Genomic DNA, 60,948 nt, shown 5'->3' on the forward strand with positions numbered 1-60,948 from the left:
TAAAACCATCTTAATTGAGTAGAACTGTATGAAGCTATCAGAAGATCTACATACAAACCTATTTTACATAGTTGTATCTCCGGTGAGATCCGCAGCAGTCTCCGTAGTCGATCATTCTCCTCCTGGTACTCCGCTACTGTTTTCGCAAATGCCCCAGAAATCTCCACAGCAGCAAACGCTGTTAAACGCTCATTTAAAAACTCTCGAAACGACTGTAGTTTAGAGATTTTCAGTGGACTGAGAGTTGGGTATTCAGCTAGTATGGCTTCTTGAAGTGGGTCCTCCTGATCACATTCACTTTTCACACAGGGAGGAGTGAATATGAACTCTATGATATCAGCCTCCAGCCCTTGAAGCTGCTCTTTCTCCTGACTGGTCCTGAGTTCCTCCTGTTCCTCTTTAATCTGTGTGGGCTCTGGGTCCTCCTGCCCCAGACTGGGGCTCCACTCCTGCTCACAGTGCTGCTGCTCAGGGGGAACCTCCTCTTCAGAGACAGAGAGCTGCAGGGAGTCTGGAGGGAAGGAGAGGAGGAGCAGAGGTTACCACAGTCCCCAAATCCAGAACTAATTCTAGAAAGCGTCCAGTATTATATAGAGCCATTGTTGCATGGAACTCTGTTCCATCTCATACAGCTCAAATAAACAGCAAACCTGGTTTAAATAAAACTGATAAAGCAACACCTCACGGCACAACGCCTCTCCCCTATTTGACTTAGATATGTTGTGTGTATGTATTGATATGTAGGTTACGTGTGCCTTAAAAAAATGTTTGATGTAGTTCTGTCCTTGAGCTGTTCTTGTCTATTAATGTTCTGTATTATGTCATGTTTCATGTTTTGTGTTGACCCCAGGAAGTGTAGCTGCGCTTTTGCAACAGCTAATGGGAATCCTAATAAAATACCAAATTACCACATTATGAGTCATAATACCCATAAAACCTAACGGTCAAACAGGGAAATGGTTCTAAACGTTTTTCCACCATTCATTTTTCCCATAGGGGATTTTACAATGACTTAAAACAAGGACTGTGTTTCATGTAGGCTTACCCTGGCGTGACGTTTTGATAACTGTGTAAATCTCTCTAGGACAAGGTGACTTTTATCAATATAAATAGAGAGTAAATAGAGCTGAATATCAGCGGAGGCTCCTCAGAGCAAGGGGAAGACTATCCTCCTCAGTGAATTTCATAAAGATAAAAATTGTGAAACATTAAAAAAGTTAACCTTTTTAGATAAAACTATACTGAATATACTCACATCACCAAATAATCGATTAAAACACACAGTTTTGCAATGAAGGCCTACAGTAGCCTCAGCAGCACTATGTAGGGTAGCACCATGGTGTAGCCGGAGGACAGCTAGTTTCCGTCCTCCTCTGGGTACATTGACTTCAATACAAAACCTAGGAGGTTTATGGTTCTCACCCTCTTCAATAGACTTACACAGTAATTATGAAAACTTCCGGACAACGTCCTCCAACCTATCAGAGCTCTTGCAGCATGAACTGACATGTTGTCCACACAATCATAGGATCGGATAATTAATCTAGTACTGAAAGCATAAACTGCAGCTAGCTAGCACTGCAGTGCATAAAATGTGGTGAGTAGTTGACTCAAAGAGAGAAAGACAATAGTTGAACACTTTTGAACGAATTAATTTCTTCAAAAATGAAGGAGAAAAATGAAGGAGAAGCTAGAGAGAGAGCTAGCTATATTTCGTATATATTTCACTTCCACTTTCTTAGCTAGCGAACGCAGCTAGCTAGTTTAGCCTACTCAAACACCCAGCACAAACAGAGAGGAATTCTATGTTAGCTAGCTGGCTATGGCTATCCAACACTGGAACTCTTCCAAGTCAAGGTAAGCTTTACGTTTTATTAATTGATTGCCACCGGGGCCCACCGGCATAACTGGTCAACTGCTTGCTGACTACACTGTACTGCATGATTGTAGAGGGTTTACTAACGTGTTAGTTCTAGTAGCTATGCTGACTATGACGGTTAGTGGTTATGATATGAAGGTTTGGCTTGTAAAGATTGTTTCGCCTTGTCACAGACAGCTGATGTGTTGTGCATTGAAGGGAAAAGGTGAGAGGAGGAGAGCATGTAAATGTGAGAAGGAATTATAGCTACAATATTCAAAGAAGGTATTGTAGCTACAACGATAAAAGTGATTATACTGTTTGTATGTGGATGCTATGAAAGTGAACTGTGTTTATGTGTGATCAGGGGTGTATTCATTCCGCCGATTCTGTTGGAAAATGTTTCTTAAACGGAAGCAAACGGAACAAAACGGGGATAAAACATACCTGAATTTACCCAATAGAAACTCTTGTTTGTAACTGTTGGACTAATGATTACACCCTAGATCCGCTAGATGCAGGCAAGAGTGTGCAAGGCGGTATTAAATGTGTCGCTGTCTGTCACCTTGATTACTAAAATATTTCTCAACATCTGCATCATTGTTTTAAACTTTCATTCATAAGTTAGTTTGTAGCAACCTCATGATGGTTATATGGAAAATGTGAGTATCATGTAGTAGCCTAAACCTATCAATGTTACATTGAGCTGGGTGAATGGAATTTGAATAAGTCATTCAATATGCTGTAATAGAAATAAGGCCGTGCTCATTAAACAGAACTGACCGCCACTGCCGAATATATTGCTAAAAGTCACCTTGTCTGATAGAGAATTACAAGGTTATCAAAACGTCATGCCAGTGTAAGCCTACACGAGACACAGTCCTTATTTCTAAGGTTTTTCTCAAATCCCCCCCCCCCCCCCCAAAAAAAAACAATGGTGGATAAAACGATTGGAACCAATTCCCTGTTTGCTCTACACTGGCTTTAGGGTGGGGGTCAATTTGAATTTCAAGACTAGGTAAACTATCATTCCAATTCAATAATTAAAAACTAGAATCCTTTTTCAATTACTTCTCAGTAATTGGAGAGAAGTTATTTACTTTAAAGTTTATTCATTTTTGAATTATAAATTAAAATCACTTCCTGTTTTTAGGACAATGTTTTATCCATACACGGTAAGTTTAAAAACAACTTCTTAAAAATGGATGATGTGGTGATCAGTTAACAGTTCATCAATAAAGTGGAACTATAGCTAGCTATCATTATCTACCTACGAACCTATTCTACATAGTTGTATCTCCGGAGTCAAACGCAGCATTCTCCGTAGCTGATCATTCTCCTCCTGGTACTCCACTACCGTTTTCTCAACTGCCCCGAAAATCTCCACAGCAGCCGCCGTTAAACGCTCATTTAAAAACACACGCAACAACTGTTGTTTAGACATTTTCAGTAAAATGAGAGCAGAGTAGCCTATTTAACTTAGTCAGTATGTCTTTCTTTAAGCCACACAAAAATAACTCGTTACCAATCCTACTTCCGTGTTCTAGTGAAGGAATCTAAGGACATCCTTTGTTCTAGTAGTTGGTGACGAACCCCAACAGCGCCGCCAGCTGGATGGGAGTTTACTGTGCAAGGCAGCCTACAGACCAGTAGTAAAGGAAAACGATGACTACATGTAGATAAACAGTGGTTATCATTACTATAGGATGATCTGGGGGAATCAATTATTCATCAGGAGTCAACTGTTTATCATTACTCCATACAAGATTAAATCAACATGAATGAGCAGCATTAGGTCAGAATTTATGAGAAATACTCTTGGACAAATGCAAGGATAACTTTTCTGGAATTGTTTTTCATTTAATGTATCAATTACATCAACCTGACCAAAATCAAATGATCAGATATTCCTGTTTCTAATGAAGGGAAAAATTAAACAGACTTTGAACAGCAGACCTGTGAATTTCCTACAATACTCTGTACTGTTTGATCATTACCTCATCATTCAAATCAAATCAAACTTTATTTACATACAATGTTTTAAAACATTAAGTCCATGGTACAGTATATATTTATCTGAGACCCACAGTATGAATGGTCTGGAGTTGCTCTCCTTTCCTAAGAGTGTTGTCCACATCCTGCCTTGTTATTCCCATTTCCTGACTGAAGATGTTCTTTCTTCTTTCCTCTCTTTGTGGATATTATCCATATGCTTCAGCAGATGAGTCTTCTGAGTGAATCTTTTACCACAGACTGAGCAGCCATGTTGTTTCTCTCCTGTGTGAGTCTGACTGTGTTCATTTAGGTGCTTCGTGTGATTCAAGCTTTTCCCACAGTCATCACAGCTAAATGGCTTCTCTCCTCTGTGAATGCATATAATGTCTGGTTAGGTGTTACTTGGGATTGAAGCTTTTCCCACGGTCACCACAGCTAAATTGTTTCTCTCCTATGTGAATCCTCATGTACATGGACAGATGTTTGAAGGTCTTGCCACAAAAGGAGCAGGTGCACGGTTCCCCCAATGGGGGGGGTTCGGATCCAATGTTAAACTAGGATCCAATGGGGAAGAGTCAAGGACTGAAGTGGGTTTTCCTGATCACATTCACTTTTCACACAGGAAGGAGTGAAATTGAACTCTGTGATATCAGGCCCCAGCTCTTGAATCTGCTCTTCCTCCTGACTGGTCCTGAGTTCCTCCTGTTCCTCTTTAATCTGTGTGGGCTCTGGGTCCTCCTGCCCCAGACTGGGGCTCCACTCCTGCTCACAGTGCTGCTGCTCAGGGGGAACCTCCTCTTCAGAGACAGAGAGAGAGAGCTGCAGGGAGTCTGGAGGGAAGGAGAGCTTATCTATATACCACATAATTAAATAGAACACTTGAATCATACAGTTGAACATTTTATCTATACAGCTTTTAGACATGCCTGAGTGCAAATCGCTAGGCCAGCTTCCAAACCGAATTTGTAGATTTTTACAAAGTCCATATTGATACAGAAACACTAAACAATAATTACGATTTTTTAATAACAAGCTGATTGACAAAGTCATGAAACATTTGAAGGATTTAATGCCACCACCCCTCCAAATCAAGAACAGCCACCTATTTCTCTGGAGACATAATAACAATTGTTTGGTATTTTATCAGGATCCCCATTAGCTGTTGCGAAAGCAGCAGCTACTCTTCCTGTGGAAGTGTAAAAAAAAACATAATAAAACATTAATAGACAAGAACAGCTCAAGGACAGAACATACATTTAAAAACGTCACACATAGCTTACATATCAATACATACACACAAAATATCTAGGTGAAATAGGGGAGAGGCGTTGTGTCTTGAGGTGTTGCTTTGTGTTTTTTGAAACCAGGTTTGCTGTTCATTTGAACAATCTGAGATGGAAGGGAGTTTCATGCAATCATGGCTCTATATAATACTGTACGCTTTCTTGAATTTGTTCTGGATTTGGGGACTGTGAAAAGACCCCTGGTGGCATGGCTGGTGGGGTCAGTGCTGTGTGTCAGTGCTGTGTGTAAGTTGACAGTATCTATAGTGAGGGAAAAAAGTATTTGATCCCCTGCTGATTTTGTATGTTTGCCCACTGACAAAGACATGATCAGTCTATAATTTTAATGGTAGGTTTATTTGAACAGTGAGCGACAGAATAACAACAAAAAAATCCAGAAAAACGCATGTCAAGAATGTTATAAATTGATTTGCATTTTAATGAGGGAAATAAGTATTTGACCCCTCTGCAAAACATGACTTAGTATTTGGTGGCAAAACCTTTGTTGGCAATCACAGAGGTCAGACGTTTCTTGTAGTTGGCCACCAGGTTTGCACACATCTCAGGAGGGATTTTGTTCCACTCCTCTTTGCAGATCTTCTCCAAGTCATTAAGGTTTCGAGGCTGACGTTTGGCAACTCGAACCTTCAGCTCCCTCCACAGATTTTCTATGGGATTAAGGTCTGGAGACTGGCTAGGGCACTCCAGGACCTTAATGTGCTTCTTCTTGAGCCACTCCTTTGTTGCCTTGGCCGTGTGTTTTGGGTAATTGTCATGCTGGAATACCCATCCACGACCCATTTTCAATGCCCTGGCTGAGGGAAGGAGGTTCTCACCCAAGATTTGACGGTACATGGCCCCGTCCATTGTCCCTTTGATGCGGTGAAGTTGTCCTGCCCCCTTAGTAGAAAAACACCCCCAAAGCATAATGTTTCCACCTCCATGTTTGACGGTGGGGATGGTGTTCTTGGGGTCATACGCTGCATTCCTCCTCCTCCAAACACGGCGAGTTGAGTTGATGCCAAAGAGCTCGATTTTGGTCTCATCTGACCACAACACTTTCACCCAGTTCACCTCTGAATCATTCAGATGGCCTTGTATATGTGCTTTCTTGAGCAGGGGGACCTTGCGGGCGCAGCAGGATTTCAGTCCTTCACGGCGTAGTGTGTTACCAATTGTTTTCTTGGTGACTATGGTCCCAGCTGCCTTGAGATCATTGACAAGATCCTCCCGTGCAGTTCTGGGCTGATTCCTCACCGTTCTCATGATCATTGCAACTCCACGAGGTGAGATCTTGTATGGAGCCCCAGGCCGAGGGAGATTGACAGTTATTTTGTGTTTCTTCCATTTGCGAATAATTGCACCAACTGTTGTCACCTTCTCACCAAGCTGCTTGGCGATGGTCTTGTAGCCCATTCCAGCCTTGTATAGGTCTACAATCTTGTCCCTGACATCCTTGGAGAGCTCTTTGGTCTTGGCCATGAGTTTGGAATCTGATTGATTGATTGCTTCTGTGGACAGGTGTCTTTTATACAGGTAACAAACTGAGATTAGGAGCACTCCCTTTAAGAGTGTGCTCCTAATCTCAGCTCGTTACCTGTATAAAAGACACCTGGGAGCCAGAAATCTTTCTGATTGAGAGGGGGTCAAATACTTATTTCCCTCATTAAAATGCAAATCAATTTATAACATTTTTGACATGCGGTTTTCTGGATTTTGTTGTTGTTTTTCTGTCTCTCACTGTTCAAATAAACCTACCATAAACATTATAGACTGATCATTTCTTTGTCAGTGGGCAAACGTACAAAATCAGCAGGGGATCAAATACTTTTTTCCCTCACTGTATGCTGCAATAGTCTATGTGCCGAGGGGCTAGGGTCAGTCTGTTATATCTGGTGTTATTCTCCTGTCTTATCTGGTGTCCTGTGTGAATTGAAGTATGCTCCCTCTAATTCTCTCTCTTCCTGTCTCCCTCCCCTCCCGGAGGACCTGAGCCCTAGGACCATGCCTCAGGACTACCTGGCCTGATGACTCCTGGCTGTCCCCAGTCCACCTGGTCATGCTGCTGCTCCAGTTTCAACTCTTTTGCCTGCGGCTATGGAACCCTGACCTGTTCACAGGACGTGCTACCTTGTCCCAGACCTGCTGTTTTTCAACCCTCTCTCTCTACCGCACCTGCTATTTCAACCTCTAAATGCCCGGCTATGAAAAGCCAAGTGACATTTACTCCTGATGAACTGACCTGTTGCAACCTTTACAACCACTGTGATTATCATTTGACCCTGCTGGTCATCTATGAACGTTTGAACATCTTGGAGAAAAATCTGGCCTTAATGGCCACGTACTGTTATAATCTCCACCCGGCACAGCCGGAAGGGGACTGGTCACCCCTCAGAGCCTGGTTCCTCTCTAGGTTTCTTCCTAGGTTTCTGCCTTTCTATGGAGTTTTTCCTAGCCACCGTGCTTCTACATCTGCATTGCTTGCTGTTTGAGGTTTTAGGCTGGGTTTCTGTATAGCACTTTGTGACATCTGCTGATGTAAAAAGGGCTTTATAAATACATTAGATTGATTGATTGACCATTCAAACAATTTTGAATTTTCAACACATTCATGTTTCTTATAAAAGTGATGCAGTCAGTCTCTCCTCTACTTTTAGCCAAGAGAGACTGGCATGCATAGTATTTATATTAGCCCCCTGATTACAGTGAAGAGCAAGATGTGTCGCTCTATTCTGGGGTAGCTGCCATTTTCTAGGTCGCTTCTTTGCACTAAGTAATTTAGTCTCTTCAACTTGCTCACTAGCCACATTATTCATTACCAGATTCAGCTGAGCTCTAGACCTTATGGAATGATTTGTACCAAAGACAATGCTCTTAGTTTTAGAGATGTTAAAGACTAGTTTATTACAGGCCAGCCATTCTAAAACTGACTGCAACTCTCTGTTTAGTGTTGCAGTGATTTCACTAGCAGTGGGTGCGGATGCGTATAGGGTTGAATCATCAGCATTCATGGACACACAAGCTTTGTTTAATGCCAGTGGCAGGTCATTGGTAAAAATAGAAAAGAGTAGAGGGCCAAGAGAGCTGCCCTGCGGTACACCACACTTTACATGCTTAACATTAAAGAAGCTTCCATTAAAGAAAACCCTCTGTGTTCTATTAGATAGATGGCTCTGAATCGACGATATGACAGAGGTTGAAAAGCCATAACACCATTTTTTTTGTGTTATGGTCAATAATATCAAAGGCTGCACTGAAATCTAACAGTACAGCTCCCACAATCTTTGTATTATCAATTTCTTTCAACCAGTCATCAGTCATTTGTGTCATTGCAGTACATGTTGAATGCCCCTCTCTATAACCATGCTGAAAGTCTGTTGTTAATTTGTTTACAGAGAAATAGCATTGTATCTGGTCAAAACCATTTTTGCCCATACGTTTGCTAAGAGTCAGCAGCAAGCTGATTGGGCCATCCTCAGTATCTTTCCATCTAAGTTGTCAATACCAGGTAGTTTCTCATTATTGATGGACAACAATAATTTCCCCATGTCACCCACACTAACTTTACAAAATTCGAAATTATTAGTTTTTTTTTTTTTTTTTTTTTATTAGGTTTTTTTTGCTTGAAAATTATGGCTCACAGTTTGTTGTTGGCATTTCATGCCTAAGTTTGCTTACTTTGCCAATTAAATCGTAATTCAAGTAATTGGCAACATCAAAAGGTTTTGTGGAAAATGAGCCATCTGATTCAAGTGAACGATGGAGTTGAATTAGTCTTTCTGCCCATAATTTAATTTAAAGTATTCCAAAGCTTTTTTCCATTATACTTTGTCATTTATCTTTGTTTCATAGTGCAGTTTCTTCTTCTTTTTGTTTAATTTAGTGACATGATTTCTCAATTTACAGCATGTTTGCCATTCCTTTTGCCTTCGTCGCTCTTAACCAGATAGTTCTTCAATTCCTCATCAATCCACTGGGGTTTAGCAGTTTTTTTTTTACAGTCATTTTCTTAATGGGTGCTTATTAGTAATTGGAAGAAGCAATTTCATAAATGCATCAAGTGCAGCATCTGGATGCTCCTCATTACATACACATCAGACCAACAAATATGTTTTGTATTTTCAACATAGTAATCATTACAGAACGTTTTGTGTGATCTCTTATAATTTACACGATTTTAGGCCCAGCCTTTGTCCACTATATTATGGTCAGGACATCCAATGGGTACAGCTTTAGAGCAGAGTTTTGTAGCATTAGTACAAATGTGTGATCAATGCTAATGGATGATATAGTTCCTGCACTGTTTGTAAAACCATGGTAGGTTGATTAATAACCTGAACCAGATTACAGGCACTGGTTACAGTGAGCAGCAAACAGCTTGATGAAAACCGGTGTATATTCAGGTCACCCAGAAAATAGACCTCTCTGTTAAACATCACACACATTATCAAGCATTGCACACATATTATCCAGATACTGACTGTTAACACTTGGTGGCCTATAGCGGCACACCAAAAGATGAGGCTTTAGATGAGGCAGGTGAACCTGCAACCACAACACGTCAACAGCATTATACATGAGATCCTCTAAGATTGACAGGAATATGGCTCTGAACAACACCTCCACCATAGACATTCCTGTATTTTCTGTAGATCTTATATCCCTGTATTGCTACTGCTGTATCATCAAAGGAATTATCTAAGTGAGTCTCAGAAATGGCCAATTTATGAATGTTATCTGATGTTAGCAAGTTATGGATTTCATAAACCTTATTTCTAAGGCTACGTATATTAATATGGGATATTTTTCTTCTTCTTCCTGAGTAGCTTATTGGAGATAGACATACTGTATATATATATATATATATACAGCGCATTCGGAAAGTATTCAGACCCCTTCCCTTTCCAGATTTTGTTACGTAAAGACATCACTTGTGTATATTCAGTCATATATTTTAAGAATATAATGGAATATAACAGACCATTTTCGTTTGTCTTAGAATAAAAACCAGTAAACTGTAAGTGATAAGCTACGGCCGAGCTACAGTTTCTAACGACAAAGTAGAGTGTGTGTGTTTTAATGCTAGTGTATTTTATTTAGTGTGCGCGCGGGACAGAGGAAGAGCCATTAGTACACTATTGTTCTAAATTCAATCACACTCTTCTTCTTCATCCTCATCATTCAGTTAATTCAAATTCAATTGTAATACATTTTGTCACTCCCGTTCAACAACTCTAAATCGCTTTTGCATGTGCTCCAAAGGGATAACTTGAAATAACATGGATATACAGCGCCTTCGGAAAGTATTCAGACACATTTTGGTACATTACAGCCTTATTCTAAAATGGATTAAATAAAAATGTTCCACATCAATCTACACACAATACCCCATAATGACAAAGCAATACCTTATTTACATAAGTATTCAGACCCTTTGCTATGAGACTCGAAATTGAGCTCAGGTGCATCCTGTTTCCATTGATCATCCTTGAGATGTTTCTACAACTTGATTGGAGTACACCTGTGGTAAATTCAATTGATTGGACATGATTTGGAAAGGCACACACCTGTCTATATAAGGTCCCACAGTTGACAATGCATGTCAGAGCAAAAATCAAGCCATGAGGTCGAAGGAATTGTGCGTAGAGCTCCGAGACAGGATTGGGTCGAGGCACAGATCTGGGGAAGGGTACCAAAACATTTCTGCAGCATTGAAGGTCCCCAAGAACAAAGTAGCCTCCATCATTCTTAAATGGAAGAAGTTTGGAACCACCAAGACTCTTCTTAGAAATGGCTGCCCAGCCAAACTGAGAATTCGGGGGAGAAGGGCCTTGGTCAGGGAGGTGACCAAGAACCCGATGGTCACTCTGACAGAGCTCCAGAGTTCCTCTGTGGAGATGGGAGAACCTTCCAGAAGGACAACCATCTCTGCAGCACCCCACCAATCAGGCCTTTATGGTAGAGTGGCCAGACGGAAGCCACTCTTCAGTAAAAGGCACATGACAGCCCGCTTGGAGTTAGCCAAAAGGCACCTAAAAGACTCTCAGACCATGAGAAACAAGATTCTCTGGTCTGATGAAACCAAGATTGAAATCTTTGGCCTGAATGCCAAGCGTCACGTTTTTCAGCGGCAGGGACTGGGAGACGAGTCAGGATTGAGGGAAAGATGAATGGAGCAAAGTACAGAGAGATCCTTGATGAAAACCTGCTCCAGAGCGCTCAGGACCTCAGACTGGGGCAAAGATTCACCTTCCAACAGGACAACGACCCTAAGCACACAGCAAAGAAAACGCAGGAGTGGCTTCGGGACAAGTCTCTGAATGTCCTTCAGTGGCCCAGCCAGAGCCCGGATTTGAACCCGATCGAACATCTCTGGAGAGACCTGAATAAAGCTGTGCAGTGACGCTCCCCATTAAACCTGACAGAGCTTGAGAGGATCTGCAGAGAAGAATGGGAGAAACTCCCCAAATACAGGTGTGCCAAGCTTGTAGCGTCATACCCAAGAAGACTTGAGGCTGTAATCGCTGCCAAAGGTGCTTCAACAAAGTACTGAGTAAAGGGTCTAAATACTTATGTAAATGTGATATTTCAGTTATTATTTATAAAAAACTGTTTTTGCTTTGTCATTTTGGGGTATTGTGTGTAGATTGATGAGGGTGGAAAAACAATTTAATCAATTTTAGAATAAGGCTATAATGTAACAAAATGTGGAAAAAGTCAAGGGGCCTGAATACTTTCCGAATGTTTTATATTTTTTAATCTCAATGCCCAGGGGCAGTGATCGTGGACATTGCCCTGTGTATGGTGCCGTCTTTCGGATGGGACGTTAAACGGGTGTCCTGACTCTCTGTGGTCACTAAAAGATCCCATGGCACTTATCGTAAGAGTAGGGGTGTTAACCACGGTGTCCTGGCTAAATTCCCAATCTGGCCCTCATACCATCATGGTCACCTTATCATCCCCAGCTTCCAATTGGCTCATTCATCCCCCCTCCACTCCCCTGTAACTATTCCACAGGTCATTGCTGTAAATTAGAATGTGTTCTCAGTCAACCTACCTGGTAAAGTAAAGGTAAACATTTTTAACACAAAGCATGACAATAACATTATTGGCTAATAGAGTCAGTCAATCAGGTACTTGTGAGTGTGTGTGTGTGTGTGTGTGTGTGTGTGTGATGTGGGGCAGAAGCTACTGACCCGGAAGCTAGATGGCAGACGACCACACCGGGTTCCACTCCTATCTGCTAAAAACAAGAAGAAGACACTCCAGTGGGCACGCGATCATCAACACTGGACAATTGAGGAGTGGAAAAACATTGCCTGGAACATGACAGCGAGTTCAGTTTACTTGAGTGGCCTGCGCAGTCCCCAGACCTCAACCCAATAGAGCATCTTTGGGATGAGATGGAACAGGCTGTTCACAGCATGAATGTACCGCCGTCCAATCTGCAGCACCTGCGTGATGCCATGTCAGCATGGACCAATATCCCTATGGAACGTTTCCGACAACTTGTAGAATGCCCCGAAGAATTCAGGCTGTTCTGGAGTTAAAGGTGGGGTTCAACCCGGTACTAGATGTGTGTACCTAATATACTGTCCGGTGAGTGTAGCTCCCCATGTACTGTTCTATCCCACGTAAAAATGTGCCAGTGGTATTGTACTTGATAGAACTGCAATACAAGTTTGAAGTTTTATTAGTCATATATACAGGATACACATGGTATACACCGTCCAACGAAATTCTCACTTGCATGTTCTTTCTGGACGACAATAAGAAATAATAAAATATAAGAATAAGAGCATACTGTAAGTAAGTGGCTCAGTAGAATATAATAGACAGTTGAGTATAACACAGGAAGTATAACACAGGAAGTATAACACAGGAAGGGGGCATTTCCATCTACAGTGAGGGAAAAAAGTATTTGATCCCCTGCTGATTTTGTACGTTTGCCCACTGACAAAGAAATGATCAGTCTATAATTTTAATGGTAGGTTTATTTGAACAGTGAGAGACAGAATAACAACACAAAAATCCAGAAAAACGCATGTCAAAAATGTTATAAATTGATTTGCATTTTAAATGAGGGAAATAAGTATTTGACCCCCTCTCAATCAGAAAGATTTCTGGCTCCCAGGTGTCTTTTATACAGGTAACGAGCTGAGATTAGGAGCACACTCTTAAAGGGAGTGCTCCTAATCTCAGCTTGTTACCTGTATAAAAGACACCTGTCCACAGAAGCAATCAATCAATCAGATTCCAAATTCTCCACCATGGCCAAGACCAAAGAGCTCTCCAAGGATGTCAGGGACAAGATTGTAGACCTACACAAGGCTGGAATGGGCTACAAGACCATCGCCAAGCAGCTTGGTGAGAAGGTGACAACAGTTGGTGCGATTATTCGCAAAATGGAAGAAACACAAAATAACTGTCAATCTCCCTCAGCCTTGGGCTCCATGCAAGATCTCACCTCGTGGAGTTGCAATGATCATGAGAACGGTGAGGAATCAGCCCAGAACTACACGGGAGGATCTTGTCAATGATCTCAAGGCAGCTGGGACCATAGTCACCAAGAAAACAATTGGTAACACACTACGCCATGAAGGACTGAAATCCTGCAGCGCCCGCAAGGTCCCCCTGCTCAAGAAAGCACATATACAGGCCCATCTGAAGTTTGCCAATGAAAATCTGAATGATTCAGAGGAGAACTGGGTGAAAGTGTTGTGGTCAGATGAGACCAAAATCGAGCTCTTTGGCATCAACTCAACTCGCCATGTTTGGAGGAGGAGGAATGCTGCCTATGACCCCAAGAACACCATCCCCACCGTCAAACATGGAGGTGGAAACATTATGCTTTGGGGGTGTTTTTCTGCTAAGGGGACAGGACAACTTCACCGCATCAAAGGGACGATGGACGGGCCATGTACCGTCAAATCTTGGGTGAGAACCTCCTTCCCTCAGCCAGGGCATTGAAAATGGGTCGTGGATGGGTATTCCAGCATGACAATTACCCACAACACACGGCCAAGGCAACAAAGGAGTGGCTCAAGAAGAAGTACATTAAGGTCCTGGAGTGGCCTAGCCAGTCTCCAGACCTTAATCCCATAGAAAATCTGTGGAGGGAGCTGAAGGTTCGAGTTGCCAAACGTCAGCCTCGAAACCTTAATGACTTGGAGAAGATCTGCAAAGAGGAGTGGGACAAAATCCCTCCTGAGATGTGTGCAAACCTGGTGGCCATCTACAAGAAACGTCTGACCTCTGTGATTGCCAACAAGGGTTTTGCCACCAAGTACTAAGTCATGTTTTGCAGAGGGGTCAAATACTTATTTCCCTCATTAAAATGCAAATCAATGAATAACATTTTTGACATGCGTTTTTCTGGATTTTTTTGTTGTTATTCTGTCTCTCACTGTTCAAATAAACCTACCATTAAAATTATAGACTGATCATTTCTTTGTCAGTGGGCAAACGTACAAAATCAGCAGGGGATCAAATACTTTTTTCCCTCACTGTAAAAGGACCCATGAGCACCAACATGTGAAGTTCGTAGGAGCATATCAAATGAAAGCTAAGAGTATTTTTGGGAAATGAAGGCATGGATACATTTTCCAACCATTTTCCAATTTGTTTACATTTTTGTATTTTTATTATTATTATTATTTAAAAAAAATTTACCATTAGGCATAAGTAAAGGCTGTGATTGGATACAAATATTTACCAGAAAAAAATCTGAAAAGGTATCAGAAATACATCAAAACACAGTAATGTTGACGTAAAGACCCTTTGCCAACTAATATCAACACATATTTCATTTTGGAGAAATGGTTTACCTTCTGTAAGTTTAAGAAAATATTGCCTTGTGCCTTGTAATTCCGTTACCAAAAACCCACATATCTTTAAGATATATTCTAATTTCTCTCCCTCATGAGGAAGGACAATGAAAGTTCACAGAAGTAACAAGGTAGACCTACCAATTAGTTATAGTCATTTAACTGATGTCAATTTTGTTTATGAATTATTAAGCGATTAAAACTCATAATTTGGTTACCAAATTGGCAACAGAATTACAAACAAATCAGTAACGGAATTACTGCAATTGCAATTGGCCACAATGGGAAACCACAATAGTCACAAACCTCAGTTGGGTCACCTGCTACTGTCCTCCCTTCTACTGGTATACTGTTGTTCAGCTCATAACTGTTTTCTTTGTCTCTCTGTTGTCTGGTGGTCAAGTCGAGACAACCCCTCCGTCTCTCGCTCTGCCTCTCTCTGCCTCTCTCCGCTTCTCTCTGCCTCTCTCTGCCACTCTCTGCCTCTCTCTCTGTCTCTCTCTGTCTCTCTCTGTCTCTCTCTCTCTCTCTCTCTCTCTCTGCCTCTCTCAGTCTCTCTCTGCCTCTCTCTGCCTCTCTCTCTCTCTCTCTCTGCCTCTCTCTCTCTCTCTGCCTCTCTCTGCCTCTCTGTCTCTCTCTCTCTGTCTCTCTCTGTCTCTCTCTGTCTCTCTCTGCCTCTCTCTCTCTCTCTGCCTCTCTCTGCCTCTCTCCGCTTCTCTCTGCCTCTCTCCGCCTCTCTCTGCCTCTCTCCGTCTCTCTCTGCCTCTCTCTCTGCCTCTCTCTGCCTCTCTCCGACTCGCTCTGCCTCTCTCCGACTCTCTCTGCCTCTCTCTCTCTCCGTCTCTCTCTGCCTCTCTCTCTGCCTCTCTCTGTCTCTCTCTCTGCCTCTCTCTCTCTCTCTCTGCCTCTCTCCAGTCACCTCTCCCGGCTCTTACTGACACCTACCCATGAGCCCCCTCTCTTTCCGTTTACTGTAACCAGCATCCTCACCCACTGAGCACCGACCGACACCGGACGTCCATGGACGTTGACAAGTAGTTGAAATTTGGTCAGTTCACCCTGGTCTTGATGTTAACGTCCACAGATGGACTGGACCAAATCTGAACCTATCATATACGTACGATTCACAAGTTTGGATAGCACAGTACAGTACAGTACAGTACAGTGAGTAGAGTACAGTACAATACAGTACAGCAAAGAAAAGTGTAGTATAGTACAGTACTCTGTTGTTGTAACAAGGTGAGTAGGACGGAGCCAGGCGCAGGAGGTGTTAATCATAGAATAGGGTTTATTAGACCAATACAGCAGTCTGCAGCAATGAGTAAACCAAATACAGTGCGACTTAAATGCGTACTGGGAAAACAAATCACACGGGTGAATATCCCGCCGATAAAAGTAACATGATGCTCAACACGAGCTAGTGACACCTCCACATGGAACAATAACACACAAAGACATGGGGGAGCAGAGGGAATAATTATACAGAGACTGATGAGGGGATATGAACCAGGTGTGTGTGAAACACGAATGGAATGATTAAAAGAGGAGTGGCAGTGGCTAGAAGGCCGGTGACCACGAACGCCGAAGCCTGCCCGAACAAGGAGAGGAGGCAGCTTCAGAGGAAGTCGTGACAGCTGTACTGTGCTGTGCTGTCCGAACTTGTGAAACATGAGGAGAATGACATTCATATCCATAAATATGCATTTTTGTGTAGTACAGATCAGGGACTGTAGTTCAATAACCAAAATATATATTTTTTAACTCAAGGTGTCATGTCATAGCTGACACCCCATTCTTTCTGCAGGTATTTTTGAATCTTAATTCAGAGCAGATATTTAACAGAGGTTTTAGAAAATGTGGTCGCATAAAAACCTGAGGGAGATTTTTCTGTAATTCCGTTACCGAAGTTTGCATCTCCACAGTTCTTCCACTAAATTCGTTTTTATAAATGTTTCAGTGGAAATTGTGTGAAGGAACATTTTATGTTTGTGCTTTTCTAATAACCAATTCGACTGGGTTCATGCAAGTGACTGATTGATCATGCCTGGGAGGAATCCTCACTCACTATAAGCAATTTGGCAGTACGCCCAGAACATTGTTTTGAGAACCGAAAGGGGTATCTCAGTTTCAAGGTCTCAGCTTGGACAGAAGAAGCCTCGTGAGGTATTGGTCGGTCACATGCATGAACCAAACGTTAATGATGAATTAATTATGAATAATGAGTAAGCTAAATCATGCAAATATAACTTGTCTGTGTAAGCCGTATATAAGAGAACTAACGGGACTGCCCCGGTGGAGCTCCCGACCGACATGTACTATGGTGCATTGAGTTTGTTGGAACCTCTCCAGCTTGCTGATAATAAAGAATGATTCATTTAAGATTGACTTCAGGTGTCGCTGGTGGTAATTTCAACAACAATTGTTACAAATATTTATTGTGCATGGAGTTTGTTTGGTTTGTTAAGCTTTAAAATCAATGGTTTTTGTTTGGCATACATTTTAAAGTGAAAAAACTGGGTCAAAGCGTAATTCCAAGGCACAAATGATTGAACAATACTTACACATGTATCACGGAAGGGGGGATTGGGGGGTAATTAAAACATTTAAATAAATAAATTAAAAGTCCTGCACGTGCGCCATATGTGGCCAAAAAAATGTGTGACTTGTGGGGAGTCTGTGACACCCGCCGCTGAGTTTTGATGCAGAGTTGTTACCAGATACCAGGACCCAGATTTGGCATGGGTCCTCAGATCCTCAAAAAATTCTACAGCTGCACCATCGAGAGCATCCTGACTGGTTGCATCACCGCCTGGTATGGCAACTGCTTGGCCTCTGACCGCAAGGCACTACAGAGGGTAGTGCGTACGGCCCAGTACATCACTGGGGCAAAGCTTCCTGCCATCCAGGACCTCTATACCAGGCGGTGTCAGAGGAAGGCCCTCAAAATTGTCAAAGACTCCAGCCACCCTAGTCATAGACTGTTCTCTCTGCTACCGCATGGCAAGCGGTACCGGAGTGCCAAGTCTAGGTCCAAAAGACTTCTCAACAGCTTCTACCCCCAAGCCATAAGACTCCTGAACAGCTAATCATGGCTACCCGGACTATTTGCACTGCCCCCCCACCCCATCCTTTTTACGCTGCTGCTACTCTGTTAAGTATTTATGCATAGTCACTTTAACTCTACCCACATGTACATATTACCTCAACTACCTCAACTAGCCGGTGCCCCCGCACATTGACTCTGCAACGGTACCCCCCTGTATATATAGCCTCCCTACTGTCACTTTATTTTACTTCTGCTCTTTTTTTCTCAACACTTTTTTTGTTGTTGTTTTATTCTTACTTTTTTTGTTTAAAATAAATGCACTGTTGGTTAAGGGCTGTAAGTAAGCATTTCACTGTAATGTCTGCACCTGTTGTATTCGGCGCATGTGACCAATAAAATTTGATTTGATTTGATTTGAGATAAGGTCAGGGTAGGAAGTGTCAGTTATCCAGTGAGAGTTTATGTTCCGAAAATACACTGCTCAAAAAAATAAAGGGAACACTAAAATAACATATCCTAGATCTGAATGAATGAAATAATCTTATTAAATACTTTTTTCTTTACATAGTTGAATGTGCTGACAACAAAATCACATAAAAATTATCAATGGAAATCAAATTTATCAACCCATGGAGGTCTGGATTTGGAGTCACCCTCAAAATTAAAGTGGAAAACCACACTACAGGGTGAGCCAACTTTGATGTAATGTCCTTAAAACAAGTCAAAATGAGGCTCAGTAGTGTGTGTGGCCTCCACGTGCCTGTATGACCTCCCTACAACGCCTGGGCATGCTCCTGATGAGGTGGCGGATGGTCTCCTGAGGGATCTCCTCCCAGACCTGGACTAAAGCATCCGCCAACTCCTGGACAGTCTGTGGTGCAACGTGGCGTTGGTGGATGGAGCGAGACATGATGTCCCAGATGTGCTCAATTGGATTCAGGTCGGGGGAACGGGTGGGCCAGTCCATAGCATCAATGCCTTCCTCTTGCAGGAACTGCTGACACACTCCAGCCACATGAGGTCTAGCATTGTCTTGCATTAGGAGGAGCCCAGGGCCAACCGCACCAGCATATGGTCTCACAAGGGGTCTGAGGATCTCATCTCGGTACCTAATGGCAGTCAGGCTACCTCTGGCGAGCACATGGAGGGCTGTGCGGCCCCCCAAAGAAATGCCACCCCACACCATGACTGACCCACCGCCAAACCGGTCATGCTGGAGGATGTTGCAGGCAGCAGAAGTTCTCCACGGCGTCTCCAAACTCTGTCATGTCTGTCACGTGCTCAGTGTGAACCTGCTTTCATCTGTGAAGAGCACAGGGCGCCAGTGGCGAATTTGCCAATCTTGGTGTTCTCTGGGAAATGCCAAACGTCCTGCACAGTGTTGGGCTGTAAGCACAACCCCCACCTGTGGACGTCGGGCCCTCATACCACCCTCATGGAGTCTGTTTCTGACCGTTTGAGCAGGTCATTTTGCAGGGCTCTGGCAGTGCTCCTCCTGCTACTCCTTGCACAAAGGCGGAGGTAGCAGTCCTGCTGCTGGGTTGTTGCCCTCCTACGGCCTCCTCCATGTCTCCTGATGTACTGGCCTGTCTCCTGGTAGCGCCTCCATGCTCTGGACACTACGCTGACAGACACAGCAAACCTTCTTGCCACAGCTCGCATTGATGTGCCATCCTGGATGAGCTGCACTACCTGAGCCACTTGTGTGGGTTGTAGACTCCGTCTCATGCTACCACTAGAGTGAAAGCACCGCCAGCATTCAAAAGTGACCAAAACATCAGCCAGGAAGCATAGGAACTGAGAAGTGGTCTGTGGTCACCACCTAAAAAAACAGTCCTTTATTGGGGGTGTCTTGCTAATTGCCTATAATTTCCACCTGTTGTCTATTCCATTTGCACAACAGCATGTGAAATGTATTGTCAATCAGTGTTGCTTCCTAAGTGGACAGTTTGATTTCACAGTAGTGTGATTGACTTGGAGTTACATTGTGTTGTTTAAGTGTTCCCTTTATTTTTTTGAGCAGTGTATGATGGTGTGTATTGACATCCATTTGCAAACAATGTAAGAAATACAATAATAATTGAGTTAATAAAGCTGCATACAAACATGGTCTCTTTTTTGCTTTCTTGAGGAAGGGAGCTCCAAAATGCAGGATTTTTCAGCCAAGCTCAGTGGAAAATAAAGAGCGTAGAGGTTGGTAATGTTCTCTAGTTGTGCCGTAATTTACTCAGTGTTCTGTCACTCATGGGGACACTACGTCACCGTAAATCTACGGGGAGAGCTTGAAAATTCAAGTCCCTTGGGTGCTGCCATTGAGTTACATTAGAAGTGCCCATACAAGAAGGCTCAAGGTCATTGGCCACAGATACAATTATGTAAAATCACGTTATATCTACCGTAGCTTTGATTGTACTGATCATGTCAACATCATACTTTCAAAATCTTAGTTAGCAAGCTAGACAAGCAGTCATCATCATGAATCATGTCGACAATCTGCTGGCAAATCCTTTTCAATCCTTGTCATATGAAGAAGAGTTATAGATAAAACGTATCGGTGCACATCGGCCATTGGACATAAACATTACACAACAAGTTGGAAATCGCAAATTCAACAATGAGTGGTTTGGAAGGAATCAGTGGCTAACTGCAAGCACTGCAAAGCAATCACTAGCCTGCTATTCAGTGGAGTGGGTGTGTGGTCCAAGTCTGGGTTTAAGGGTCTCTTTTACAAGTTTAAAAGGATAAACATTCACATGCCATTGGCCAGAAAACATTGAATACATTGGCCATGTTGTCAATCCAGCATGACTTCTGCCGCGTTCAAAACAACTGGAAACTCGGAACTGGGAAATGTCAGATTTCAGTGAGTTCAAGACAACTGGGAACTCTGAAAAAAACGAGCTCCGACTGGGAAAATACGTTTTGAACAGTTATCCAACTCGGAATTCCAAGTCAAGAACTCTGGCCTCTTTCTAGAGCTCTTACTTGAAGATCACTGACGTCATGATTCAACTTTTTTATTTTTTCCAGAGTTCACAGTTGTCTTGAAAGCACCATAAATCCAGAGAATGCCAGACTTTGATGTCAAAATTTACCCACAAGGACCGCCGTGCCACCTTCCTGTTCAAGTGAGCACAGCCCAAGAAGGTGAGTCCAAAAATGTATTGTATGCTGCTGCATTAATGATGTAATATGCCAGGGAGATATGTATACTGTAGCTAAGAAAGTAATACTAAGTGTATGTTGTGTATTAAGCTATTAGTAGCCCATGTGCCTCACCCTAATCATTTGGTCCCTTTTCCCCCTCATAACTTAGCCTACTGTTCTGACTTGGTGGTGCACATGTAGCCTATAGCCTGTTTTAGAGAAATGTAATTATCAAATATTGTAATAGCTTTCATTGTCTGCTTATATGACCCCTTTATTTTTCCTACGGTTCTGACTTGGTGTACATTCTGTCGCTGTACATTTCAAAAGTGCTGAACATAGTTTGTACATCTCAATTGTCAGTAGAAACCACATTTGTTTAAGCAAGTCAGCCATATCAGCTATGTTTTTTTTTTAAGGCAGTAAATGAGGCTGAATGAACTGTTTCGCTGCCAGACAAGGCCCCCGCTGATAGCCAGGTGTAGCAGTGGTAAGGATTCACTCCATGGTGCTGAAAAGAAAGCTCTTGAGTTGGGACAGCTTCATGTTGGCCCTAACAGTTTGTGGGCACCGTTTGTCACCGTTATAGTGCAATTCATGTTTTGTTTAGTGTTGTGGCTTTGCTGGAATACATTTAAAAAACAATGGGGGAGTTAGCCCCACCAAGACTTACATGCTAAAATCACCATAGCCCCTGGCACAATCCCTATACAGGGGACTGGGCTCCTCCCCCAGGGGACTGGGCTCCTCCCCCAGGAAGAGTTTACTGTTTTAAAGCTCATTTCCTGCTATTCTACATATTTTGACATGGCTTAGGCCTATGACCAGGGTGGACAATTAGCTGCATTCAGGATGCTTTGAACATTAAATGAACACTCAAAATTCGACGACTTTGTTAAACCTATTTTTGTTAGGTTGTTTGACACTTTATTCAGACAGTAAGGACATTAGATAGGGAGACAGGCAAATGCTTGAAACAGTGGGAAGGTTGGGAGGCAGGGATTTGTATTTATTATGGATCCCCAAGGCAGCAGCTACTCTTCCTGGGGTCCAGCAAAATTAAGGCAATTCATACAATTTTAAAAACATTACAATACATTCACAGACCTCACAACACACTGTGTTCTAAGGGCCTTACTCCCCCACTACCACGAATCTACAAAATGTGCGTGTGCCTATGTTTGTGTTGCTTCACAGTCCCCGCTGTTCCATAAGGTGTATTTGTATCATTTAAAAAAAATCGAATTCTACTGCTTGCATCAGTTACTTGATGTGGAATACAATTCCATGTAGTCTTGGCTCTATATAGTACTGTGCGCCTCCTATAGTCTGTTCTGGTCTCGGGGACTGTGAAGAGACCTCTGGTGGCATGTCTTGTGGGGTATGCATGGGTGTCCGAGCTGTGCGCCAGTAGTTCAAACAGATAGCTTGGTGCATTCAACATGTCAATACCTCTCATAAATACAAGGAGTGATGAAGTCAATCTCTCCTCCACTTTGAGCCAGGAGAGATTGACATACATATTATTAATATTAGCTCTCTGTGTACATCCAAGTGCCAGCCGTGCTGCCCTGTTCTGAGCAAATTCCACACAAAAAAGTCCCTCTTTATTCAAAGCCAGCGGCATGTCGTTAGTAAAGATTGAAAAAAGTAAGGGGCCTAGACAGCTGCCCTGGGGAATTCCTGATTCTACCTGGATTATGTTGGAGAGGCTTCCATTAAAGAACACCCTCTGTGTTCCGTTAGACAGGTAACTATTTATCCACAATATAGCAGGGGGTGTAAAGCCATAACACATACGAAATCAAGTCAATTTAAATAAAATCTATGGATTTTCACATGACTGGGCAGGGGTGCAGTGATGGGTGGGCCTGGGTGGGTATAGGCCAGCCCACTTGGCACATGCTGTTTAATCAGCTTCTTGATATGCCACACCTGTCAAGTGGATGGATTAACTTGGTAACAATAATAAGTAACAGGGTGGTGATATAGGATGAACACTTAATAAAAATCCAGAAAACACATTGTAAGATCAGTGACTCCTGACAGCTGCTACGGCTTGGGACTGATGTGACAGCATACACTAAACCAGAGAAAGCAGTTATCAAGAGATATTATAAAGAAAATTATTGAATTGGGGCTGGAAAAACACTGTAGTTCACTTAAAACAGAGTTTGCACCTAAACAAAACGCACTTATCGGTCGGTATTCGGCCATGATTACTACTAAGTAAACGAAATGAATGTGTTTTACAAAAGTAAATCCAGGACCGGCTCTAGCCCCCCGATGGTGAAGAGAAATGTAAATTATGTTTTAAAGTTAATTTCCTGCAATTCTACACATTTTGTAATGACTTATTCCATGTTAATATTATATCTGAGTGAGAATGACTAACAAAATCAATGGGGGCCCCCTGGAGGTCAGGGCCCGTAGAGGTCAGGGCCCCTAGAGGTCAGAGCCCCCTAGAGGTCAGGGCCCCTAGAGGTCAGAGCCCCCTAGAGGTCAGGGCCCCCTAGAGGTCAGGGCCCCCTAAAGGTCAGGGCCCCTAGAGGTCAGGGCCCCTAGAGGTCAGGGCCCCTGGGAACGTCTCCTGCCCGGTCGGTATTCGGCCATGATTACTACTAAGTTTACATAGCTGGCTAGACTAACTTCCAATCTAAAAATTGTTAGCTGACATCGCTAATTGATTGACTGTCAGTGACTGACATCAGAAAAAAAACTGCTGACTCACAACCAAATGTCTAAATTGCACCTGGTGTATTCTACTATTCTTACTTTCAATAGTAAGTTGAGACCCCGACTGAGCTCCTAAGATATTGTCAAACCACGTCAAGAGGCAGTAAATGGACTGGGAGTAGCTTGAGATGGACTTGTCCTCCAGGCAAGCAACCAGAGCCATGTCGTCTGCATATTTGATGAGGGCCATATCAATGTTGCTTCCTAAGAGATTTGTCCACATCCTGCCTTTATATTCACTTACCTGACAGACAATCTCTTTGTCCTAATGTTCTTTCCTCTTTCAGTTTCTGTCCTGTTTCCTTCCTTTGTGGACTTTATCCACATGCCTCAACAGATTAGTCTTCTGAGTGAATCTTTTACCACAGACTGAGCAGCCATGTTGTTTCTCTCCTGTGTGAATCAGTTTGTGCCTCCTTAGGTCCCCCTTCTGATTGAAGCTTTTCCCGCAGTCACCACAGCTAAATGGTTTCTCTCCTGTGTGAGTCAGTTTGTGCATGGTTAGGTGCCCCTTCCGATTGAAGCTTTTCCCGCAGTCACCACAGCTAAATGGTTTCTCTCCTGTATGAGTCAGTTTGTGCAGGGTTAGGTGCCCCTTCCGATTGAAGCTTTTCCCGCAGTCACCACAGCTAAATGGTTTCTCTCCTGTGTGAGTCAGTTTGTGCATGGTTAGGTGCCCCTTCCGATTGAAGCTTTTCCCGCAGTCAACACAGCTAAATGGTTTCTCTCCTGTGTGAGTCAGTTTGTGCAGGGTTAGGTGCCCCTTCCGATTGAAGCTTTTCCCACAGTCACCACAGCTAAATGGTTTCTCTCCTGTGTGAGTCAGTTTATGTTCAGTTAGGCTCACCTTCCGATTGAAGCTTTTCCCACAGTCACCACAGCAAAATGGTTTCTCTCCTGTGTGAACCCTCATGTGCTTGGACAGAACTCCTTTGTGTTTGAAGGTCTTTCCACAAACAGGGCAGGTGCAGGGTTTCCCACCTTGACAGAGTCTGACGTGGGCCTTCAGTTTACAGGTGGAGTTGTAGAGTTTTTTGCAGAAGTGGCATTCACCGAGTCTCTTCTTGGTGAGAGTCACATGCCTCTGCAGGTCATCTTTCAGGGCAAACGTTTCACCACAGTCACAGCAGCAGTGAGTATTTCTAGACTTGGTGCTGGGTTTGAAACTGTGTTCACCCATTGGTGGGTTTCGATCCAATGTTGGGCTGCTGTCAAGTCCTACTAGGTCGCTGCTTATGGCTGAGCGGTGGCTGGAGGCATTGTTCTGATTATCTGGAGTGTCACAGGGAATGTAGAGACACTTTAGGTGGGTCACAGTGCCAAAAGGTTTGAGATCCACTGGTTTAGAGTCACTCTCTCTGTTCTCCACAGTCTGGGTTTGGGGAAGAGTCAAGGACCGAAGTGGGTCCTCCTGATCACATTCACTTTTCACACAGGAAGGTATAAATTTGAACTCTATGATATCAGCCTCCAGCCCTTGAAGCTGCTCTTCCTCCTGACTGATCCTGAGTTCCTCCTGTTCCTCTTTAATCTGTGTGGGCTCTGGGTCCTCCTGCCCCAGACTGGGGCTCCACTCCTGCTCACAGTGCTGCTGCTCAGGGGGAACCTCCTCTTCAGAGACAGAGAGCTGCAGGGAGTCTGGAGGGAAGGAGAGGAGGAGCAGAGGTTACCTAGCTATACAGCCTTGATCCAGAGGTTACCTAGCTATACAGCCTTGATCCAGAGGTTACCTAGCTATACAGCCTTGATCCAGGTTACCTAGCTATACAGCCTTGATCCAGAGGTTACCTAGCTATACAGCCTTGATCCAGAGGTTACCTAGCTATACAGCCTTGATCCAGAGGTTACCTAGCTACACAGCCTTGATCCAGAGGTTACCTAGCTATACAGCCTTGAACCAGAGGTTACCTAGCTATATAGCCTTGAACCAGAGGTTACCTAGCTAAACAGCCTTGATCCAGAGGTTACCTAGCTATACAGCCTTGATCCAGAGGTTACCTAGCTATACAGCCTTGATCCAGAGGTTACCTAGCTATACAGCCTTGATCCAGGGGTTACCTAGCTATACAGCCTTGATCCAGAGGTTACCTAGCTATACAGCCTTGATCCAGAGGTTACCTAGCTATACAGCCTTAAAACAGAGGCCTTGCAAAAGTATTAATCACCCTTGACGTTTTCCTATTTTGTTGCATTACAACCTGTAATTTAAATGGATTTTTATTTGGATTTCATGTAATGGACATACACAAAATAGTCCAAATTGGTGAAGTAAAATGAAAAAAATAACTTTTTTCAAAAAATTCGAAACAATAAATAACGGAAAAGTGGTGCGTGCATATGTATTCACTTCCTTTGCTATGAAGCCCCTAAATAAGATCTGGTGCAACCAATTACCTTCAGAAGTCAAATAATTAGTTAAATAAAGTCCACCTGTGTGCAATCTAGGTGTCACATGATCTCAGTATATATACACCTGTTCTGAAAGGCCCCAGAGTCTGCAACACCACTAAGCAAGGGGCACCACCAAGCAAGCGGTACCATGAAGACCAAGGAGCTCTCCAAACAGGTCAGGAACAAAGTTGTGGAGAAGTACAGATCTGGGTTGGGTTAAAAAAACAATATCCGAAACTTTGAACATCCCACGGAGCACCATTAAATACATTTTTTTTAAATGGAAAGAATATGGCACCACAACAAACCTGCCAAGAGAGGGCCGCCCACCAAAACTCACAGACCAGGCAAGGAGGGCATTAATCAGAGAGGCAACAAAGAGACCAAAGATAACCCTGAAGGAGCTGCAAAGCTCCACAACGGAGATTGGAGTATCTGTCCACAGGACCACTTTAAGCAGTACACTCCACAGAACTGGCACAAATCCAGGAGCTGGAGCAGTTTTGCCTTGAAGAATGGGCAAAAATCCCAGTGGCTAGATGTGCCAAGCTTATAGAGACATACCCCAAGAGACTTGTAGCTGTAATTGCTGCAAAAAGTGGCTCTACAAAGGATTGACTTTGGGGGGGTGAATAGTTATGCACGCTCTATAATAATAATTAGCAGGCATGCTGTGTAAATCAAATGATACAAACCCCCACATAATCCATTTTAATTCCAGGTTCTAAGGAAACAAAATAGGAAAAATGCCAAGGGCGGTGAATACTTTCGCAAGCCACTGTACCTCTGATCCAGAGGTTACCTCTGCAGCCTTGATACCCTACAGCCGTTAACACTAAATTAGGATTTATCGTATCGTGAGGTCCCTGAATAAAAACCTCAGAGTTCCGACACCCTTGGTCTGGAGAAAATATAGTGTTAAAGGCGTGGTCACATGACATGTGATTTTCATCCTAGGCTGTGTTTGTGACAACATGTACGTGGGCCAGACATCCAGATGCTTGAAACAGAGATGTAGCAAGGACGAAAATGATCTTGTTGCTTGTCACTTTGTCCGGTGCTCTCAGTGTGTCTTCTCTTCAATTCTAGGTGGAAGTGGCACCAAGAGGAGGAGACAACTCTGCTGGATACATACTTTAGGCCTCCAACTCAATCATCAAGTTTACAGACGACATACAGTGGGGAAAAAAAGTATTTAGTCAGCCACCAATTGTGCAAGTTCTCCCACTTAAAAAGATGAGAGAGGCCTGTAATTTTCATCATAGGTACACGTCAACTATGACAGACAAAATGAGGAAAAAAAATCCAGAAAATCACATTGTAGGATTTTTTATGAATTTATTTGTAAATTATGGTGGAAAATAAGTATTTGGTCAATAACAAAAGTTTCTCAACACTTTTTTATATACCCTTTGTTGGCAATGACACAGGTCAAACGTTTTCTGTAAGTCTTCACAAGGTTTTCACACACTGTTGCTGGTATTTTGGCACATTGCTCCATGCAGATCTCCTCTAGAGCAGTGATGTTTTGGGGCTGTCGCTGGGCAACACGGACTTTCAACTCCCTCCAAAGATTTTCTATGGGGTTGAGATCTGTAGACTGGCTAGGCCACTCCAGGACCTTGAAATGCTTCTTACGAAGCCACTCCTTCGTTGCCCGGGCGGTGTGTTTGGGATCATTGTCATGCTGAAAGACCCAGCCACGTTTCATCTTCAATGCCCTTGCTGATGGAAGGAGGTTTTCACTCAAAATCTCACGATACATGGCCCCATTCATTCTTTCCTTTACACGGATCAGTCGTCCTGGTCCCTTTGCAGAAAAGCAGATGTTTCCACCCCCATGCTTCACAGTAGGTATGGTGTTCTTTGGATGCAACTCAGCATTCTTTGTCCTCCAAACACGACGAGTTGAGTTTTTACCAAAAAGTTCTATTTTGGTTTCATCTGACCATATGACATTCTCCCAATCCTCTTATGGATCATCCAAATGCACTCTAGCAAACTTCAGACGGGCCTGGACATGTACTGGCTTAAGCAGGGGGACATGTCTGGCACTGCAGGATTTGAGTCCCTGGCGGCGTAGTGTGTTACTGATGGTAGGCTTTGTTACTTTGGTCCCAGCTCTCTGCAGGTCATTCACTAGGTCCCCCTGTGTGGTTCTGGGATTTTTGCTCACCGTTCTTGTGATCATTTTGACCCCACGGGGTGAGATCTTGCGTGGAGCCCCAGATTGAGGGAGATTATCAGTGGTCTTGTATGTCCTCCATTTCCTAATAATTGCTCCCACAGTTGATTTATTCAAATCAAGCTGCTTACCTATTGCAGATTCAGTCTTCCCAGCCTGGTGCAGGTCTACAATTTTGTTTCTGGTGTTCTTTGACAGCTCTTTGGTCTTGGCCATAGTGGAGTTTGGAGTGTGACTGTTTGAGGTTGTGGACAGGTGTCTTTTATACTGATAACAAGTTCAGGCTGACTAAATACTTTTCTCCCCCCACTGTAACAGTAGTAGGCCTGATTAACAAAAATTACGAGACTGCCTACAGGGAGGAGGTGAAGGCCCTGGCGGAGTGGTGGCAGGAAAACAACCTCTCCCTCAACGTCAACAAAGGAGCTGATCGTGGATTTCAGGAAACAGCAGAGAGAGCACGCCCCTATCCATATCAACGAGGCCGCAGTGGAGAAGGTGGAAAGTTTCAAGTTCCTCGACGTACACATCACTGACAATCTGAAATGGTCCACCCACACAGACAGTGTGGTGAAGAAGGCGCAATAGCGCCTCTTCAACCTCAGGAAGCTGAAGAATTTCGGCTTGGCCCCTAAGACCCTCAGAAACTTTTACAAATGCACAATTGAGAGCATCCTGACAGGCTGTTTCACCGTCTGGTACGGCAACTGCACTGCCCACAACCGCAGGGCTCTCTAGAGGGTTGAGCGGTCTGTACAACGTATCACCGGGGGCACACTGCTTGGCCTCCAGGACACCGGCAGCACCCAATGTCACAGCAAGGCCACAAATATCAAAGAAATCAACCACCCTAGCCACAGCCTGTTCACCCCGCTATCATCCAGAAGGCCAGGTCACTACAGGTGCATCAAAGCTGGGACCGAAAGACAGAAAAACATCTTCTATCTCAAGGCCAATAGACTTTTAAATATCCATCACTAGCCGGCTACCACCCGGTTACTCAACCCTGCACCTTAGAGGCTGCTGCCCTATATATTTGATCCCCTGCTGATTTTGTATGTTTGCCCACTGACAAAGAAATGATCAGTCTATAATTTTAATGGTAGGTTTATTTGAACAGTGAGAGAGAATAACAACAACAAAATCCTGAAAAACGCATGTCAAAAATGTTATAAATTGATTTGCATTTTAATGAGGGAAATAAGTACTTGACCCCATCTCAATCAGAAAGATTTCTGGCTCCCAGGTGTCTTTTATACAGGTAACGAGCTGAGATTAGGAGCACACTCTTAAAGGGAGTGCTCCTAATCTCAGCTTGTTACCTGTATAAAAGACACCTGTCCACAGAAGCAATCAATCAATCAGATTCCAAACTCTCCACCATGGCCAAGACCAAAGAGCTCTCCAAGGATGTCAGGGACAAGATTGTAGACCTACACAAGGCTGGAATGGGCTACAAGACCATCGCCAAGCAGCTTGGTGAGAAGGTGACAACAGTTGGTCCTCTGTGGTCCTCTGTAGCTCAGCTGGTAGAGCACGGCGCTTGTAACGCCAAGGTAGTGGGTTCGATCCCCGGGACCACCCATACACAAAAAAAATGTATGCACGCATGACTGTAAGTCGCTTTGGATAAAAGCGTCTGCTAAATGGCATATTATTATTATTATTATAGTTGGTGCGATTATTCGCAAATGGAAGAAACACAAAATAACTGTCAATCTGGGGCTCCATGCAAGATCTCACCTCGTGGAGTTGCAATGATCATGAGAACGGTGAGGAATCAGCCCAGAACTACACGGGAGGATCTTGTCAATGATCTCAAGGCAGCTGGGACCATAGTCACCAAGAAAACAATTGGTAACACACTACGCCGTCAAGGACTGAAATCCTGCAGCGCCCGCAAGGTCCCCCTGCTCAAGAAAGCACATATATAGGACAGTCTGAAGTTTGCCAATGAACATCTGAATGATTCAGAGGAAAACTGGGTGAAAGGGTTGTGGTCAGATGAGACCAAAATCGAGCTCTTTGGCATCAACTCAACTCGCCGTGTTTGGAGGAGGAGGAATGCTACCTATGACCCCAAGAACACCATCCCCACCGTCAAACATGGAGGTGGAAACATTATGCTTTGGGGGTGTTTTTCTGCTAAGGGGACAGGACAACTTCACCGCATCAAAGGGACGATGGACGGGGCCATGTACCGTCAAATCTTGGGTGAGAAACCTCCTTCCCTCAGCCAGGGCATTGAAAATGGGTCGTGGATGGGTATTCCAGCATGACAATGACCCAAAACACACGGCCAAGGCAACAAAGGAGTGGCTCAAGAAGAAGCACATTAAGGTCCTGGAGTGGCCTAGCCAGTTTCCAGACCTTAATCCCATAGAAAATCTGTGGAGGGAGCTGAAGGTTCGAGTTGCCAAACGTCAGCCTCGAAACCTTAATGACTTGGAGAAGATCTGCAAAGAGAAGTGGGACAAAATCCCTTCTGAGATGTGTGCAAACCTGGTGGCCAACTACAAGAAACGTCTGACCTCTGTGATTGCCAACAAGGGTTTTGCCACCAAGTACTAAGTAATGTTTTGCAGAGGGGTCAAATACTTATTTCCCTCATTAAAATGCAAATCAATTTATAAAAATTGAAATGTGTTTTTCTGAATTTTTGTTGGTGTTATTCTGTCTCTCACTGTTCAAATAAACCTACCATTAAAATTATAGACTGATCATGTCTTTGTCAGTGGGCAAACGTACAAAATCAGCAGGGAATCAAATACTTTTTTCCCTCACTGTACAGCATTCTACTGTATTTTAGTCAATGTCACTCCGACATTGCTCGTCCTAATATTTATATATTTCTTAATTCCATTATTTTACTTTTTAGATTTGTGTATTGTTGTGAATTGTTAGATACTACTGCACTGTTGGAGCTAGGAACACAAGCATTTCGCTACACCCGCAATAACATCTGCTAAATATGTGTATGTAACCAATTACATTTTATTTGAAGTACAGAGAGATCCTTGATGAAAACCTCCTCCAGAGCACTCAGGACCTCAGACTGGGGCGAAGATTCACCTTCCAACAGGACAACGACCCTAAGCACACAGCCAAGACAACGCAGGAATGGCTTCGGGAAAAGTCTCAATGTCCTTGAGTGGCCCAACCAGAGCCCAGACTTGAACCCAATCTAACATCTCTGGAGAGACCAGAAAATAGCTGTGCAACGACGCTCCCCACCCAACCTGACAGACCTTGAGAGGATCTGCAGAGAAGAATGGGAGAAACTCCCCAAATACAGGTGTGCCAAGCTTGTATTGTCATACCCAAGAAGACTTGAGGCTGTAATCGCTGCCAAAGGTGCTTCAACAAAGTACTGAGCAAAGGGTCTGAATACTTAAGCAAATGTAATATTTCAGTTTTACATACATTTGTAAAAATATCTAAACAGTTTTTGCTTTGTCATTATGGGGTATTGTGTGTAGATTGATGAGGAAAAAAACGATTTAATCAATTTTAGAATAAGGCTGTAACGTAACAAAATGTGGAATAAGTCAAGCGGTCTGAATACTTTCCGAATGCACTGTAGTGTTATATATGTGTTGACCTTTCATTTTAGTCTGATAGTTTGTATTGCTCTCTGTTGGAGAGTATAGGTTCCTTATACAAACCCCTCATTTTTTATTTGTACATGTGTCTTGTTCTAGTAGAATTACATCTATATGTACTGTTCTCTCTGATATGACATCTAGTGGCCCTTTGGTTTACTTTAGATTACAACAGGTGTGTGTAATTATCTCTGGCTTGCTAAGGCTGCCCAAGTCTGATCTTTTTCCCATTCATTGGTCATTTGACCAATCAGATCAGCACAAAAAAATATTCTGATGTGATTGGTCAAAAGACCAATTAGTAAAAAAAAACCTAACAGAATTGGTCTGAATAAACGCAGCGTTAGTGGCCTTATCTGTCCCACTGTTTGTAGAGATTTGCTCTGATGAAGGTTGAATGACCGAAAGCCAATAAAGAAATTTGAATCGGTTTCTTTTTTTTCCTGTTTCTTAAGTCAGTAAATTCTAGAACCTATTTTCATACATTCAAATAACTTCCTGGTTTTCGTGACACAGACACGTCTTTATCCATGTACAGTAAAAGTAAATAAAAACATATTAATTGAGTAGAACTGTATGAAGATATCAGAAGATCTACATACAAACCTATTCTACATAGTTTTATCTCCGGTGAGATCCGCAGCAGTCTCCGTAGTCGATCATTCTCCTCCTGGTACACCGCTACTGTTTTCGCAAATGCCCCGGAAATCTCCACAGCAGCAAACGCCGTTAAACGCTCATTTAAAAACTCTCGAAACAACTGTAGTTTAGACATTTTCAGTCGACTGAGAGTTGGGTATTCAGCTAGTATGGCTTCTTGAAGCGGGTCCTCCAGATCACATTCACTTTTCACACAAGGAGGAGTGAATATGAACTCTATGATATTAGCCTCCAGCCCTTGAAGCTGCTCTTCCTCCTGACTGGTCCTGAGTTCCTCCTGTTCCTCTTTAATCTGAATGGGCACTGGGTCCTCCTGCCCCAGACTGGGGCTCCACTCCTGCTCACAGTGCTGCTGCTCAGGGGGAACCTCCTCTTCAGAGACAGAGAGAGAGAGCTGCAGGGAGTCTGGAGGGAAGGAGAGGGGGAGCAGAGGTTACCACAGTCCCCAAATCCAGAACTAATTCCAGAAAGCGTCCAGTATTATATAGAGCCATTGTTGCATGGAACTCTGTTCCATCTCATACAGCTCAAATAAACAGCAAACCTGGTTTAAATAAAACTGATAAAGCAACACCTCACGGCACAACGCCTCTCCCCTATTTGACTTAGATATGTTGTGTGTATGTATTGATATGTAGGCTACGTGTGCTTTTTTTAAACATTTATGTATTTCTGTCCTTGAGCTGTTCTTGTCTATTAATGTTCTGTATTATGTCATGTTTCATGTTTTGTGTGGACCCCAGGAAGAGTAGCTGCTGCTTTTGCAACAGCTAATGGGAATCCTAATAAAATACCAAATTACAACAGTGTGAGTCATAATACCCACAAAACCTAACGGTCAAACAGGGAAATGATTTTTCCCATAAGGGATTTTACAATGACTTAAAATAAGGACTGTGTTTCATGTACGCTTACCCTGGCGTGACGTTTTGATAACTGTGTAAATCTCTCTAGGACAAGGTGACTTTTATCAATATATTCACTTCTATTCATCCCCAAAAAATGAAATGCTAATTAGCTCCTAATGTGGCTATCATAAAGAACTACAAACGCCATGATGATCTGGACGAGACTGCCGAATCGAGGCAAAGGAAAGAATCTCTGGATGAACTATCTAATGTTATCTAAATGTAGTAATGAATAAATTGTTTACATTTCTTTAAATGGACAATTCTGTGGACAAAATACCTGATCGCAAAGGTGTCAGTAAGAGATGACGTGCAGGCGCTTGCAGGGATTTGTAGTTTTGTATTATGTCTACTTTGATGCTAATTAGCATTTTCGAATCAGAGTAAATAGAGCCGAATATCAGCGGAGGCTCCTCAGAGCAAGGGGAAGACCATCCTCCTCAGTGAATTTCATAAAAAATAGTGAAACATTAAAAAAGTTATCCTTTTTAGATAAAACTATACTAAATATTTTAATTTATACATTTTTGAATTATATATTACAATCACTTCCTGTTTTTAGGACAATGTTTTATCCATGCACGGTAAGTTTAAAAACAACTTCTTAAAAATGGATGAAGTGGTGATCAGTTAACAGTTCATCAATAAAGTGGAACTATAGCTAGCTATCAGTCTCTACATACGAACCTATTCGACATAGTTGTATCTCCGGAGTCAAACGCAGCATTCTCCGTAGCTGATCATTCTCCTCCTGGTACTCCACTACCGTTTTCTCAACTGCCCCGAAAATCTCCACAGCAGCCACCGTTAAACGCTCATTTAAAAACACACGCAACAACTGTAGTTTAGACATTTTCAGTCAAATTAGAGTTGGGTAGCCTATTTAGCTTAGTCAGTATTTCTTTCCTTACGCCACACAAGGAACGGATTATATATTATTTTAACTCGTTACCAATATTACTTCTAGTGAAGGAATCTAAGGACATCCTTTGTTCTAGTAGTTGGTGACGAACCCCAACAGCGCCGCCAGCTGGATGGGAGTTTACTGTGCAAGGCTGCCTACAGACCAGTAGGAAAGGAAAACGATGACTACATGTAGATAAACAGTGGTTATCATTACTATAGGATGATCTGGGAGAATCAATTATTCATCAGGAGTCAACTGTTTATCATTACTCTATACAAGATTAAATCAACATCATGAATGAGCAGCATTCGGTCAGAATTTATGAGAAATACTCTTGGACAAATACAAGGAGACCTTTTCTGGATTTTGTTTTTCATTTAATGTATCAATTACATCAGCCTGACCAAAATCAAATGACCAGATATTCCTGTTCAAATCAAGGGAAAAATTAAACAGAATTTGAACAGCAGACCTGTGAATTTCCTACAATACTCTGTACTGTTTGATCATTACCTAATAATTCAAATCACATCAAACTTTATTTACATGCAATGTTTTACGACATTAAATCCATCAGAGATCTATTTATCTGAGACCCACAGTATGAATGGTCTGGAGTTGCTCTCCTTTCCTAAGAGTGTTGTCCACATCCTGCCTTGTTATTCCCATCTCCTGACTGAAGATGTTCTTTCTTCTTTCCTCTCTTTGTGGATATTATCCACATGCTTCAGCAGATGAGTCTTCTGAGTGAATCTTTTACCACAGACTGAGCAGCCATGTTGTTTCTCTCCTGTGTGAGTCCATATGTGCAAGTTCAGGTTCCCCTTCCGATTGAAAATGTTCAAAGTCGGCAAAAAAGCCTAATTCAATTTTTTGCCATTAGCATTTACATTCACCAACGCTCTGGATAACATGAAAACAGCCTAACCAGCTCTGCTAGGGCGAGTGAAATGGTCAGAGTGAGGTGTTCTCTCATTTGTGTCTGGAAGTAGCTAGCCAACGTTATCCAGAGCGACTTACATGAGCAATTAGGGTTAAGTGCCTTGCTTAAGGGCACATCGACAGATTTTTCACCTAGTCGGCTCGGGGAATAGAACCAGTCAAGAGAATGCCAGCCGTTACTGGCACAACGCTCTTACCCACAAAGCTACCTGCCGCCCTCGGCCAGAGCATCAAGAATTCGCTCTGGCACTCCAGATTAAATTTACGAACACACCCTAAAAATGACAGGAATAATCAAGTCAATAAACTTTGGGTAGTTAGTAAATTAGCATATAGTTAATATACTCGCAAGTTTTATGTATTAGTAGCCAACTAACGGTAGGTAGGTAGATAACATACCGGTACACATACCGCTGTAATGATATGCTATGTGGTTCGTAAGGATAGCGTAGCTAACAAATTGTCAGCCAACGTAACTTATTCTTAAAGTAATTACTTTATTACATTGCTCAACATTTGTCATAATTTGTTCAAGCAATGAATTTGTATCTTCTCTCGTCGGACTTCGGCTGCATATTTTCCGCCATTTTCTTCAAATCTGAAAACATTGTGAAGCCACGCCCATTTCTGGAAGAATTGCATTATGGGCCCAAAAAGTACAGAAACAGTGTCCACTGCTTGTATACTTCGTATTTTGGCTAATATAGAACAACATCAGGGAACTTTTAGCATATTAATTATATCCATACTATGACCAATAAGGGTACTACATACCAGTGGAGGCTGCTTAGGGGAGGACGGCTCATAATAATGTCTGGAATGGAGTCAATTGAGTGGTATCATCCACATGGAAACCACTTGATGTGGTAGATGCCATTCCATTGACTCCATTCCAGACATTAATACGAGCCGTCCATATGTGGGAAATCCTTACGTTTACATTTACATCATTTAGCAGAAGCTCTTCAAGACTGTTTGAAAAGCATTCCAGATTAAAGCTGGTTAAGAGAATGCCAAGCGTGTGCAAAGCTGTTATCAAGGCAAATGGTGGCTACTTTGAAGAATCTCAAATATAAAATACATTTTGATTTGTTTAACAATTTTTGGTTACTACATGATTCCTCTGTAGCTCAATTGGTAGAGCATGGCGCTTGAAACGCCAGGGTAGTGGGTTAAGTAGCTTTTGACTACTTTAATACACATGTACATTAATTTGTCCCAATAATATGTCCAAAAAGTATTGGGTGAACCATTTAGAAATTACAGCCCTTTTTATACATATTCCCCCCATTTTAGGGGACCGAAAGTATTGGGACATATTCACTTACATGTGTATTAAAGTAGTCAAAAGTTTAGTATTTGGTCCCATATTCCTATCTTTTATTGTAAAGAAGAATAGAATGTTTCTAAACACTTACAGATTCATGTGGATGCTATCATGATTACGTATACTCCTGAATGAATCGTGAATAATGATGAGTGAGAAAGTTAAAGCCGCACAAATATCATACCTTCCAGAAATGCTAACCTCCCCCCGTTATTGTAATGTATAGGAGCAGTGGAGTCTGCTGAGGGGAGGACGGCTTATAATAATGGCTGGAACGGAGCATATGGAATGGCATAAAACACATGGAAACCACGTGTTTAATTTATTTGATACCATTCCACTAGTTCCGCTCTAGCCGTTACCACGAGCCAGTCCTCCCAAATTAAGGTGCCACTAACCTCCTGCTGTGTACAGGAGGTACCGTAGGTGTTGACTTGGAGGGCTGTCATGATGTTATTATGTCAGTGTTACCATCATGACTAAACCAGTTGGACATTACAAGCATCTATGCCTAATCTGAATCTTAAAGAACGCTACCCCTCTTCATAGACCTCTTTTTCTACACTTCTACACATTTCTGACAATAGAATGTACAAATTCTAGCTTGGCATGGCAACACGGCAATAATGAAAGCCAGAAATAAGTAATGAGAGAGGCCTTTTTACTGTGTGATATTTCTTCCATTTCCATGGCTGATCAAAACTTGTTTTCTCAAGCTCTCTCTTGTCTCTCTGCAGCAGACATATGGTGAGCAATATGTTTGGAACATCAAATCACAGCATCGAATCGCAATATACAGTGGGGAAAAAAAGTATTTAGTCAGCCACCAATTGTGCAAGTTCTCCCACTTAAAAAGATGAGAGAGGCCTGTAATTTTCATCATAGGTACACGTCAACTATGACAGACAAAATGAGAATTTTTTTTCCAGAAAATCACATTGTAGGATTTGTTATGAATTTATTTGCAAATTATGGTGGAAAATAAGTATTTGGTCAATAACAAAAGTTTCTCAATACTTTGTTATATACCCTTTGTTGGCAATGACACTGGTCAAACGTTTTCTGTAAGTCTTCACAAGGTTTTCACACACTGTTGCTGTTATTTTGGCCCATTCCTCCATGCAGATCTCCTCTAGAGCAGTGATGTTTTGGGGCTGTCGCTGGGCAACACGGACTTTCAACTCCCTCCAAAGATTTTCTATGGGGTTGAGATCTGGAGACTGGCTAGGCCACTCCAGGTCCTTGAAATGCTTCTTACAAAGCCACTCCTTCGTTGCCCGGGCGGTGTGTTTGGGATCATTGTCATGTTGAAAGACCCAGCCACGTTTCATCTTCAATGTCCTTGCTGATGGAAGGAGGTTTTCACTCAAAATCTCACGATACATGGCCCCATTCATTCTTTCCTTTACACGGATCAGTCGTCCTGGTCCCTTTGCAGAAAAACAGCCCCAAAGCATGATGTTTCCACCCCCATGCTTCACAGTAGGTATGGTGTTCTTTGGATGCAACTCAGCATTCTTTGTCCTCCAAACACGACGAGTTGAGTTTTTACCAACCTGGTTTCATCTGACCATATGACATTCTCCCAATCCTCTTCTGGATCATCCAAATGCACTCTAGCAAACTTCAGACGGGCCTGGGCATGTACTGGCTTAAGCAGGGGGACACGTCTGGCACTGCAGGATTTGAGTCCCTGGCGGCGTAGTGTGTTACTGATGGTAGGCTTTGTTACTTTGGTCCCAGCTCTCTGCAGGTCATTCACTAGGTCCCCCCGTGTGGTTCTGGGATTTTTGCTCACCGTTCTTGTGATCATTTTGACCCCACGGGGTGAAATCTTGCGTGGAGCCCCAGATCGAGGGAGATTATCAGTGGTCTTGTATGTCTTCCATTTCCTAATAATTGCTCCCACAGTTGATTTCTTCAAACCAAGCTGCTTACCTATTGCAGATTCAGTCTTCCCAGCCTGGTGCAGGTCTACAATTTTGTTTCTGGTGTCCTTTGACAGCTCTTTGGTCTTGGCCATAGTGGAGTTTGGAGTGTGACTGTTTAAGGCTGTGGACAGGTGTCTTTTATACTGACAACAAGTTCAAACAGGTGCCATTAATACAGGTAACGAGTGGAGGACAGAGGAGCAAATTCAACAATGAGTGGTTTGGAAGGAATCAGTGGCTAACTGCAAGCACTGCAAAGCAATCACTAGCCTGCTATTCAGTGGAGTGGGTGTGTGTTCCAAGTCTGGGTTTAAGGGTCTCTTTTACAAGTTTAAAAGGATAAACATTCACATGCCATTGGCCAGAAAATGTCTGGCACCGTTTGTCACCGTTATAGTGCTATTAATGTATTGTTTAGTGTTGTGTTGTGTAGTGGCTTTGCTGTCATGCATCTAAAAAAATTGGGGGGAGTTAGCCCCACCCAGAGTTACATGCTAAAATCGCCACTGCCACTGGCACAATCCCTATACAGGGGACTGGGGGTCGTCCCCCAGGAAGAATTTACTGTTTTAAAGCTAATTTCCTGCAATTCTACATATTTTGACATGGCTTAGGCCTATGACCAGGGTGGACAATTAGCTGCATTCAGGATGCTTTGAACATTAAATGTACACTCAAAATTCGATGACATTGAATACATTTTTTTTTTAGGTGGTTTGTCACTTTATTCTGACGGTAATGAAATGAGATTGGGAGACAGGCAAATGCTTGAAACAGTGGGAAGGTTGGAGGCAGGGATTTGTATTTATTATGGATCCCCAAGGCAGCAGCTACTCTTCCTGGGGTCCAGCAAAATTAAGACAGTTTATAGAATTTTAAAAACATTACAATACATTCACAGACCTCACAACACACTGTGTGCTCTCAGGCCCCTACTCCACCACTACCACAAATCTACATTACAAAGTCCATGTGTATGCATGTGTCTATGTTTGTGTTGCTTCACAGTCCCGCTGTTCCATTAGGTGTATTTGTATCTGTTTTTTTGTTAAGTGTTGCAGTCATTTCAGTCTCTGTAGTAGCTGACATGTATGGTGTTGAGTCATCCGCATATATAGACACTAAAGCCAGTGGCATGTCATTAGTAAAGACTGAAAAAAAGGAAGGGGCCTAGACAGCTGCCCTGGGGAATTCCTGATTCTACCTGGATGATGTTGGAGAGGCTTCCATTAAAGAACACCCTCTGTGTTCTGTTAGACAGGTAACTCTTTATCCACATTATAGCAGGTGGTGTAAAGCCATAACATATACGTTTTTCCAGCAGCAGACTATGATCGATAATGTCAAAAGCCGCACTGACGTCTAACAAAACCGCTCCCAAAATCTTTTTATCATCAATTTCTCTCAGCCAATCATCAGTCATTTGTGTAAGTGCTGTGCCTGTTGAATGTCCTTCTCTATAAGCGTGCTGAAAGTCTGTTGTCAATTTGTTTACTGTAAAATAGCATTTTATCTGGTCAAACACAATTTTTTTCAGAAGTTTACTAAGGGTTGGTAATAGGCTGATTGGTCGGTTATTTGAGCCAGTAAAGGGGGCTTTACTATAGGTAGCGGACTGACTTTTTTTGTTTTTTGTTGAAGGAACACACTTTCTAGTAAGCTTAAATTGAAAATATGGCAAATAGGAGTTGCAATATCGTCCAATATTATCCTCAGTAATTTTCCATCCAAGTTGTCAGACCCCGGGGCTTGTCATTGTTGATAGACAACAATACTTTTTACACCTCTTCCACACTCACTTGACAGAATTCAAAATTACAATGCTTGTCTTTCATAATTTGGTCAGATATACAGTACCAGTAAACGTTTGGACACACCTACTCTTTCCAGGGTTTTTCTTTATTTTTACTATTTTCTACATTGTAGAATAATAGTGAAGACATCAAAACTATGAAATAACATACAGTACCAGTCAAAAGTTTGGACACACATACTCATTCTCTGGAATGGGTAAGCCTGTCTAAACTTTTGACTGTTAATGTATGGAATCATGTAGTAATAAAAAAAAAAAGTGTTAAACAAATCAAAATATATTTGAGATTCTTCAAAGTAGCCACACCTTGCCTTGACGACAGCTTTGCACTCTTGGCATTGTGGAAAATCTTGCTTGCTCTCCAGGAGGGTTGGCTACCCTGATCTATGTTCTAAGGTGGAAAGTTGCATGCTACACGTGCCAGGGAACTGTCACCACTACACCAAGGCTCTACACAGGATATTTAAATATTAATGGTTGATGGCAGTGGGTAACCAAATCCTAGAATGGACTCCGCTTGTCCATAGAATGCTTTAACATTTTAGTCATTTAGCAGACACTCTTATCCAGAGCGACTTACAGGAGCAATTAGGGTTAAGTGCCTTGCTCAAGGGTACATCGACAGATTTTTCACCTAGTCGGCTCGGGGATTAGAACCAGAGACCTTTCGGTTACTGGCACAACACTTTTAACACTCTTAACCACTGCCGCCTTTAAAAAGGTAAGGACACAACCATTTTATATTTTGTGATTTTGGTGAACTCGCTCTTTAAAAATAGGTCTGGGAGAAAATCCTGCTAGCTCTCCAGGAGGGTTGGCCACCCCAGACCTATGTTTCCCAAGTGATTGAAAATGTTCTTTTTTATAAACAATTAATTTCTCAAAATCATCCAATCTTCAAGGAAAACCTAATGAATATCAATATTCAGGTGGTTTATGCCTACTAGTTGAAGACGTCATCTTACTCTACACAGACAAAATATGTGTATTATGAGTTGTGAATCCCCCTACCATCTCTGCCTAGCATGTGCACAATACTAAAATTATATTTAATTCCTGGAGCATTTAATATCCAATGCTTATTTGTATGACTTATTCAAAACTGTACCGTGAGTGGCTGAAAAAAATACATAGCCTCAAATAAATCATTTTCAAAAGACACAGGTAGGCATATGATATTTCAAATATGTGATTACACATCAGCACCCCCCTCAGACGATCCGGCAGGTGAAGAAGCCGGATGTGGAGGTCCTGGGCTGGCGTGGTTACACGTGATCTGCGGTTGTGAGGCCGGTTGTACGCACTGCCAAATTCTCTAAAACATTGTTGGAGGCAGCTTTGGATTATATTGACAAAGGAGAAATGCTCACTAACAAGGATGTAAACACATTTGTGCACATCGTTTGAAAGAAATAAGCTTTTTGTGTGTATGGAACATTTCTGGGAACTTTTATTTCAGTGCATGCATATTTGCTTATTGTCAAAAGCAACCCACTTGTAACAGCCACCTGGTTCAGGCAGGCAGTCAATGGCTCGGTGTTCCAAAACTGTTCACCTGTTTCAAGCAATGTTCCATCTGTTCTTTTTTGTGTTTTTTTTATGGTGCGAATGCGGCACAGCAGCATATCATAGACTTTATCACCAATTTATGTGTGCATTTATTTATTTAATTCTAATTACAGCAGGTTTGGTCCTCCATATGCAGTTACCCATGACCACTTAAGGGACTGGGAGGGGAAGTTGGGTAGAGAGGAGGGGAGCAGGACAGACTTTTCTACAGGGTTTTACTAAGGTACAGACCAGTGATAATGGAAATGGATAACTACAATGAGGGGAAATCGTTATAATAAGTAACAGGGTGGTGATATAGGATGATCACTTAATAAAAATACAGAAAACACATTGTAAGATCAGTGACTCCTGACAGCTGCTACGGCTTGGGACTGATGTGACAGCGTACACTAAACCAGAGAAAGCAGTTATCAAGAGAAATGATAAAGAAATGATAAAGAAAAAAAACACTGTAGTTCACTTAAAACAGAGTTAGCACCTAAACAAAACGCACTTATCGGTCGGTATTCGGCCATGATTCCTACTAAGTTTAGATAGCTGGCTAGACTAACTTCCAATCTAAAAATTGTTAGCTGACATCGCTAATTGATTGACTGTCAGTGACTGACATAAGAAAAAAAAACTGCTGACTCACAACCAAATGTCTAAATTGCACCTGGTGTATTCTACTATTCTTACTTTCAATAGTAAGTTGAGACCCCGACTGAGCTCCTAAGATATTGTCAAACCACGTCAAGAGGCAGTAAATGGACTGGTAGTAGCTTGAGATGGACTTGTCCTCCAGGCAAGCAACCAGAGCCATGTCGTCTGCATATTTGATGAGGGCCATATCGCTGTTGCTTCCTAAGAGATTTGTCCACATCCTGCCTTTGTCTGTCAGGTAAGTGAATATAATCTCTTTGTCCTAATGTTCTTTCCTCTTTCAGTTTCTGTCCTGTGTTCTTTCTTTGTGAATTTTATCCACATGATTCAGAAGATTAGTCTTCTGAGTGAATCTTTTACCACAGAATGAGCAGCCATGTGGTTTCTCTCCTGTGTGAATCAATTTGTGCCTCCTTAGGTCCCCCTTCTGATTGAAGCTTTTCCCGCAGTCACCACAGCTAAATGGTTTCTCTCCTGTGTGAGTCAGTTTGTGCAGGGTTAGGTGCTCTTTCCGATTGAAGCTTTTCCCGCAGTCACCACAGCTAAATGGTCTCTCTCCTGTGTGAGTCAGTTTGTGCATGGTTAGGTGCCCTTTCCGATTGAAGCTTTTCCCGCAGTCACCACAGCTAAATGGTTTCTCTCCTGTGTGAGTCAGCTTGTGCAGGGTTAGGTGCCCTTTCCGATTGTAGCTTTTCCCACAGTCACCACAGCTAAATGGTTTCTCTCCTGTGTGAGTCAGCTTGTGCAGGGTTAGGTGCCCCTTCCGATTGAAGCTTTTCCCGCAGTCACCACAGCTAAATGGTTTCTCTCCTGTGTGAGTCAGTTTATGTTCAGTTAGGCTCACCTTCCGTTTGAAGCTTTTCCCACAGTCACCACAGCTAAATGGTTTATCTCCTGTGTGAATCATCATGTGCTTGGACAGAACTCCTTTGTATTTGAAGGTCTTTCCACAAACAGGGCAGGTGCAGGGATTCCCACCTTGACAGAGTTTGACGTGGGCCTTCAGTTTACAGGTGGAGTTGTAGAGTTTTTTGCAGAAGTGGCATTCACCGAGTCTCTTCTTGGTGAGGGTCACATGCCTCTGCAGGTCATCTTTCAGGGCAAACGTTTCACCACAGTCACAGCAGCAGTGAGTATTTCTAGACTTGGTGCTGGGTTTGAAACTGTGTTCACCCATTGGTGGGTTTCGATCCAATGTTAAGCTGCTTACGGCTGAGCTGTGGCTGGAAGCATTGTTTTGATTATCTGGAGGGTCACAGGGAATGTAGAGACCCTTTAGGTGGGTCACAGTGCCAAAAGGTTTGAGATCCACTGGTTTAGAGTCACTCTCTCTGTTCTCCACAGTCTGGGTTTGGGGAAGAGTCAAGGACCGAAGTGGGTCCTCCTGATCACATTCACTTTTCACACAGGAAGGTATAAATTTGAACTCTATGATATCAGCATCCAGCCCTTGAAGCTGCTCTTCCTCCTGACTGATCCTGAGTTCCTCCTGTTCCTCTTTAATCTGTGTGGGCTCTGGGTCCTCCTGCCCCAGACTGGGGCTCCACTCCTGCTCACAGTGCTTCTGCTCAGGGGGAACCTCCTCTTCAGAGACAGAGAGCTGCAGGGAGTCTGGAGGGAAGGAGAGGAGCAGAGGTTACCTAGCTATACAGCCTTGATCCAGAGGTTACCTAGCTATACAGCCTTGATCCAGAGGTTACCTAGCTATACAGCCTTGATCCAGAGGTTACCTAGCTATACAGCCTTGATCCAGAGGTTACCTAGCTATACAGCCTTGACCCAGAGGTTACCTAGCTATACAGCCTTGATCCAGAGGTTACCTAGCTATACAGCCTAGATCCAGAGGTTACCTAGCTATACAGCCTTGATCCAGAGGTTACCTAGCTATACAGCCTTGATCCAGAGGTTACCTAGCTATACAGCCTTGATCCAGAGGTTACCTAGCTATACAGCCTTGACCCAGAGGTTACCTAGCTATACAGCCTTGATCCAGAGGTTACCTAGCTATACAGCCTTGACCCAGAGGTTACCTAGCTATACAGCCTTGATCCAGAGGTTACCTAGCTATACAGCCTTGATCCAGAGGTTACCTAGCTATACAGCCTTGATCCAGAGGTTACCTAGCTATACAGCCTTGATCCAGAGGTTACCTAGCTATACAGCCTTGATCCAGAGGTTACCTAGCTATACAGCCTTGATCCAGAGGTTACCTAGCTATACAGCCTTGATCCAGAGGTTACCTAGCTATACAGCCTTGATCCAGAGGTTACCTAGCTATACAGCCTTGATACAGAGGTTACCTAGCTATACAGCCTTGATCCAGAGGTTACCTAGCTATACAGCCTTGATCCAGAGGTTACCTAGCTATACAGCCTTGATCCAGAGGTTACCTAGCTATACAGCCTTGATCCAGAGGTTACCTAGCTATACAGCCTTGATCCAGAGGTTACCTAGCTATACAGCCTTGATCCAGAGGTTACCTAGCTATACAGCCTTGATCCAGAGGTTACCTAGCTATACAGCCTTGATCCAGAGGTTACCTAGCTATACAGCCTTGATCCAGAGGTTACCTAGCTATATAAAACCTCAGAGTTCCGACACCCTAGGTCTGGAAAAAATATAGTGTTAAAGGCGTGGTCACATGACATGTGATTTACATCCTACGCTGTGTTTGTGACAACATGTACGTGGGCCAGACATCCAGATGCTTGAAACAGAGATGTAGCAAGGACGAAAATGATCTTGTTGCTTGTCACTTTGTCCGGTGCTCTCAGTGTGTCTTCTCTTCAATTCCAGGTGGAAGTGGCACCAAGAGGAGGAGACAACTCTGCTGCATACATACTTTAGGCCTCCAACTCAATCATCAAGTTTGCAGACGACACAACAGTAGTAGGCCTGATTACCAACAATGACGAGACGGCCTACAGGGAGGAGGTGAGGGCCCTGTTGGCATGGTGCTAGGCAAATAACCCCTCCCTCAACGTCAACAAAACGAAGGAGATGATCGTGGACTTCAGGAAACAGCAGAGGGAGCACGCCCCTATCCACATCGACGGGACCGCAGTGGAGAGTTCCTCGGCGTACACATCACTGACAATCTGAAATGGTCCACCCACACAGACAGGGTGGTGAAGAAGGCGCAATAGCCTCAGGAGGCTGAAGGATTTCGGCTTGGCCCCTAAGACCCTCGGAAACCTTTACAGATGCACAATTGAGAGCATCCTGACAGGCTGTTTCACCGCCTGGTACGGCAACTGCACCGCCCGCAACCGAAAGGCTTTCCAGAGGGTGGTGCGGACTGCCCAACGCATCACCGGGGGCAAACTGCCTGCCCTCCAGGACACCTACAGCACCCGATGTCACAGGAAGGCCAAAAGGATCATCAAGGACATCAACCACCTGAGCCACGGCCTGTTTACCCCATTATCATCCAGAAGGCGAGGTCAGTACAGGTGCATCAAAACAGGGACAGAGAGACTGAAAAAGAGCTTCTATCTCAAGGCCATCAGACTGTTAAATAGCCATCACTAGCCAGTTACCACCCGGGTTACTCAACCCTTCACCTTAGAGGCTGCTACCCTATATACATAGACATGGAATCACTGGCCACTTTAATAATGGAACACTGGCCACTTTAATAATGTTTACATAGTGCTTTACTCATCTCATTCTTTTACTTTTTAGATTTGTGTATTGTTGTGAATTGTTAGATACTACTGCACTGTTGGCACTAGGAACATAAGCATTTCGCTACACCCGCAATAACATTTGCTAAATAGGTGTATGTAACCAATTAAATTTGATTTGAAGTACAGAGAGATCCTTGATGAAAACCTGCTCCAGAGCACTCAGGACCTCAGACTGAGGCGAAGGTTCACCTTCCAACAGGACAACGACCCTAAGCACACAGCCAAGACAATGCAGGAATGGCTTCGGGACAAGTCTCTGAATGTCCTTGAGTGGCCCAGCCAGAGCCCGGACTTGAACCCTATCTAACATCTCTGGAGAGACCTGAAAATAGCTGTGCAGCGAAGCTCCCCATCCAACCTGACAGATCTTGAGAGGATCTGCAGAGAAGAATGGGAGAAACTCCCCAAATACAGGTGTGCCAAGCTTGTAGCGTCATACCCAAGAAGACTCAAGGCTGTAATCGCTGCCAAAGGTGCTTCAACAAAGTACTGAGTAAAGGGTCTGAATACTTATATAAATGTAATATTTCCGTTTTTATAACTTCTAAATCAAAAAAACTGTTTTTGCTTTGTCATTATGGGGTATTGTGTGTAGATTGATGAGGAAACAAACAATTTCATCAATTTTAGAATAAGGCTGTAACGTAACAAAATGTGGAAAAAGTCAAGCGGTCTGAATACAGGTGTCTGTAATTATCTCTGGCTCGCTAAGGCTGCCCAAGTCTGATATTTTCCCCATTAATTGGTCATTTGACCAATCAGATCAGCACAAAAAAATTATCTGATGCGAAAAGATCTGATGTGATCGGTCAAAAGAACAATTCGTGGAGAAAAACTATCAGAATTGGTCTCAATAAACGCAGCGTTAGTGGCTTTATCTTTCCTACTGTTTGAGGAGATTTGCTCTGATGAAGGTTGAATGACCGAAAGCCAAAATTAAAGAAATGTGTATCTTTTTTTTCTCTTCTGTTTCTCAAGTCAGTAAATTCTAGAACCTATTTTCATACATTCAAATAACTTCCTGGTTTTCGTGACACAGACACGTCTTTATCCATGTACAGTAAAAGTAAATAAAAACATATTAATTGAGTAGAACTGTATGAAGATATCAGAAGATCTACATACAAACCTATTCTACATAGTTTTATCTCCGGTGAGATCCGCAGCAGTCTCCGTAGTCGATCATTCTCCTCCTGGTACTCCGCTAATGTTTTCGCAAATGCCCCGGAAATCTCCACAGCAGCAAACGCCGTTAAACGCTCATTTAAAAACTCTCGAAACAACTGTAGTTTAGAGATTTTCAGTGGACTGAGAGTTGGGTGTTCAGCTAGTATGGCTTCTTGAAGTGGGTCCTCCAGATCACATTCACTTTTCACACAGGGAGGAGTGAATATGAACTCTATGATATCAGCCTCCAGCCCTTGAAGCTGCTCTTCCTCCTGACTGATACTGAGTTCCTCCTGTTCCTCTTTAATCTGTGTGGGCTTTGGGTCCTCCTGCCCCAGACTGGGGCTCCACTCCTGCTCACAGTGCTGCTGCTCAGGGGGAACCTCCTCTTCAGAGACAGAGAGCTGCAGGGAGTCTGGAGGGAAGGAGAGGAGCAGAGGTTACCACAGTCCCCAAATCCAGAACTAATTCCAGAAAGCGTCCAGTATTATATAGAGCCATTGTTGCATGGAACTCTGTTCCATCTCATACAGCTCAAATAAACAGCAAACCTGATTTAAATAAAACTGATAAAGCAACACCTCACGGCACAACGCCTCTCCCCTATTTGACTTAGATATGTTGTGTGCATGTACTGATATTTAGGCTACGTGTTATGATGAGTTTCTGGTATCGAGAAGTTCAGGATGCAAGAGAGTAGTCGACACTTAGATGGAGATTTGATTCAGTCACTATTTAATGGTAACAGTACTGGATTCAATGACAGGCGGTACGGACGTAGCCTCTTGTCATATGAATGACTTCCATAGAAAATCTCTCAAGTTTATTTAATGCTCTCCGAGCTGCTTCTGTCCCAAACAGTTGCCAACCATTATTGACTGTCACTCATCTACTACAATAGCATCCACATACTTGGGATTGTGTGTCACCCTAGCCAGGCCAGTCCATCACGTTTACCTTATAAGATTATCCCAAGTGGCCCCCAATCTATCACCGACCCTCATTCACCAGTGACTTCTATAAACACATGGCGTGTCCTTGTCCTCTCTCCCACATGCAGCTTAGGAGTTGTACCTACATTAATGAATCCTGTATCAAACAGTCGTCATATCACTACTTGTGCCCTTTTTAAACATTTATGTAGTTCTGTCCTTGAGCTGTTCTTGTCTATTAATGTTCTGTATTATGTCATGTTTTGTGTGGACCCCAGGAAGAGTAGCTGCTGCTTTTGCAACAGCTAATGGGAATCCTAATAAAATACCAAATTACCACATTATGAGTCATAATACCCATAAAACCTAATGGTCAAACAGGGAAATGGTTCTAATCGTTTTTCCACCATTCATTTTTCCCATAAGGGATTTTACAATGACTTAAAATAAGGACTGTGTTTCATGTAGGCTTACCCTGGCGTGACGTTTTGATAACTGTGTAAATCTCTCTAGGACAAGGTGACTTTTATCAATATATTCGCCTGTATTTAACCCCCCAAAATGAAATGCTAAAAATAAAATAGTGAAACATTTACAAAGTTAACCTTTTTAGATAAAACTATACTAAATACATTCACGTCACCAAATAATTGATTAAACACACTGTTTTGCAATGAAAGTCTACAGTAGCCTCAGCAGCACTCTGTAGGGTAGCACCATGGTGTAGCCGGAGGACAGCTAGTTTCTGTCCTCCTCTGGGTACATTGACTTCAATACAAAACCTAGGAGGTTCATGGTTCTCACCCTCTTCAATAGACTTACACAGTAATTATGACAACTTCCGGACGACATCCTCCAACCTATCAGAGCTCTTGCAGCATGAACTAACATGTTGTCCACACAATCATAGGATCGGATAATTAATCTAGTACTGAAAGCATAAGCTACAGCTAGCTAGCACTGCAGTGCATAAGATGTGGTGAGTAGTTGACTCAAAGAGAGAAAGACAATAGTTGAACAGTTTGAAAAAAGTAATTTCTTCAAAAATGGAGGAGAGAGAGCTAGCTAGTTTATCCAACTCAAACACCCGGCTCAAACAGATATGGATGCTATGTTAGCTAGCTGGCTATGGCTATCCAACACTGAACTCTTCCAAGTCAAGGTAAGCTTTTGGTTGTATTAATTTATTGCCACCAGGGCCCACCGGTGTAACCGCTAAACTGCTTGCTGACTACACTGTACTGCATGATTGTAGAGGTTTTACTAACGTGTTAGTTCTAGTAGCTATGCTGACTATGACGTTAGCTAATAATGGTTACAACGATGTAGGCTGTGTGTAACGGTTAGTGGTTATGATATGAAGGCTTGTAAAGATTTGTTGGTAGAGCATGGCGTTTGCAACGCCAGGGTTGTGGGTTCGTTTTCCACGGGGGGCCAGTATGAAAATGTATACACTCACTAAAAAAACTGTAAGTCGCTATGGATAAGAGCGTCTGCTAAATGACAAAAAAAAAATATATATATAGATATATATATATATATATATATATATATATATGCAGTGGGGAGAACAAGTATTTGATACACTGCCGATTTTGCAGGTTTTCCTACTTACAAAGCATGTAGAGGTCTGTAATTTTTATCATAGGTACACTTTAACTGTGAGAGACGGAATCTAAAACAAAAATCCAGAAAATCACATTGTATGATTTTTAAGTAATTAATTTGCATTTTATTGCATGATATAAGTATTTGATCACCTACCAACCAGTAAGAATTCCGGCTCTCACAGACCTGTTAGTTTTTCTTAAAGAAGCCCTCCTGTTCTCCACTCATTACCTGTATTAACTGCACCTGTTTGAACTCGTTACCTGTATAAAATACACCTGTCCACACACTCAATCAAACAGACTCCAACCTCTCCACAATGGCCAAGACCAGAGAGCTGTGTAAGGACATCAGGGATAAAATTGTAGACCTGCACAAGCCTGGGATGGGCTACAGGACAATAGGCAAGCAGCTTGGTGAGAAGGCAACAACTGTTGGTGCAATTATTAGAAAATGGAAGAAGTTCAAGATGACGGTCAATCACCCTCGTTCTGGGGCTCCATGCAAGATCTCACCTCGTGGGGCATCAATAATCATGAGGAAGGTGAGGGATCAGCCCAGAACTACACGGCAGGACCTGGTCAATGACCTGAAGAGAGCTGGGACCACAGTCTCAAAGAAAACCATTAGTAACACACTACGCCGTCATGGATTAAAATCCTGCAGCGCACGCAAGGTCCCCCTGCTCAAGCCAGCGCATGTCCAGGCCCGTCTGAAGTTTTCCAATGACCATTTGGATGATCCAGAGGAGGAATGGGAGAAGGTCATGTGGTCTGATGAGACAAAAATAGAGCTTTTTGGTCTAAACTCCACTCGCTGTGTTTGGAGGAAGAAGAAGGATGAGTACAACCCCAAGAACACCATCCCAACTGTGAAGCATGGAGGTGGAAACATCATTCTTTGGGGATGCTTTTCTGCAAAGGGGACAGGACGACTGCACCGTATTGAAGGGAGGATGGATGGGGCCATGTATCGCGAGATCTTGGCCAACAACCTCCTTCCCTCAGTAAGAGCATTGAAGATGGGTCGTGGTTTGGTCTTCCAGCATGACAACGACTCGAACCACACAGCCAGGGCAACTAAGGAGTGGCTCCGTAAGAAGCATCTCAAGGTCCTGGAGTGGCCTAGCCAGTCTCCAGACCTGAACCAAATAGAAAATCTTTGGAGGGAGCTGAAAGTCCATATTGCCCAGCGACAGCCCCGAAACCTGAAGGATCTAGAGAAGGTCTGTATGGAGGAGTGGGCCAAAATCCCTGCTGCAGTGTGTGCAAACCTGGTCAAGACCTACAGGAAACGTATGATCTCTGTAATTGCAAACAAAGGTTTCTGTACCAAATTTTAAGTTTTGCTTTTCTGATGTATCAAATACTTATGTCATGCAATAAAATGCAAATTAATTACTTAAAAATCATACAATGTGATTTTCTGGATTTTTGTTTTAGATTCCGTCTCTCGCGGTTGAAGTGTACCTATGATAAAAATTACAGACCTCTACATGCTTTGTAAGTAGGAAAACCTGCAAAATCGGCAGTGTATCAAATACTTGTTCTCCCCACTGTATATATGAAGGTTCGGATTGGAAAGATTTTTTTGCTGACTATGACGTTAGCTAATAACGGTTACAACGATGTAGGATGTGTGTAGCGGTTATGATATGAAGGTGTTGCTTGTAAAGATTTTTTCGCCTGGTCAGAGACAGCTGATGTGTTGTGCACTGAAGGGAAAAGGTGAGAGGAGGAGAGCATGTAAATGTGAGAAGGAATTATAGCTACAATATTCAAAGTGGTCATACTGTTTGTATGTGGCTGCTATGAAAGTGAACTGTGTTTGCGTGTGATCAGGGGTGTATTCATTCCACCGATTCTGTTGAAAAACTTTATTAAACAGAAGCAAACGGAATGGGAATAAACATACCTGAATTTGTCCAATAGAAACACTTGTTTGCAACTGTTGGACTAATGATTACAACCTAGATCCGCTAGATGCAGGCAAGAGTGTGCAAGGCGGTATTAAATGTGTCGCTGTCTGTCACCTTGATTACTCAAATGTTTCTCAACCTGTGCATCTATGTTGTAAACTTTCATTCATGGGCTAGTTTGTAGCAACCTCATGATGGGTATAGGGAACATGTGAGTATCATGTAGTAGCCTAAACCTAGCAATGTTACATTGGCATCAACCGCCAATGCCGAATATATTGCTAAAAGTCACCTTCTATGAGAGAGATTTACATGGTTATCAAAACGTCACGCTAGGGTAAGCCTACACGAAACCGTCTCCAATGGTGGAAAAACGATTGGAACCATTTCCCTGTTTGACCGCTAGGTTTTATGGGTATTATGACACCTCCACTGTGGGGTTCTATACAGGCTTCAGACATCAGGGTTGGGGTCAATTTGAATTTATAAGCCAGTAAATTCAAGGCTAGGTAAACTATAATTCCAATTCAATAATTAAAAACTAGAATCCATTTTCAATTACTTCTCAGTAATTGGAGAAGCTATTTATTACTAAAGTTTAAATATTTTTGAATTATATATTAAAATCACTTCCTGTTTTTAGGACAATATTTTTATCCATACACGGTAAGTTTAAAAACAACTTCTTCAAAATGTATGAAGACGTGATCAGTTAACAGTTCATCAATAAAGTGGAACTATAGCTAGCTATCAGTATCTACATACGAACCTATTCTACATAGTTGTATCTCCGGAGTCAAACGCAGCATTCTCCGTAGCTGATCATTCTCCTCCTGGTACTCCACTACCGTTTTCTCAACTGCCCCGAAAATCTCCACAGCAGCCACCGTTAAACGCTCATTTAAAAACACACGCAACAACTGTTGTTTAGACATTTTCAGTAAAATGAGAGCTGAGTAGCCTATTTAACTTAGTCAGTATGTCTTTCTTTAAGCCACACAAAAAAAAACTCGTTACCAATCCTACTTCCGTGTTCTAGTGAAGGAATCTAAGGACATCCTTTGTTCTAGTAGTTGGTGACGAACCCCAACAGCGCCGCCAGCTGGATGGGAGTTTACTGTGCAAGGCAGCCTACAGACCAGTAGTAAAGGAAAACGATGACTACATGTAGATAAACAGTGGTTATCATTACTATAGGATGATCTGGGAGAATCAATTATTCATCAGGAGTCAACTGTTTATCATTACTCCATACAAGATTAAATCAACGTCACGAATGAGCAGCATTGGAATCGTTTTTCATTTCCTGTATCAATTACATCAGCCTGATAAATCAAATGACTAGATATTCCTGTTCAAATGAAGACCTGTGAATTTCCTACAATACTTTGTACTGTTTGATCGTTACCTAATAATTCAAATCAAATCAAACTTTATTTACATACAATGTTTTATGACATTAAATCCATCAGAGATCTATTTATCTGAGACCCACAGTATGAATGGTCTGGAGTTGCTCTCCTTTCCTAAGAGTGTTGTCCACATCCTGCCTTGTTATTCCCATCTCCTGACTGAAGATGATCTTTCTTCTTTCCTCTCTTTGTGGATATTATCCATATGCTTCAGCAGATGAGTCTTCTGAGTGAATCTTTTACCACAGACTGAGCAGCCATGTTGTTTATCTCCTGTGTGAGTCTATGTTCAGTTAGGTGCTTCTTGCGATTTAAGCTTTTCCCACAGTCAACCTCCTCTTCTGAGACAGAGAGAGACACCTGCAGGTAGTCTGGTGGGAAGGAGAGCTTATCTATTGTGGGAAATTATTCTCTTATATTTTAGATGTGCTGTTAGCTTAATAAGAAAGCATTAATGATTAAACATAATAGGTTTGTACTGTACTGATATAGATTGTTTAATATAACAAGCTGTGATTAATGTGGGGAACCGTTAGGGGGTAGGCTGAGATAAGACTTGTGACTCACACACACACACACACTGCCTCTTTGTTAAACCGCCCAAGGACATGGGTACATAGAGCACAGTTAGAGTGGAAAAGTACTGAAAGCTGAAGAAGAACAAACTATGTCTGAGGTTGCTGACTCGAGACAAGTTGTAAAGATAACAACTAACGCCTGACAACAGTGGAGCGCCAAGGGGATGGGACCAGCCTGAGCGCCAGCGATAGGCTGGGTAAGTTTAAACCACGCCTAGCCTCTATTCTGACAGGCCCAGCAGGGAGCGGGAACTATCTCTGTCAGAGTATTTAAAGAAGAACTTATAACAAAAGCTCAGTTCTCTGGCTGCCCTGCGTGGTTTTTCAGTGGGCCCGTATATACGAACATCATATTTACCAATTCAAGTGTTTGCATTAATTAAAATACTAGTCTATTTTAGAAGACGTGTATTGACCTCTTTTTGTTCCTATACCAGATTTGAATTGACGCAACTTAACACTATATACCACATAATTAAATAGAACACTTGAATCATACAGGTGAATTCAAGATTTCTATGATCTAAACAGCTTTTAGATGTGCCTGAGTGCAAATAGCTAGGGCCAGCTTCCAAACCGAGATTGAAGATTTTTACAAAGTCCATATTGATACAGAAACACTAAACAATAATTATGATTTTTTTTTATAACAAGCTGAGAGACAAAGTCATGAAAAATTGGAAAAATTGAACGCTACCAACCCTCCAAATCAAGAATAGCCAAAAACACATTTCTCTGGAGATATAATAATAATAAGTATTTGGTATTTTATTAGGATCCCCATTACTTTTCCGGGGGTCAACACAAATCATGAAACACACAAGTCATAATACAGAACATTAGAGAACACCTCACTCTGACCATTTTACTCGCCCTAGCAGAGCTGATTAGGCTGTTTTAATGTCATGCAGGGCGTTGGTGACTGTGACTGTGTCACGGTTTCGGCCGAGGCTGCCTCTCTCCCTTGCTCGGGCAGGCTTCGGCGGTCGTCGTCTCCGGAGTACTAGCTGCCACCGTTGAATGTTTCTATGTTCGTTTGGTTTTGTCTTGATTATGTACACCTGTTTTCGTTTAACGCTAATGAGTGTCCTATAAGTTCTCGTTGTGTTTGTCAGGTGTTGTGTGTGATTGTTTCGCTGTCGTGTTTGTGCGCTACTGTTGACCGTTCGCACTTTGTAGTTTTCCTCCTCTGTTTAGGAGGGTATTATCGCACATGTTTAGTGCGCCCTTTTGTTTTACGCCTGTGTGCGGATTTTCTCGCCTCCGGGCTTTTGGCTTGTGTATTTGAGTGTGCTTTCACTAAAGTCTTTTGGACTTATTTTCTGCGCCTGATTCCTGCACCACACCCACCTACAGCACCCACTGACAGAATCACACACCTGAAGGATGGAATCAGCAGGAGCCGCAGCAGCACATGAGTCTCTGGAGGATCGGGTCCGTGAGCAGAATGACCAGATCCTTCGTATCGGGAACGCCCTGCAGGACGTTATTAACACCCTTCAACGCTGGGAGACCAGAGGGACACCCCCAACTCCACCTCCCCTGCCATCACCATCGGCCAGTCAGCCCATTCAAGCTCCGGAACCCAGGGGAATTCGACTCTCGCTCCCGAGGGCCTATGATGGGACCGCTGCCGGGTGTCAGGGCTTCCTTCTACAGGTGGAGCTATACCTGGCCACCGTGCACCCGGCGCCCTCTGGACACGAGAGCGTGTCCGCCCTCATCTCCTGTCTTACCGGCAAGGCGTTGGAATGGGCCAACGCAGAGTGGAGGAGAATAGACGCCACCACCATCACTTACTCTGAGTTCTCCCGCCGCTTCAGGGCGGTGTTTGACCATCCACCTGAGGGGAAAGCGGCGGGGGAGCGTCTGTTCTACCTCCGGCAGGGGAGGAGGAGCGCCCAGGAGTTCGCTTTAGAATTCCGTACTCTAGCGGCGGATGCAGGGTGGAATGAGCGGGCCCTCATCGATCACTACCGCTGTAGTCTACGAGAGGACGTCCGTCGGGAGCTGGCCTGCAGGGATACCAGCCTCTCTTTCGATCAGTTAGTGGACATGTCCATCAGGCTGGACACCCTGCTGGCTACCCGCGGACGTTCCGAGGGGGGTCCGTCCATTTCATCCTCCAGCGCCTCCGAGCCGAGCCCTATGGAGCTTGGGGGCGCTGGCGCTAGAGAGAGGAGGGGTCGGAGTACGAGGGGGCCCGTCTCCTGCACCAACTGTGGCCGTGGAGGACACACCGCGGCTAGGTGCTGGGGATGGTCTCCTAGGGGAGAAGACGACAGGCTCCGCACTGGGGAGTCCTTCCAGGTGAGTAGGCGCCCCACTTACCCAGAGCTCTCTGTTGCGCACTTCTGTATACCTGTGCGTTTTCCAGCATAAGGCGCTGGTAGATTCAGGCGCGGCTGGGAATTTTGTTGATAGAAAATTTTGTTTAGAATTAGGGATTCCCCTTCTTCCTGTTGACGTCCCATTCCCCGTTCATGCCCTAGATAGCCGTCCGTTGGGATCGGGCTTGATCAGGGAGGTCACGGCGCCACTTAGGATGTGTGCGCAGGGGGGTCATGAGGAGATTATCCAGCTATTTCTGATCGACTCGCCTGCGTATCCGGTGGTGCTGGGCATGCCCTGGTTGAGTATCCATAACCCGTCTATTTCGTGGCAGGAGAGGGCTCTGATGGAGTGGTCTGTTTAGGCGTTTCCGTGGGGGCTACCTCGGTGGAGAGTCCAAACCAGGTGCCCGCATTGCACATTCCCCCTGAGTATGAGGATTTGGCTATTGTGTTCAGTAAGTCGAGGGCGATGCAGTTGCCTCTCCATAGGCAGGGAGATTGTGCGATAGACCTCCAGGCAAGAGCTGCGCTCCCACGGAGCCATGTGTATCCTCTGTCTCAGGAGGAGAAGAGAGCTATGGAGACGTACATAGACGAATCTCTGAGACAAGGATACATACGGCCATCCACTTCCCCTGCGTCCTCGAGTTTCTTTTTTGTGAAGAAAAAGGATGGAGGGTTACGCCCGTGCATTGATTACCGTAGTCTCAATCAGATCACGGTGAAGTACAGTTATCCACTTCCTCTGATTGCGACCATGACGGAGTCATTGCACGGGGCGCGTTTTTTCACTAAATTAGATCTCAGGAGCGCGTACAACTTGGTGCGCATTAGGGAGGGCGATGAATGGAAGACAGCATTTAGTACCACCTCGGGGCATTACGAGTATCTTGTCATGCCATACGGGTTGATGAACGCTCCTTCAGTTTTCCAATCATTCGTGGATGAGATATTCAGGGACATGCAGGGGCAGGGGGTGGTCGTGTACATAGATGACATTCTCGTGTACTCGTCTACCCGAGTCGAGCATGTGGCCCTGGTGCGCCGAGTGTTGAGGAGGCTGTTGGAGCACGAGCTGTATGTCAAGGCAGAGAAGTGTCTGTTTTTCCAGGAGTCGATCTCCTTTTTGGGTTATCAGTTGTCTGCGTCAGGGGTGAAGATGGAGGTTGACCGGGTGTCAGCCGTGCGTAATTGGCAAACGCCAACCACTGTTAAAGAGGTGCAGCAGTTTTTGGGGTTTGCGAATTACTACCGGAGGTTTATCCGGGGTTTTGGACAGGTGGCAGCTCCCATAACGTCTCTTTTGAAGGGGGGTCCGGTGCGTTTGCAGTGGTCAGCCGAGGCGGACAGGGCTTTTGGGAGGCTGAAGGACCTGTTTACTTCGGCTCCGGTGCTGGCGCATCCGGATCCCTCTTTACCATTTCAGGTAGAGGTGGACGCGTCAGAGGCCGGTATAGGAGCCGTGCTTTCGCAACGGTCCGGCACGCCACCTAAACTCCACCCCTGTGCCTTTTATTCCAAAAAGCTCAGTCCGGCGGAGCGAAATTATGACGTAGGGGACAGGGAGCTGTTAGCCGTGGTACAGGCCCTAAAGGTGTGGAGGCACTGGCTTGAGGGGGCTCAACACCCTTTCCTCATTTTGACTGACCACCGTAACCTGGAGTACATCCGGGCAGCTAGGAGACTGAACCCTCGCCAGGCGCGGTGGAACATGTTTTTGGCCCGGTTCGTATTTAAGATCACGTACATCCCTGGGTCACAGAACGGTAAGGCAGACGCACTGTCTCGGAGGTATGACACGGAGGAGAGGTCCGTGGAGCCCACCCCCATACTGCCGGAGTCTTGTCTGGTGGCACCGGTAGTGTGGGAGGTCGATGCTGAAATCGAGCGGGCGTTGCGCACCGACCCTAGTCCTCCTCAATGCCCGGAGGGTCGGACGTACGTCCCGCTCGAGGTTCGGGATCGATTTATCTATTGGGCTCACACGTCACCCTCCTCTGGACATCCTGGTATAGGCCGGACAGTGCACTGCCTTAGTGCTAAGTACTGGTGGCCCACGTTGGCGAGGGATGTGAGGGTTTATGTCTCCTCCTGCTCGGTGTGCGCCCAGTGTAAGGCGCCTAGACATCTGCCTAGGGGTAAGTTACAACCCCTGCCCGTTCCACAACGACCATGGTCTCACCTCTCGGTGGACTTCATCACTGACCTTCCCTCCTCACAGGGGAATACTACTATACTGGTCGTTGTGGACCGGTTCTCTAAGGCCTGTCGTTTGCTCCCTATGCCGGGCCTTCCTACTGCCCTACAGACCGCCGAAGCTCTATTCACCCATGTTTTCCGGCACTACGGGGTACCCGAGTATATTGTGTCTGATCGAGGTCCCCAATTCACCTCCAGAGTCTGGAGAGCCTTTATGGAGCGTTTGGGGGTCTCGGTGAGCCTCACCTCGGGTTACCATCCTGAGAGTAATGGGCAGGTGGAACGTGTGAACCAGGATGTGGGTAGGTTTCTTAGATCATACTGCCAGGACCGGCCGGAGGAGTGGGCACGGTACGTTCCCTGGGCAGAAATGGCCCAGAATTCCCTACGCCATTCCTCAACTAACCTAACCCCTTTCCAATGTGTGTTGGGTTACCAGCCGGTTCTGGCACCTTGGCAGCAGAGCCAGATCGAGGCTCCTGCGGTGGATGAGTGGGTGCGGCGCTCGGAGGAGACGTGGAACGCTGCACACGTCCACCTGCAGCGGGCCCTCCGTCGTCAGAAGGCGAGCGCCGATCTCCACCGCAGTGAGGGGCCGGTGTACGCACCTGGTGATCGAGTCTGTCTCTCTACCAGAAACCTGCCCCTCCGCCTGCCCTGTCGGAAACTGGGTCGGCGGTTTGTGGGGCCGTTTAAAGTCCTGAGAAGATTGAACGAGGTGTGTTACAGATTACAACTGCCTATTGAGTATAAAAATATTAACCCCTCGTTCCATGTGTCTCTTCTCAGGCCGGTGGTAGCTGGCCCACTCCAGGAAAATGAGATCAGGGAGACTCCTCCGCCCCCATTGGACATCGAGGGGGCACCGGCGTACTCCGTGCGGTCCATCTTGGATTCGAGACGTCGGATGGGGGGTCTCCAATATCTGGTGGAGTGGGAGGGGTACGGCCCGGAGGAACGGTGCTGGGTGCCGAGGAGAGACATTTTGGACCCGTCTCTCCTGACAGAATTCCACCGTAGTCACCCGACGCGCCCTGCTCCGCGTCCTCCTGGTCGTCCCCGAGGCCGGAGTCGGCGCACGTCTGGAGCCGCGCGTCAAGGGGGGGGTACTGTCACGGTTTCGGCCGAGGCTGCCTCTCTCCCTTGCTCGGGCAGGCTTCGGCGGTCGTCGTCTCCGGAGTACTAGCTGCCACCGTTGAATGTTTCTATGTTCGTTTGGTTTTGTCTTGATTATGTACACCTGTTTTCGTTTAGCGCTAATGAGTGTCCTATAAGTTCTCGTTGTGTTTGTCAGGTGTTGTGTGTGATTGTTTCGCTGTCGTGTTTGTGCGCTACTGTTGACCGTTTGCACTTTGTAGTTTTCCTCCTCTGTTTAGGAGGGTATTATCGCACATGTTTAGTGCGCCCTTTTGTTTTACGCCTGTGTGCGGATTTTCTCGCCTCCGGGCTTTTGGCTCGTGTATTTGAGTGTGCTTTCACTAAAGTCTTTTGGACTTATTTTCTGCGTCCTGCGCCTGATTCCTGCACCACACCCACCTACAGCACCCACTGACAGACTGCTGTAATTAAATTGTAATTAAATTGTTACTGACTCCGGCCATATTTACAAACGCACCGAATTAACTATGTCCATTGAGAAAGCACAACGACTAAAACCCGTTGAATATAGCCGGTGTCAGTAAACGTCGGCAAAAAAAAAACATTATTAAATTGTTGCCAGCAGCACAGTTACAGTCACCAACGCTCTGGATAACATGAAAACAGCCTAACCAGCTCTGCTAGGGCGAGTAAAATGGTCAGAGTGAGGTGTTCTCTCATTTGTGTCTGGAAGTAGCTATCAAGCTAGCCAACGTTATCCAGTTAGCTTGGGTGCTTGACTGCCGTTGTGAAGTCAGAACGCTCCAGCTCCGATCAACCTTACTCCTCGGCCAGAGCATCCAGTGTACAATCTGGCACTCCAGATTTAATTTACGAACACACCCTAAAAATGACAGTAATAATCAAGTCAATAAACTTTGGGTAGTTAGTTAGTTAGCATATAGTTAATATACTGGCAAGTTCGATGTATTAGTAACCAACTAACGTTAGGTAGCTAGCTAACATACCGGTACACATACTGCTGTAATGATATGCTATGCAGTTCGTAAGGAAAGCGTAGCTAACAAATTGTCAGCCAACATAACGTGTGAGGTAACTTATTAGAAAAGTCATTACTTTATTACTTTGCTCAACATTTTCTTAACACAGTATAGGGTGTTGTTGTATGCATGAGAGTGCGAATGATCCCAGTGTAATAAAATCGTTTTTGCAGACGAAATAAAAGAGTGAATGCGGGTTACT

The 60,948-nt window shown here is 43.7% G+C and overlaps 2 protein-coding genes across 5 annotated transcripts in view; both read right to left on the reverse strand.

Moving 5' to 3' along the window:
• LOC311118625 (uncharacterized protein) overlaps positions 1–3,406 on the reverse strand; it is a 10,458-nt gene extending 7,052 nt beyond the window's left edge. Inside the window, exons 1-2 of the mRNA XM_084193413.1 lie at positions 3,137–3,406; positions 59–511 (exon numbers count right to left, since the gene is read on the reverse strand). Of these exons, the coding sequence (XP_084049539.1) occupies positions 59–511; positions 3,137–3,302 (619 nt within the window). The 5' untranslated portion in view covers positions 3,303–3,406. The remainder of the gene's footprint in view (positions 1–58; positions 512–3,136) is intronic.
• An 18,704-nt stretch (positions 3,407–22,110) lies between these two features.
• LOC311118627 (uncharacterized protein) lies at positions 22,111–53,126 on the reverse strand. 4 transcript variants are annotated; one of them, XM_084193416.1, is made up of 4 exons: positions 52,856–53,074; positions 47,591–48,043; positions 32,686–33,135; positions 22,111–25,530 (listed from the first exon to the last, which is right to left on the reverse strand). In XM_084193416.1, the coding sequence occupies exons 1-4, from the start codon at positions 53,019–53,021 to the stop codon at positions 24,176–24,178; spliced, it is 2,424 nt and encodes an 807-aa protein (XP_084049542.1). In that variant the 5' UTR covers positions 53,022–53,074; the 3' UTR covers positions 22,111–24,175. The 4 variants fall into 4 exon arrangements, with proteins under 4 accessions (XP_084049542.1, XP_084049541.1, XP_084049543.1 ...); XM_084193415.1 differs by having other exon boundaries at positions 32,677–33,135; XM_084193417.1 differs by lacking the exons at positions 47,591–48,043; positions 52,856–53,074 and adding an exon at positions 34,326–34,533 and having other exon boundaries at positions 32,677–33,135.
• Between the last annotated feature and the right edge of the window lie 7,822 nt (positions 53,127–60,948).

This window comes from Coregonus lavaretus (assembly GCF_964263955.1).
Source record: "Coregonus lavaretus genome assembly, contig: HAP1_SCAFFOLD_573, whole genome shotgun sequence".
In the NCBI taxonomy this organism is placed as follows: domain Eukaryota; kingdom Metazoa; phylum Chordata; class Actinopteri; order Salmoniformes; family Salmonidae; genus Coregonus; species Coregonus lavaretus.

Coding starts and splice junctions, on each gene's coding strand:
- LOC311118627 (XM_084193415.1), bottom strand. CDS start 53,021: ATGTCTAAACAACAGTTGTTGCGTGTGTTTTTAAATGAGCGTTTAACG. Junction 33,136..47,590: donor GATAAAACTATGTAGAATAG/GTTTGTATGTAG, acceptor CCTTCCCTCCAG/ACTCCCTGCAGCTCTCTCTC. Junction 25,531..32,676: donor GATAAAACTATGTAGAATAG/GTTTGTATGTAG, acceptor CCTTCCCTCCAG/ACTCCCTGCAGCTCTCTGTC.